Source organism: Zingiber officinale, chromosome 6B, assembly GCF_018446385.1.
Source record: "Zingiber officinale cultivar Zhangliang chromosome 6B, Zo_v1.1, whole genome shotgun sequence".
Classification (NCBI taxonomy): domain Eukaryota; kingdom Viridiplantae; phylum Streptophyta; class Magnoliopsida; order Zingiberales; family Zingiberaceae; genus Zingiber; species Zingiber officinale.
This window is the reverse complement of record NC_055996.1, coordinates 79,809,414-79,876,020: the sequence shown is the minus strand read 5'-3', so window position 1 is coordinate 79,876,020 and position 66,607 is coordinate 79,809,414. Positions and strand designations below refer to the sequence as shown.

Here is a 66,607-nt window from a genome sequence, read left to right as displayed (position 1 = left end):
TACAATTGGAGCTTTCTAGGTCGATCAGTGGGTTTCGGTCAAAACCTACTAATGAACCTAGAGAGCTCTGATTGCACCCATTTCAGTTTCTATGGATTTATAAAATTACAAGGAGTTCAAATATGGTGTCCATTATTTATTTTGACTTTTTATAGATGTTAACAAACAAAATCAAAGAATCGACATAAAAGCCCACGTTGGGCCTGATATGGAATCATATCAGGCCCAACGTGGGTCTGATATTATTCCATATCAAGCCCACGTTGGGCTTGATTTGAGTCTATATCAGGCCCAATGTGGACTTTTTTGCTGATTCTTTGATTTTTGCTTTTTAACATATATAAAAAGTCAAAATAAATAATGGACACCATATTTGAACTCCTTGCAATTTTAGAAATCCATAGAAACTGAAACCCACTAATCGATCTAGAAAGCTCTGATTGCACCCATTTCAGTTTCTATGAATTTCTAAAATTACAAGGAGTGAAAATATGATGTCCATTATTATTTTTAGCACTCCTAGTGGTAGACTAGAGGTTTTGAAAAATCCTAAATCTCTCTTTATTTCTTTTTATTTTTTTATTTTTTTATTTTTTGTTGTTACTAGGCCTGATATATCTCATATCAGGCCCACATTGGGCCTGATATGGGGAGATATCAGGCCCAACGTGGGCATGATATCTCTTCATATCAAGCCTAAAAAAAAAGGAAAAAAAAAGAAAGAGAGATTTAGGGTTTTTCAAAACCTCTGGTCTACCACTAGGAGTGCCAAAAATAATAATGGACACCATATTTTCACTCCTTGTAATTTTATAAATTCATAGAAACTGAAATGGGTGCAATCGAAGCTTTCTAGATCGATCAGTGAGTTTCGGTCAAAACCCACTGATGGACCTAGAGAGCTCTGATTGCACCCATTTCAGTTTCTATGAATTTCTAAAATTACAAGGAGTGAAAATATGGTGTCCATTATTATTTTTAGCACTCCTAGTGGTAGACTAGAGGTTTTGAAAAATCCTAAATCTCTCTTTATTTCTTTTTATTTTTTTATTTTTTTATTTTTTGTTGTTACTAGGCCTGATATATCTCATATCAGGCCCACGTTGGGCCTGATATCAACCCCACGTTGGCATGATATCGAGATATCAAGCCCAAAAAGAAAAAAAAGAGACTTTTTTTCAAAACCTCTGTCCATAGGAATTCAAAATAATAATGGACACCATATTTACTCCTTGTAATTTTATAAATCCATAAGACCTGAAATAGTTGCAATCGAGGTTTCTAGGTCGATCGGCTTAGAGACATCAGATTACTATCATTTCAGTCACTGGATTTCTAAAATTGCAAGGAGTTCAAATATGGTGTCCATTATTTATTTTGGCTTTTTATAGATGTTAACAAACAAAATCAAAGAATCGACATAAAAGCCCACGTTGGGCCTGATATGGAATCATATCAGGCCCAACGTGGGTCTGATATTATTCCATATCAAGCCCACGTTGGGCTTGATTTGAGTCTATATCAGGCCCAATGTGGACTTTTTTGCTGATTCTTTGATTTTTGCTTTTTAACATATATAAAAAGTCAAAATAAATAATGGACACCATATTTGAACTCCTTGCAATTTTAGAAATCCATAGAAACTGAAACCCACTAATCGATCTAGGCTCTGATTTCGACCGAAACTCACCGATCGATCTAGAAAGCTCCGATTGCACCCATTTCAGTTTCTATGAATTTATAAATTACAAGGAGTGAAAATATGGTGTCCATTATTTAGATCAGAGGTTTTGAAAAACCCTAAATCTCTTTCTTTTTTTTTTTTTTGAAGCTTGATATGAAGAGATATCATGCCTGACGTTGGGCCCTGATATCTCCCATATCGAGCCCGTGGGCCCGATATGAGATATATCGTGCCTAGTAACAACAAAAATAAAAAATAAAAAATAAAAAGAAATAAAGAGAGATTTAGGATTTTCAAACCTCTAGTCTACCACTAGGAGTGCTAAAAATAATGGACACTATTTTATTCCTTGTAATTTTAGAAATTCATAGAAATCGAATGGTGATCGGCTTTCAGATCGATTGAGTGGGTTAAAACTCACCAATGGACCTGAGAGTTCGACAGCACCCATTTCAGTTTCTATGGATTTCTAAAATTACAAGGAGTTCAAATATGGTGTCCATTATTTATTTTGGCTTTTTATATATGTTAACAAGCAAAAATCAAAGAATCGACAAAAAAACCCACATTGGGCCTGATATAGACTCAAATCAGGCCCAACGTGGGCCTGATATGGAATGATATCAGGCCCACGTTGGGCCTAATATGATTCCATATCAGGCCCAACGTGAGCTTTTATGTCTATTCTTTAATTTTACTTGTTAACATTTATAAAAAGTTAAAATAAATAATGGACACCATATTTGAACTCCTTGCAATTTTAGAAATCTATAGAAACTGAAATGGGTGCAATCGGAGTTCTCTAGGTCCATTAGTGGGTTTTGACCGAAATCCACTGATCAACCTAGAAAGCTCCGATTGTACCTATTTCAGTTCATGTGGATTTCTAAAATTACAAGGAGTCCAAATATGGTGTCCATAATTTATTTTGGCTTCTTCAAATGTATTAAAATGTGATTAAAGATTGACTAATGTTATTCCTATATTCTGCCGACAGAGGAGAGAGAGAAGTGAGAGAAATATAATGAAGAAAAGAAAAACAATAGAAAAAGTCAAATTATCATGAGGGTAAAATAGGAAATGCTTTTAAAAAAGTGCGCTCTTTGGTAAATACCAAAGTAGTGTATACCTTTTGGTAAATTCAGATTTTCAAGTGCGTCCTTTGGTAAATTGCCATATTTCTAAAAATCTCTTTATTCAAAAAACTAATGATATGGACTGATGAACCTAAAAAAATTTTAAATCATTTCAAATCGAAATTAATTTACTCTCGAAAATCTCCTTAATCTATCCATATCAAAAACGTAAATTGAGAATAATAAATTTTTAAATTTATAACGACCTTGATAAAATTTGTCACGAGCTAATTATAAGAATTAGGATAATGATACTGACTAACTAATATCACCTATAAATTCCTAGCACCCTTAGTTTAAAAATATTAAACTCTTAATTTTTTTTTTAATATATACATGCATTCGTATAAGAATTCAATTTTAATATATTCATGCTTTCATATATGGATTCGATAATGTAAATTAGAAAAATGTTGAGCTTGAAAAGAAACTTTTAAATATAGAAAAAAAAGTGGTATAATGAAAAAGTGCTATATATTTTTTTTTCTAGAATTTTAAAACTTAATTATGTGGTATATATATTTTTTATATACCCAGCATTCAAAATTTACAACTCGACTCATGCTAGGATAGATAATTCAACCCCACATTACACCTGATCATGTCCGAAATCTAAAATGATGACTAGCTAAGAACATGACTCTGTGGTTGATTGGATGAAAACTCCGTGCTATTCTACAAAATCAGGAGCATTAGTGCCGAACTAGGGAAGGAGCTCCGGCGATGGTCCTCTGACGCTCGCCAGTTTTTGATTTAGTGGAGATAGTAAAAAGCAGTAGAGAGAATGTAGAATAATGGAGTATCACATACCTCCGTTTGTGGATGAAGACGCCCTTTTATAGTGTCACTGTAGCGTCTATGCACGTATCCCAAAGCATGTGCACATTTTCCAATGCATCCTAGGAAAAGAGAAGTTAAAAAGTGTCGTTGACACCTTTTTTAAGTGAGCACATAAATATATGATGTGACAGATTAGAAGCTTCTAAAGTATTATTTGTTTGCTTGACATTCTCTGTTGTCGGCAGCACACACTTCCAAAAGAGTACAATGAAATATGTATATGGGTCCACTATAGGCCGATCGGAGGCCACTCGGTCGAGACGTCGCCAGCTCAGCCATATAGAGCAAAGTTGCAAACTTGTCCTTCTCTCGACTTTACTATTGTCGGAGGGCTGCCTTTTGTTCGACCGAACATGAGGTCTGGTCGACTAGGACGGTGGACCGAGAAACTTACTATTTGCCTCTTAACCTCAGCCATCAGTTGTGAAGGACGATCGTTCAGACGGTTACGTTTGACCGACATTGAAGGTCCGCTCGGCCAACCTAGCCTGATTTGTAGTCCTTGGCCTTTAACAGTTTTTATTTTGACCTCCACGTTAACCTATCTTCATTGCTTTGGCCCACTTTTGGGGGCTCATCTTTATCGTCATATTACAAGCCTCCTCCTCAAGTCTAGTCGAAGGAGACTGCAAGTTCGACTGACTAGACAATTAATATTTAACTCTTCTTTCCGACCGAGCATTTTAGGTTTTAGAGCCACAACTTGGCAGGCACTCGAGCAGGCCTCTGATTATCTCTCTGCTTGGGTTGTAGTCGGTGCTGTTTGGCAGACACATGGCCTTGATCATATTGTCTACCCAATCGGTGGTAGTGGTGGCTATCGGGAGAGGGTGATCGACGGTGGATTTCTTGGGGAGCCAGTTGGCGCTGCTTTGGATTGAGATGGTAATAATCCTTTGTATTATGAGTTACCGAGCGATGGTAAGAGTAGAAGAGTGGGATTCACTGTCGGGGTTAGGTGAATTTTACCCGCTTGACTTCCACATGCTGGACTACATGGGCTCGAGGCTCCTAATGTTGCTGTGCTGCACTCGCTCGGGGCTCTTTTTGTGGCTGATGGGTGTGGGCCGCTCGGCGCTCTGGGATAGCTATCGGCTTGGGAGTCACTTCTTTTTTCTGAGCTAACTGGGCCTCTTCGACGTTGATATACTTTGTTGCCCGCCTGAGTAGATGGTCAAAGTCTCTTAGAGGCTTCCTGATAAGTGAGCAAAAGAAGTCATTATCTGTAAGTCTCTGTGAGAAGACGCTTACCAAGATTTCTTGAGTAGCTGATGGGATGTCCATAACTATTTGATTAAATCTCTTGATGTAGGTTTGCAAGGCTTCCTTAGGCCCTTGTTTGATCACGAACAGGTTGACCATCTTCTAATAACGACAACTACTAGCAAAATGCTGAAGAAAAGCCGCTCGAAAGTCTTTGAAGTTGCAGATGGAGTCGATCGACAGGTATTTGAATCACCTTTGCGCTAATCTAGAGAGCGTGGTGAGAAAAACTCAACACTTAATTAACTCCATCGGTGTATTGGTGGAGCATGGTTATGTTATTGAATTTTAATAGATGGTCCTCGGGGTCAGTTGACCTTGTATACTCCCTGATCGTTAGAGGTTTGCAGTGAGGCGGCAACTGATCGTCTAGGATTTCTATGGAGAATTGTCGATTGATCCGCTTAGGAGAGTCGTCGAGTCGGGGCACTTTGCATTTTCGCTCATCCCGGACGTGTGCGTTCTCGGATGATGATCCTTGCGTCCTTTTGGCTCGGCCATACCTTCAGAGGGCGTACGAAATAACGCCCTATGATATTGGATTGGCGTGTTCGGTGCTTTCTAGAAGGCGCCAGTCGGTCAGTGATTCGACTTGCGGCCGGTAGGGTCTTCTGCTCGAGCTCTTAGATCAGCTCGCTGACCTGTTGCTGATACAACTGGGTCGTTCAGCGCTCGGCAGTCGATTGCCATCTATAGTGTTCCACCATCTTTGTAGCTGGGGCATTTATTAAGATTTCTAGTTCTTCGGTTAACGTCACTATGGTGAATCGTCTCGCGTCTTTCATCTTCACATTTTGTGTTGGGACCAATTATGTAGCTAGAGGGGGGGGGTGAATAGCTCAGCGCGATCTCGTGCTCGTCGTTGCTTGTTTCTTGAGATGATGTGCGGCGGAAAATACAAAGAAACAATACTCAACGCTAATACTAGGGATTTACTTGGTATCCACCTCAAGAAGAGGTGACTAATCCAAGGATCCACACACTCACACACCCTCCACTATGTAAACACTCCTTTTCGGTAACTACCGAAGGCAGAGAAGCCCTACAAGCTCACAGTACAAGAAGAAAGGAAAGGGAAATACAATACCAGCAAAAGCTTACAAGAGATGCATAAAAACCCTAACCCTAGCTTCTTCCTCGCCTCTTGACTTGGACGTGCACCAGCACAAGCCTCTAAGAACCTTCAAGATCTGGCGTGAGAGCTTTGTGGAGTCACTGTGAAGATCTAGGATGAAAATCGTGAGCTCTGAAAGTTATGCCGAAGACGAACGCACGCCAACAGCTATATCCTGCGCCAACGGTCAAATCCCAATCGATCGGATTGCTCCCAATCGATCGGGGAGGCTTTGGATCGATCGACCGATCGATCCAGAGTGCCTCTGTGCTCTCGGGAATCGCCTGGATCGATCGGCTAATCGATCTAGAGCTTATCGTGCGAAATCGCACCTCCCAATCGATCGCCCGATCGATTGCCTGATCGATCGGAGGCTTCCAATCGATCGGCTGATCGATTGGGAGGCTTTCTGTTCGCGCGACACTTCTCCCCAATCGATCCACCGATCGATCGGGAGAAGGCTTGTCGCGGGGACTCTTCCAATCCATCGGCCGATCGATTGGGCATGAGCCAATTGATCGACTGATCGATCCAGCTTTTGTTTTGTCCAAAAACAAGTCCAAAGTCCCCTAAACTAACATCCGGTCAACCATGACCTGTTGGTACATCATGCCTAGCATCTGGTCACCCTTGACCTGCTAGAACTCCCTCACCAAGTGTCCGGTCAATCCCTTTGACCCACTTGGACTTTTCTCCACCAGGTGTCCGATCAACCTTGATTTCCCGTGCCAAGTATCCGGTCAATCCCTTTGACCTACTTGGGCTTCCCAACACCAGATGTCTGATCAAACTTGATTCATCTGGATTTCCTGTACCTGGCTTCACTCACTAGGACTTCTCATTTGCCTAGCTTCACTCACTAGGACTTCTCATTTGCCTGGCTTCACTTACCAGGACTTTCCTTCTGCCTAGCTTCACTCACTAGGACTTCTCATTTGCCTGGCTTCACTTACCAGGGCTTTCCTTTTGCCTAGCTTCACTCACTAGGACTTCTCATTTGCCTGGCTGCACTTACCAGGACTTTCCTTCTGCCTAGCTTCACTCACTAGGACTTCCTTCTGCCTAGTTTCACTCACTAGGACTTTCACCTTCTGCCTAGCTTCACTCACTAGGACTTTCACCTGGCTTCACTCACCAGGATTTTCTTCTGCCTAGCTTCACTCACTAGGACTTTCACCTAGCTTCACTCACCAGGATTTTCTTCTGCCTAGCTTCACTCACTAGGACTTTCACCTAGCTTTACTCACTAGGATTTTCCTTCTGCCTGACTTCACTCACCAGGACTTTCTTCTGCCTAGTTTCACTCACTAGGACTTTCACCTAGCTTTATTCACTAGGATTTTCCTTCTGTCTGGCTTCACTCATCAGGACTTTTCAGTCAAGTATCCAGTCAACCTTGACCTACTTGACTCTCCTTCAAAATCTCACCACATGAACAATTGCACTTGCAATCTCCATGTATTGTCTCCATGTATTGTCAAACATCGAAATCCAAACATCAAAACTTGAGCTTGAGCCAATTCAAGCTGAGTCAACCAGGTCAACCTTGACCTAGGGAATATTGCACCAATAATCTCCCCCTTTTTGATGTTTGACAATACCACTTGTAAGTTAGGCTAATCCCATAGTCTCAACTCCTTTCATGCCAATGTAAGAATGATGGTTTCCTTCATTCTCCTCCTTTTCTAGAGGGCAAACTTCCTCCTAGGTAATGAAAGCCTAACTTAACCACACATTCTCCCCCTATTGGCACACATCAAAATCTCTCCCCCGGATGAGTTACCCAATGTTGTTGACAACTGCACTCGTTGTTCACAACACAATAACGAAAGTCCCATACCCTTCATTATTCTAAACTCTCATCCTTGAGCATATACCACTTGGTATATTCACACACGATTCAAATGAAGGTCCCATACCCTTCATTTGTCATCAAATGCTTATCCGTGAGCAAACACCACATGAATAATGAAGATATCCACTCTTCATTACATTCAAATGCCCAACCTTGAGCATTCTCGCTAAAGAAGGTTAACCACCTTCCAAGGTGTATGAAAAAAAATTTCATGTCCTTAAAGAGTAGCTCCCCTTAAAGACATGCACATAACTTCTGTCATTGCACCAACAATGACTTGGAATCCCTAAACCTTTAGGAAACCTAAATTTAGAAGTTTTGAGGTTCAAAAATTTAATATTGAAACCAAACCTCAACCTAAACCTCTACTTGGTCTTTCTTAACCAATCCATCCTTGTTTTCATCATGAAAACTCCCCCTAAATGTATACAAATGTGTTTTGAGGGGATAGGAAAGGTTTTGTAGACTAACAATGGTTCAAAATGCTGAAATCAAGCTTTACCAGCCAAAATCAGAATTTCCAATCGATTGGAGTTGGGTCCCAATCGATTGAACCCCGCTGAATCGATCCACTGATCGATTCAGACTGCGTGGATCTAGTGATGGCAATTTCACCTGAACCCGATGGAGGATCCGACATCCGACCCGAATGGAGGAGGGTATGGAGGGACTATCAATATCAGATACCCAACCCGAATACCCGATTAAATAATATATATACATATATTAAAGAAAATTTTCTTTTTCCAAAATCAACTTACTATTTTTGTTGATATTAGGAGGAGACTATATAGATGTTTAATCTATTTTTTTTAATTATATATATATATATATATATATATTTTAATAGGTTTTTAAGTTTAATATATTTTTATTGAATGATAATAGTTGGAAAGAAAGAAGAAAAATTATAACTATAGAAGATATCCGATCATTTAATGGGTATGAGTATACTCATCGGAGATCTTATACCCGATGGGTATGGGGACGGAGGATATAAAATCCGATCCGAACCCGACCCATTGCCATCCCTACGTGGATCGATCGACTGATCGATCCAGCGAGCTTCTGCTCGCGAGAAAACTCCTCTCAATCGATCGGGCGATCAATTGAAGTACTGAAAAACTGAAATTCAATTTCAGTGAATTTCAGAAACCCCTAGAAAATTCTATAAAATTTGAAAAATCATGAAAATTGTTGTGAACATTATTTAGGGCATATATTATCATGGAAAAATAGTTTTATAAGAAAATATTTCATATTTTCCAAGATTGACACAAACTAGAAAACTTGTAAAAACTTTAATGTTTTCTTCTAGTTTGTGTCTAACTTTTCAATGATGAGTACTATAAAAAGATAGTCTTCACCAAGGTTTTTCAAAGCATATTTGAAATCATTTTCAAAACCAATTTCCAATCATGTTCTTTGGGCTCAATGCATATGACTTGTACATTAACTTTCCCAACGATTGGAAAACACATAACTATGTGTTTTGATGAACTTAAAACTCAAAAGAATGGACTAGATCAATATCTTGAGTTTTGTTCATCATCCTAACATCTTACTTGTATTTAATGTGCACTAAAACACATACAAGTCACCTTATAGTTCTTAATGAGATGTAAATTTTGGTCTTGCCCTAATCTAGGGATCATGCATATCTACCTAGGCATTTTGAGGTTATGAACATCCACCAAGGATGTTACTTGTTAATAAATGCCATTTGTCCTTAATTGCAAGGAATTTTAAAAGTTATGCATGATGCGATATGACATACATCAAAGATAAATAATTTTCAAAAGAAAATTTTCTATGTCTACATGATGTATCTATGACATGACGTGGTATTTTTGTGTTTTTCATAATAAGACATGAATGCAAAAATAAATATGATGTCATGACATTTGATGAGCAAACAACGCATGGTAAATTAGCATAAAAGAAATACCTAGATTATCTATCTAAGTATCCTGAATCCTTAGCTAAATTAAAATTTAAAAACTAGATTGCCCACTATTTCCCAAGAAAATGCCAAAATTCAATTTTGACATTTCTTTTGATTTTCCTAATTCGTGCCAATTTAAATTAAGTATATTCCTCAAATTTTGACACATTTTACTCTTCTAAGAGTAACAAATTAACATAAGGCTTAGACTTGCCTTTTAACTTTCCAATAAAATGCCAACATCCCAACTTGACATTTCTTTACACTTGATCTCTTGTGCCAATTAAAATTATATCCAAATACTCAAATTTTGGCACATCTTACTCTTTTCAAGAGTAAGCCATTAATCCTTTTTTTTTTTTCAAAGGTTAACAATAACCTTGAAAATGCTCTCTGAGTGTCAACTTCATCAAAGTCAGGTTAACTACCCTTTTAATCGGAGTTGACACTCTCTAACCCATCTAAGTGGTAGAGAAAATGCTCCTAGGAACCCAAAACCTATTGGTGCTGCTTGGATGCTCTAGGTATTCACTAGGAATAACCTTCCTAGATACCTTCCTAGTGACCTTGTTAGACTTCTTAGAAGCCTTGGTCACATCTCCTAAGTCAACTCTAGGGATTTCTTCCCTTGTGACCTTATGTGTGACTTTCTTAGACTTCTTAGAAGTTTTAGTCACGTTTGTTGCAAAAATACTCTTAGGAATAACCTTCCTAGTATTTTTGACTTGACCACTAAGCCTAGGGTTAGTTCTGTTGGTTGCTACTCTGAAAACCTATAGGTTCCACTGTACAAAAATTTTGTACAAAGGTCTGAACCTTTTCCTAGCTACCATGTGTTCTTTTAAATTAAATTTTGGATCGCCTGCGGAACTTAACACGTTTGATCCAAAACTTAATCTATTTGTTCTTTTAGGTTTTGACTTGGATCTCCTGCGGAACTTAACACGTTCGACCCAAGTCTCCTTAAGTTATTAATTCCATTAAATATTAATTTCCATAATTGGTTCCCAGTACTGACGTGGCGAGGCACATGACCTTCTTGGATATGGGAGCAACCACCACCGACTAGACAAAACCTTTTATAGAAATCTAATATTTAATTTCCTAAAATAACTTTAGGTTAACCGAAGAGAACAATCAAATCACAAGGAAAAGAAAAAAAACAAAAGAACACAACATCGAAAAACATATTCGAAATTCTAGAACGTAAGCCTCTTGTATTTGGTATTATTTCCATAAATAACTAGCATGATGCGGAAAGAAAAATTACTAGTTATACCTTGTAGAAAAACCTCTTGATCTTCTACCGTATTCCTCTTCTAACTGTTGGGATCTTAGATGGCTAGAGGGGGGTGAATAGCCTCTTTGAAAAATACTAAACACAAATTTCTTCAAAACTTTGTTAGCACAGTGAATTAGAAAACTAAAACAAAGAGAGAACACAGCACACTAACTCAGAGATTTACGAGGTTCGGGGATAACTTGCCCCTACTCCTCGGCGTGTCCGTAAGGTGGACGATCCCTTGATCTTCAGGTAGATCACACCCCGGAAGCTATCCGGCTAAAGGATTCTCCTTCTCGGTGGAGTAACCTCTCCACAAAGTCTTTAACAGTAGTAAAAAATTAAGCACAAGACTTACAGTAGTGACTCAACTGAAATGATCAAAGGAAGCTCACAGCTACAATCAGCGAAGAATAAGCACAAGCAGGAACACAAGAATACAGCCTCTCTTCAAGCACAAGGCACAGCACAGCTTGTTTCACACAATCAACCGAGAGCTCTATTCCTTGCTTCCTCGTCTCTCTTCTTATGCCTCTGCTCTTTCGCTGCCGAAACTCTGCGTCGAATCTCTGCTGTAAACACAAGCATCGCCAATCACTCTTCCTCCTCAGCTAGTTCTCTGAACTCATACCAATACCATCCTTGGTCTTGCTGGTGTCTTCTGAGCTCCAACCAACCCACAGGAGTCAAGCTGATCGCGAACAGAGATTGCAGTCTGTTAGCATCAGTATCCGTTGATGCTCAATCTTTCCTCATCGCAGTGATACACAGAAGAAAGTAAGCTCTGTCTTATTCCTTTGATGAGGCTTAATTTGAAATTAAGCACTGGAATGGAACCTGCAACCTGCACCACATAAAGCTCACAGCAGAAGTTGATTAGTTCAAACGAATCAGAAACCAGCAGAACCGGTCAGTGTGCAGGTGGATCGGTCGGACCGATCCACACCTTTGATTGATGTCTGATCGGTCGTGAAGACCGATCAGATTGGATGTGCCGATCAGGGCTTAATGAGTGCGGTTCCTCGCACTCCTAAGATCGTCACCGATCGGTCCCAAGACCGATCGGATATGGCTTGATCGGTCCCTGCCGATCGAGTGCGTATGGATCGTCCGCACCGATCCCCGCCTTTTCCTTCTCGCGACATCATCTCCTGATCTACAGATCGATCAGATTACACTCAGTGAGCTACTGAGTGTTTCTGATCGGTCTGCATCGATCGTTACACCTGCTCGGTGTTTCGATCGGTCACCGCACCGATCGGCAAACCTAGTTTCACCGATCGGTGCGCACCGATCGGGCAATCAAATCTCACCGATCGGTGCTTGACCGATCCAATGCCTATGTGATACTAGGATTGATCCCGAGAATGAGCTACCGAGCCCTCTCTAACCCGTCGGTCCGGAGAATGAGCTACCGAGCCCTCTCGACCTAGTCCCGAGAACGAGCTACCGAGCCCTCTCGACCGTCCGAGAACGAGCTACCGAGCCCTCTCGACCTAGTCCGGAGAACGAGCTACCGAGCCTCTCCGACTTCGTCGGCCAGAGCGAGCTACCGAGCCCTCTCGACCATTCCGTGCCAAGTCACCATACTTGGACTTTTCCCGTGCCAAGCTCCCTGCTTGGACTTTTCACCAGATGTCTTGACCCATCTGGATTTCCCTTGCCTGGCTTCACTCACCAGGACTTTCCCTCCCAACTGATCAACCTCGATCAGTAGTCATTCTGAGTTTAATTAATATCTGATACAAACTTAAATTAGTGTCAACATCAAAACAACAGCCAGGTCAGACTGTATCAACAATCTCCCCCTTTTTGTTGTTTGACAACACGATTTAAGTTTAGATCAGAATTGTTCAAATTTTCATAATTTTAGGGGAATCAAGATCCTCCCCCTAAGACGGATACAACACTATGTGAGGGTCTTCTAAAATCAAATTTGCATTCATCTAAACTTAGTTATCTTCTCCCCCTTTGTCAAACACCGAAAAAGTGCGAATAAGGTAAGATAACTTAAAGAACTCCCCCTTAACCCTTACTGTCTGTTTCTTAAAGCACTTAGAATTCCCTCTAAGTGTATTATAAGACAGTAATAAGGAAATAAAGGACAAACAAGACATGCAAGTGAACAGCATATTAATAGCCGATAGAAAATGAAGCATAATAAAGAGCAAGCAAATATAAAACTGAGTAGCATAAATACATGAGTAGCATCAGAAGTGCAAACATCCAGGTCAGACATAAAAACTAACAAATAGCATCCAAAATACATAGACAGTCAAAATGAATGTATCAATCAATGTCCTCAACATGAGGAACATCATCATCATCTGCGGGAGGCACGTAATCCTGAGGCGGCATGCTGGAGCTCGACGATGGATGGCCCGAGAATCGCTGCGGAGGTGGGTAGTTGGCCATCCAGCCCAGAAGTAGCTGCTGCATCACCAGTTGCTGACTGCGCAAGTCATCGTAGCGCTGGTCGATCCGAACACGCAGTCCATGGAGCTCAGCAGCCAGTAGCTCATCGTGTCGATCAAAGCGACTCTCCAGCTCGGCGATCTGCCAGCGCAAATCAGGATTGGCCTCTCCATCGTCAGCAGCAGGAGGAGCAGCATCAGGAGCAACCTGTCGTGGAGGTCCCCGTGGTAACTCACCTAGTGCTCTCCCATCCTTCCACCGAACATCCCCATTTTGCCCTATGATGCCAGACTTGGAAAATGCCCGTTTCTCAAGTCGGCAATCCTGCCTGACCATTTTGACTATTCTACCCTTAGAGACATCAACCTGAAGGGTCTCGAGCCAATCAGTAATTATATGCCCATAAGGCATATAAATAGTGGAGCTGCTAGGCTTAGAATATGATATGATCGAGGAGTAGATGCTCGACATGATTTCAAAATCGAGACGCCGACGCAAACCATAAAGCATAAGACAATGATATGATCGGATCTCAGATAATGGTTTAGATGTGATAGGTAGAAGGCAGTTCGTGACAATCTTAAAAAGAATGTAGTCTTGAGGAGATAATCTCAAGGCTGCAAAAGTAGGGAAGTCAACATCTAGCTCATCTAGCCCTTGTCTAGGCTGTCTGAAGAAGTACTCATAAATATCGTCAGGTGAGATATCAAAAGGTGGAAGTAAAGGATCTGGTAAGTCAGGAAATATCGAAGAGACATTACCGGTACTCCTCCGACAATCGAGATACTCAAAGAAGGATGAGACACTGAAATCAAGAGTCCGCTTAGCAACTCTTGTTTTATAACCTAGATCATTAGTCTGATGAAGGTTATTATAGAACTCAGAGACCAAGTCATAGTTGATATCCCGTTCCAAGTAGACTAGTGAATCGAGTTTGTAGTAGGCTATGACTTCTGACACTTGTGGGCAAAATTCGTTCATGAATTTTCGATCCACGGACCTACAAGGGAGTAATTTGAATGTTCTTTGGTTGAAGGCATCCTCATAATGTTGGTTTGGAAATCTAGCCGAGACAGATGGTTGAGGTCGGGAAGTAGCCCTAGGGTTCGATTTCTCAGGTGACTTAGATTTAGAGGTCCCTTCACCCACTACTTTCTTTCTAAGAGTTAACAATGTGGTAAAATGGGGCAATGAGTGAGCACCGGAGCCACCAACAATCAAGAACCGTGACAAAGGAAGATTCAGATTCAGTGAGAAATGAAAACAAAATGCAAGTTCTAGAGAAGTTAGAAGTTACCTTGGTGCCATTGAATTTTAGGCTAGGACTTCCGAGCTAGAGCTTCGGCTAGGGTTCGGCTAGTGGTCCGCGTGCAACGAGAAGAGAAGGAGTGAGGTGAGGGAAGAAGTCGGCTAGGGTTCCGCGTGAAAAAGGAAAAGAAGAGATCGGGATGTTTTTAATGGTTTACTGATGGGTAAACAGTGATGAAATGATCGGACGGCTGTCCGAACAGGAGCAATCCTGACCGATCAGGGAACGTCCTGATCGGTCAGGGATCGTCCTGATCGGTCGTGGGGACCGATCAGGGAGCTTCCTGATCGGTCCCTGGACCGATCAGATGTGGATCAGTAGGGTCGATGTGTGCCGGTGTCTCCTGATCGATCCCTGGATCGATCAGTGAACCTTCTGTGGTCAGGAATGTCCTGATCGGTCGTGGAGACCGATCAGGTATCGTCAAATCTCCTGATCGGTCGTGGAGACCGATCAGGCATCATCCTGATCGGTCCCTGGACCGATCAATGTCTGATATAATTTTCAGTAACTGAAATTATGAGCCGTGAAATTATGAGCCGTTATCTATCGAGAATTCTGAAAAGTTCAGAACTCAAGAATTCAGAATCTCCCAAATTCATAACCTAGAATCTAAGAATCAACACCCACAAGTATATTAAAAAAAAATGAGCTCTTATGGTCTGAGCTTGTTTAGAGCCAGAAAGTTTCAGACTCTAAAAACCAAAAACTCAGACATTTGGAATCTTAGGATTCCAATCTCAGAAAACCTTATAAAACTATTACCTAAGGTGAACCAAGGTATTAATTAAGACTTAGGATTGCTATGATCAGTTTCAAGTTTGTCAAAATATATCCAAGTTGCTATCATTTCCTTTAACAACCTATCTTATTATCAATCAATCAAAGTCATGAAATGAATCAACCAATAATATCAATCAACACATCAGCCATCAACCATAATTAAATAATTTCTAGACAAAAGTCCAACCAAGATTCCTTGGTTGGAATATATGAGTAAGATCTAGGAACCAAATACACATGAATTATGTAATGGTCTTCCCCATACTCAATTTATGTCTCTTCAACCTAATTATTCAAGAGATGCATGATACATTTTGAATAATTTGGTTGATCCTAGCATCTCACCCCATTTCTAGCAAACAAAAATATTTTGTTAAACCTTATAGTTTGTGTGACATGTTCCCAAGTTGCCCAAGTTATTATCCCAATTACTCTTGTCATTTTACTAGTCCTTATTGATCATGGTGAAGTTCTCATGACCTAAGGAGCCAAACACATTCCCAACTCCCTCCTTAAATGACTAAATTCATTCTCCGGAAGGGGTTTGGTGAAAATATCAGCTAGGTTTGACTTTGACTCAACATATGTGAGTGCAATGTCTCCCCTAGCTACGTGATCTCTTATGAAGTGATGACGCACTTCAATGTGTTTGGTCCTCGAATGATGGACTGGATTTTTAGTTAGGTTGATCGTGCTAATATTGTCACATAGCACTTGTACACCCTTATAAGAAAGTCCATAATCCTCTAGGGTGTGTATCATCCACAACAACTGTGATACACTCTCTCCCATGGCAATATATTCGGCCTCGGTCGTGGAGAGAGCAACACAATGTTGCTTCCGACTTGACCAACTAACTAAAGATGAACCTAAAAATTGGCAGCCCCCACTAGTACTTTTCCGATCCAATTTGCACCCAACATAATCAGAGTCGGTATAACCTATCAAGTCAAAAGACTCAGTACGTGGGTACCAAAGACCTACTCTAATTGTGCCTTTAAGGTATCTCAGAATTCTCTTAACTGCAATTAGGTGAGATTCCTTGGCACAGACTTGATACCTAGCGCATATGCCCACAGCAAAGAGTATGTCCGGTCGACTAGCTGTGAGATATAGAAGACTACCAATCATGCTTCTATATTGCGTTAGATCAATTGGTTTTCCACTCTCATCATTGTCAAGGCGAGTGTTTGTCGCCATTGGAGTGGACACTTCCTTAGAGTCACTCATATTGAATTTTCTAAGCATCTCTTGAGTGTATTTTGTCTGATGGATATAAATTCCATCTCGAGTTTGCTTGATTTCAAGTCCGAGAAAGAATGTCAATTCTCCTACTAGACTCATCTCAAACTCACTTTCCATGTGAGAAATGAATTCATTCAAATAGCCCTTGTTATTTGAGCCACAAATTATGTCATCGACATACACTTGGGCTACAAAAATGTTTTCACCATCTCTACGCAGAAATAGTGTTGGGTCTATTTGGCCTCTTACAAAACCCTTTTCTAATAGGTAAGTTGACAACCTCTCGTACCATGCTCGAGGTGCTTGTTTAAGCCCATAAAGAGCTTTCTTGAGCTTATACACGTGGTTTGGAACTTCGGTATTCACAAACCCAGGTGGTTGTTCAACATAGACCTCTTCTTTAATGAAACCATTTAAGAAGGCTGATTTAACATCCATTTGATAGAGCTTGAAACCTCTATGTGCAGCAAAAGCTAGCAATAAACGAATGGACTCTAATCGTGCCACGGGAGCATAAGTCTCATCATAATCGAGGCATTCGACTTGACTATAGCCCTTGGCTACGAGTCTCGCCTTGTTCCTTACGACTTTTCCCTTTTGGTTTAACTTATTTTTGAAGACCCATTTGGTTCCAATAATGGTGGTCTTCCTAGGTCTAGGAACTAAATCCCATACTTGGCTCCTTTCAAATTGACCTAATTCGTCTTGCATAGCTATGATCCAATCAGGATCGTGCAATGCTTCATCAACTAGTCTTGGTTCAATTTCTGAGATTAAGGCAACCTCATTGGACTCATTTCTAAAGAATGATCTAGTCCTAACCCCTTGTTGGATGTCTCCCACAATCTGGTCTTGGGGATGACTAGAGGCTAACCTAGACTGCCTTGGTGTTGGCGGTGCCTCATGAATGGTCTCACTATGCACAGGCAGAGACTCAGTATCAGGCAAAGGATCAGATTGAGTTCTTTGTTGCCTTTGCTCATCAACATCAGAGTCAACTTCGACTCGTTCTTCATTTTGATCATTCAAACTTAGATTCCTAAGTTCAAATTGAATTTCTTCTACATTCCTTGATTGATTATCAGGGATTTCTTCGAAAGCTACATCCGAGGACTCTTCAATCAATTTAGTCCTCTCATTGTAGACTCGATAGACTTTGCTGGTAAGAGAGTACCCGACCAGTATCCCTTGATCAGCCTTAGCCGTGAACTTCCCAAGATGATCCTTGGTGTTCAAGATAAACACCTTACAACCAAACACCCTAAGATGTTTAATTGTAGGTGGTTTCCCAAACCAAAGTTCATGGGGAGTCTTTCCTAAAAACCTATGTATCAGGATTCGGTTTTGCACATAGCAAGCTGTATTCACAGCTTCAGCCCACAAGTAACTCGGTAGTGAGTACTCATTGAGCATGCTTCGTGCAGCCTCTTGTAAGACTCGGTTCTTTCTCTCCACAACCCCATTTTGCTGTGGGGTCCTTGGAGTTGAGAACTCATGTCTATACCCTTTTGCTTGACAAAATTCTAAAAACCTATGGTTTTGAAATTCACCACCATGATCACTTCTAATGGTTTTAATTGTTGTTGATTTTTCATTTTCAGTTCTTCTACAAAAGGAAATAAAAATATCTATGGTTTGATCCTTAGTTTTCAAAAAGAAAGTCCATGTATATATAGTAAAATCATCAATAATTACTAAACAATATCTACTACCATTCAATGAAATAACATCGTTACAATCAAACAAGTCCATATGTAATAAGTCTAAGGCAGTAGATGTATTCACAGTGCTTTTACCTTTATGAGATGCTTTTGTTTGCTTACCCATTTGACATGCATCACATAGTTTGTTCTTTTGGTACTTGATGCTGGGTAAGTCTCGCACTAATCCTTGGTTGGCCAACTTCCGGATGTTCTTCATGTTTATATGTGCCAACCTTCTATGCCATAGCCAAAACTCTTCTTCTTTCGACATGAAACACTTAATCAAAGCATTAGTAGCACTTTTAAATGATACTTGATAAATATTATCAACCCTCGTGCCTACTAGTACCGTGTCAAGTGTGTCAATGTGTTTAACCAAACATTGACTTGAATGAAATTCAATTGTGTAACCCCTATCACACAATTGACTGACACTTAGGAGATTAAAAGTCATCCCCTTGACTAGAAGGACATTCTTGATATGGAGACATTCGAATATATGAATGTCTCCAACTCCTACAACCTTAAGGCTACCATTATTACCAAAAGATACATTACCTCTACTTTTGTTTTGAATGGTTGTAAACAGTGATTTGTCCCTGGTCATGTGCTTGGAGCATCCACTATCAACAAACCAAGTTGATAGATGCTCCCCCTCGACCAATGCCTACAAGACACGGAAGATAGAGGTTTTAGGTACCCAAATCTTGGGACCTAATGCTTCTACAACGAAAGACCTAGGAACCCATGCCTTGGTCATACCTTTCCTAGTTCCATGAGCCCTAGAAACATGTGATCTACTATTTTGAGTTCTAGACATTAGAGAAATGAAACTCGACTCCTTGGGTTGATACCCTAGTCCGGCCTTGTTGTAGACTGCCCTTTGGGCATTTAGAATCATGTCTAGAGTCTTAGAGCTAGTTGAGAATTTCTCAAGCATTTTCTTGAGTTTCTCAACCTCACCCTTTAACGCCTTGTTCTCATCCTCAAGGACTTCTAGATGTAGGTCATCGACCTCATCTTCCCTAAGGGTCCTTAAGGTTTTTACTTCTTCTTTTAACAATTTATTTTCTGTTTTTGACTTTTTAAGCAATGTAGATAAGTGAGTGATAGTCTTATAACACTTTTCTATATGAGAAGAGGTTACCTCTTCATCATCCGACGATGATGAAGCCGCGGTTGAAGCGTCGCTCGAATCTCCCTCACTTTCGGAGTCCGAAACCTCCCTTGCCATGAGTGCTAATTGTCGTGTGCTCTTTTCCATCTTCTCTTCTTCCTCCGATGAGCTTGATGAGGACTCATCCCAAGTGGCCTTGAGAGCCTTCTTCTTCTTGGCTCTTTCCTCCTTCTTTTTGGCTCGTTCCTCCTTCCTCTTTAATTTCGGACACTCGCTCCGAATGTGTCCTTTCTTGCTACACTCATAACATATAACATTAGATTTATCAAAATTTTGATCATTAGTTTTACCTTTTCCTTTGTATCTTCGGCTTCTTCTCATAATCCTTCTTACGAAGTTCGCCATCTCACTTGATGATGATCCACTTTCATCATCGGATTCGGAGGAAGAGGTGGATGAGGAAATCTCCTTTTCCTTCTTTCTTCTTCCATCCTTGCTCTTTGGTCCTGCAAATAAAGCAATACCCTTCTCTTTTTGACCTTTGTTAGCAAGCTCATGAAGTTCCATCTCACAGAAAAATTCATCTAGTTTAACAATGGAAAGATCCTTGGATACCTTGTAGGCATCTACCATAGATGACCACAAGGCATTCCTAGGAAAAGATTTAAGAGCGTACCTTACTAGATCGCGATTCTCCACTCGTTCGTCCACAGAGTGTAGACCGTTGATGATCTCCTTGAATCTCCCATGAAGTTCACTTACCGTTTCATTGTCCTTCATGGTTAGATTTTGGAGATGATTCAAGAATAGGTCCCTCTTGGCAATCCGAGAATCTCGAGTTCCCTCTTGGAGCTCGATGAGTTTGTTCCATAGGTCTCTTGCACTCGAGAACGGACCTACCTTGACGAGTTGGTCCTTGACGATTCCACATTGCAAAGTGACCATAGCCATGGCATCGGCTTGTGCTTTGCGGAGTTGTTCGGTAGACCACCTTGACGAATCGAGTTCCTTACCTTCTTCATCCTTTGGTGGTGTGAAACCTTCCTTGACTGAGAACCACATGGCAATGTCGGTCTTGAGGTAATACTCCATGCGACCCTTCCAATATTGAAAATCTGCTCCTTCGAAGTAGGGTGGTCGATTTGTGCTAAAGCCTTCCTTCATAGCCATCCTTGTTTGCTCTTTTGGGTGTTAATCCGAATCAAAGAGCCCCTTGCTCTGATACCACTTGTTGGGATCTTAGATGGCTAGAGGGGGGTGAATAGTCTCTTTGAAAAATACTAAACACAAATTTCTTCAAGAACTTTGTTAGCACAGCGGAATTAGAAAACTAAAACAAAGAGAGAACACAGCACACTAACTCAGAGATTTACGAGGTTCGGGGATAACTTGCCCCTACTCCTCGGCGTGTCCGTAAGGTGGACGATCCCTTGATCTTCAGGTAGATCACACCCCGGAAGCTATCCGGCTAAAGGATTCTCCTTCTCGGTGGAGTAACCTCTCCACAAAGTCTTTAACAGCAGTAAGAAATTAAGCACAAGACTTACAGTAGTGGCTCAAGTGAAATGATCAAAGGAAGCTCACAGCCACAATCAGTGAAGAATAAGCGCACTGCACAATCTGACCTCTTCAAGCACAAAGCACAGCACAGCTTGTTTCACACAATCAACCGAGAGCTCTATTCCTTGCTTCCTCGTCTCTCTTCTTATGCCTCTGCTCTTTCGCTGCCGAAACTCTGCGTCGAATCTCTGCTGTAAACACAAGCATCGCCAATCACTCTTCCTCCTCAGCTAGTTCTCTGAACTCACACCAATACCATCCTTGGTCTTGCTGGTGTCTTCTGAGCTCCAACCAACCCACAGGAGTCAAGCTGATCGCGAACAGAGATTGCAGTCTGTTAGCATCAGTATCCGTTGATGCTCAATCTTCCCTCATCGCAGTGATACACAGAAGAAAGTAAGCTCTGTCTTATTCCTTTGATGAGGCTTAATTTGAAATTAAGTACTGGAATGGAACCTGCAACCTGCACCACATAAAGCTCACAGCAGAAGTTGATTAGTTCAAACGAATCAGAAATCAGCAGGTTGAGCAGAACCTGACAGTCTGCAGACAATGTGGTGGATCGGTCAACGGACCGATCCACACCTTTGAATTGATGTCTGATCGGTCTGCAGACCGATCAGGGCTTAATGAGTGCGGTTCCTCGCACTCCTAAGATCGTCACCTGATCGGTCCCAAGACCGATCAGGATATGGCCTGATCGGTCCTACAGACCGATCAGAGTGCATATGGATCGGTCCACAGACCGATCCCCTGCCTTTTTCCTTCTCGCGACATCATCTCCTGATCGGTCTATAGATCGATCCCACAGCCCGATCAGATTACACTCAGTGTGCTACTGAGTGTTTCCTGATCGGTCACCAGACCGATCAGCAAACCTAGTTTCATCAGATCGGTCTGTGCACCGATCAGGCAATCAAAATCTCACTGGATCGGTCTGTTGACCGATCCAACGCCTATGTGATACTAGGATTGATCCTGAGAATGAGCTACCGAGCCCTCTCTGACTTCGTCCGGTCCAGAGAACGAGCTACCGAGCCCTCTCTGACCTAGTCCGGAGAACGAGCTACCGAGCCCTCTCTGACTTCGTCCGGTCCAGAGAACGAGCTACCGATCCCTCTCTGACCTAGTCCGGAGAACGAGCTACCGAGCCCTCTCTGACTTCGTCCGGTCCAGAGAACGAGCTACCGAGCCCTCTCTGACCATTCAGTGCCAAGTCACCATACTTGGACTTTTCCCGTGCCAAGCTCCCTGCTTGGACTTTTCACCAGATGTCTTGACCCATCTGGATTTTCCTTGCCTGGCTTCACTCACCAGGACTTTCCCTCCCAACTGATCAACCTTGATCAGTAGTCATTCTGAGTTTAATTAATATCTGATACAAATTTAAATCAATGTCAACATCAAAACAACAGCCAGGTCAGACTGTATCAACACTAACCTCGGACGTTGTGTGGGTAACGATCTTCCGAGATGAGAAACCACCAACCACCTTCTTCTCCTCCTAGCTAGGTTCGGCCACAAAGAAAGAAGCTTCACCAAGGAAGAAAATCAAAACACTAACCAAGCTCCAAGAGATACTAGCTTCTTCTCCTTCTTCTTCTTCTTCTCCAAGTAGTATCCGGCCACCACAAGAGCTCCAAGGGAAGAGAGGGGTTCGGCCACTACAAGAGGAAGAGAAGGAAAGGATGGCCGGCCACACCAAGGAACAAAAGAGGGAGAGAAAATAATAGAGGTTGTGTCTCATGAAGGCACCCTCACCCCTTCTTTTATATTCCTTGGCCTAGGCAAATTAGGAAATTTAATTACAATAAAATTTCCTTAATTTCCTTGACATGATTTAATTGAGAAAAATAAAATAAAATTTCCCCAATTGAATTCAAGTGGCCGGCCACATCATGAAGAACAAATTGGACAAGTTTCAATCAACAATTAAAACTTCCTAATTTGTTTCCGGAAATTTTAAAAAATAAAATTTCTCTTCAAAAATCTCTTCATGGTTGATAAAAGGAAATTTCTATAATTTTAATTTTATTAACATGTGAATAATTTTAAAGAGAAAATAAAATATCTCACCAATCTACAAATAAGGAAAGAGATCTAATCTCTTTCTTTAATCTTTTGTAGATCTTTTATAAGAGAGATATTTTAATTTAAATTCTCTTTAATAAATTATTTCTTCCACATAATAAAAATTTAAATTTAAATTCTTTTTTAATTTAATTTGGCCGGCCCCCACTAGCTTGGGTTCAAGCTAGGGTCGGCCACCCAATTTTATACCTAAGCCGGCCCTAGCTTGGTTCCCAAGCTAGCTTGGCCGGCCCCCTATTGGTGGGTATAGAAGGTGGGTATAGGTGGGTATAGTACTCTATAAATAAGAGGCTACGATAGGGACCGAGAGGAGGAATTGGTTTTGGTCTCCCGATAAAATTAAGCATCCCGTGTTCGCCCCGAACACACAATTTAATTTTATCAATAATAATTCATTCCACTAGAGAACTATTATTGAACTACCGCACCAATCCCAAATTACATTTTTGGGCTCCTTATTATGAGCGTGTTAGTCTCCCTGTGTTTAAGATATCGAATGTCCACTAATTAAGTGAGTTACTGACAACTCATTTAATTAATATCTAAGTCCAAGAGTAGTACCACTCAACCTTATCGTCATGTCGGACTAAGTCCACCTGCAGGGTTTAACATGACAATCCTTATGAGCTCCTCTTGGGGACATTATCAACCTAGTATCTCTGGGACACAGTTTCCTTCTATAATCAACAACACACACTATAAGTGATATCATTTCCCAACTTATCGGGCTTATTGATTCATCGAACTAAATCTCACCCATTGATAAATTAAAGAAATAAATATCAAATATATATGTTTGTTATTATATTAGGATTAAGAGCACACACTTCCATAATAACTGAGGTTTTTGTTCCTTTATAAAGTCAGTATAAAAGAAACAACCTCAAATGGTCCTACTCAATACACACTAAGTGTACTAGTGTAATTATACAGTCAAGATAAACTGATACCTAATTACACTACGACCTTCTAATGATTTGTTCCTTTCCATTTTGGTCGTGAGCTACTGTTTATAATTTATAAGGTATTGATAACATTATCTTCTGCATGTGACACCACATGCTATGTTATCTACAATATAAATTAATTGAACAACTACAAACAAATGTAGATAATTTGACCAAATGTGATTCTTTATTCAAAACAAATGTTTACAAAAGCTTAGACTTTCAGTATACACTCCAACAAGTTCCATAACTATATGGAACTCTATGGTAAGAAGGCACATCTCTTTTGGTTTTAGGTTTGTATCCCAAACCTCTATGACCCTTGGATGACCCTTGTTGTCCTAAACCTAGATTTTGCTCATTTTGCCCTTTTAAGATATTTTCCATCATTTTTAGAGTCTTTTCCATTTCATCAAGCTTTGTCCTCAATACTTGATTTTCTTCTCATAATTCCCTAGATTTTGATTTTTCTTTAAATCCTTGAGCATTTTTATTTCTAGGCTTATAACTAAAATCCCTAGAATTCTTGCCTAAATTTTTATCTACCTTCCTAGACCTAGGCGTGGTCGTTTTAGCATGAAAAGCTATATGTTTTTCCTTAATGCTATCATGCTTCCTATTTCTATGGCAAATAGCATTAAAATGATATAAATTAGAACTAACATGCTTTTTACCATTATTTAAAGGGGTAGGCTCAATAAATGATACCTTTCGTTTTACCTTGGAGGCTTCCCCTTGACTCATGCTTCCTCCCTTAGACTTGACTGCCTTCTTCCCCTTAGGACATTGGCTCCGGTAATGTCCTTTTTGATTGCAAAAGAAGCATACAATGTGCTCCTTGCTCTTCTTTGTTGTGGGGACGGTCTCCTTGGGCTTCACCTTGCCCTTTAGTGCCACTTGGCTCTTCTTCTTGGCCAATTTGGGGCACTTGCTCTTGTAGTGCCCATGTTCCCTACACTCAAAACGTATAATATGATTTTTATTTTTAATTGAAACATTTATACCTTCATGTGTAGGGATGACACTTGATCCTCCATATGATGTCTCTTGATTTTTAGAGGATACAATGTCTTCTTCTCCATTTGACTCAGATGTAGAAGCTTCTTCTTTTTCTTGATCCGATGTCAACAAAAGTCGCTCCCCCTCAATCCTAGAGGTGGAGGCTTCTTCATCTTACTCTTGTACATGGAACAAAGAGTATGCTCCCTCTTTGCCCTCTTCATTGTATTCCTTTGAAGATGAAGCTTCTTGGACCTCTTCTTCGGAAGTTGAGCATCTCTCAACTTCGGAATTCTCCTCCTCTTGGTCTTGCTCCAATGAATCACCCTCTTTGGATTTTTCTTGGCTTGGTACAGTAGAGGGGATCTCATGAATCTTGGCCAATTTGCTCCATAGCTTTTTGGCATCTTCAAACTCTCCAATTTGTTCCAAGATGTTGCTCGGCAATAAATTGACCCAAAGCTCAATCACTTTATCATTGGCCTCACATCTTTGGATTTGGTCTTGGCTCCACTTGCTCCTATTGAGAATTTTACCCTTTGAATTCTTTGGAGCTTCGAAGCCTTCCATTAGATCAAACCATTGCTCTATCTCCACCATCAAGAAATTCTCGATCCTTGATCTCCAAATATCGAAGCTCATCATTGTGAATGGTGGAGGCACCCTTGTATCGAATCCAAGACCATCTTGGAATTCCATTTGAAGTTGAGCTTGATGATGAAATCTTTGACTTGATAGAATTTGCTCCAACTTCTACACCCTCTAGCTTTGTTGCTCCTTCCGGCGATGATTCTGGTGAAGAGCGACCTCACTCTGATACCACTTGTTGGGACCAATTATGTAGCTAGAGGGGGTGGGGGGGGGTGAATAGCTCGGCGCGATCTCGTGCTCGTCGTTGCTTGTTTCTTGAGATGATGTGCAGCGGAAAATACAAAGAAACAACACTCAACCCTAACACTAGAGATTTACTTGGTATCCACCTCAAGAAGAGGTGACTAATTCAAGGATCCACATACTCACGCACCCTCCACTATGTAAACACTCCTTTTCGGTAACTACCGAAGGCGGAGAAGCCCTACAAGCTCACAGTACAAGAAGAAAGGAAAGGGAAATACAATACCAGCAAAAGCTTACAAGAGATGCACAAAAACCCTAACCCTAGCTTCTTCCTCGCCTCTTGACTTGGACGTGCACCAGCACAAGCCTCGAAGAACCTTCAAGATCTGGCGTGAGAGCTTTGTGGAGTCGCTGTGAAGATCTAGGATGCAAATCGTGAGCTCTGGAAGTTATGCCGAAGACGAACGCACGCCAATAGCTATATCCTGTGCCAACGGTCAAATCTCAATCGATCGGATTACTCCCAATCGATCGGGAAGGCTTTGGATCGATTGACCGATCGATCCAGAGCGCCTCTGTGCTCTCGGGAATAGCCTGGATCGATTGGCTGATCGATCTAGGGCTTATCGTGGGAAATCGCACCTCCCAATCGATCGCCCGATCGATCGGAGGCTCCCAATCGATCGGCTAATCGATTGGGAGGCTTTCTGTTCGCGTGACAGTTCTCCCCAATCGATCCACCGATCGATCGGGAGAAGGCTTGTCACGGGGACTCTTCCAATCGATCGGCCGATCGATTGGGCATGAGCCAATTGATCGGCTGATCGATCCAACTCTTGTTTTTGTCCAAAAACAAGTCCAAAGTCCCCTAAACCAACATTCAGTCAACCATAACCTGTTGGTACATCATGCCTAGCATCTGTTCACCCTTGATCTGCTAGAACTCCCTCACCAAGTGTCCGGTCAATCCCTTTGACCCACTTGGACTTATCTCCACCAGGTGTCCGATCAACCTTGATTTCCCGTGCCAAGTATCCGGTCAATCCCTTTGACCTACTTGGGCTTCCCAACACCAGATGTCTGATCAAACTTGATTCATCTGGATTTCATGTGCTTGGCTTCACTCACTAGGACTTTTCTTCTGCCTAGCTTCACTCACTATGACTTCTCATTTGCCTGGCTTCACTTACCAGGACTTTCCTTCTACCTAGCTTCACTCACTAGGACTTCCTTCTGCCTAGCTTCACTCACTAGGACTTTCACCTTCTGCCTAGCTCCACTCACTAGGACTTTCACCTGGCTTCACTCACCAGGATTTTCTTTTGCCTAGCTTCACTCACTAGGACTTTCACCTACCTTCACTCACCAGGATTTTCTTCTACCTAGCTTCACTCATTAGGACTTTCACCTAGTTTTACTCACTAGGATTTTCCTTCTGCCTGGCTTCACTCACCAGAACTTTCTTCTGCCTAGCTTCACTCACTAGGACTTTCACCTAGCTTTACTCACTAGGATTTTCCTTCTGCCTGGCTTAACTCACCAGGACTTTTCAGTCAAGTATCCAGTCAACCTTGACCTATTTGACTCTCCTTCAAAATCTCACCACATGAACAATTGCACCTGCAATCTCCATGTATTGTCTCCATGTATTATCAAATATCGAAACCCAAACATCAAGACTTGAGCTTGAGCCAATTCAAGCTCAGTCAACCAGGTCAATCTTGACCTAGGGACTATTGCACCAACATGATTTAGGTGTATTTCTACAGATGACGCTAAATATGATCTTCTCCGAAATATGAGAAGACGGCTAGCTAGGAATGTGGCTCTGTGGTTGACTGAATGAAGACTCCGCGTTATCCTACAAAACCAAGAGTGTTAGTGGCAGGCCAGGGAAGAGGTCTCCCACGGTGACCCTCCGACGCTCAAGTCAGTCCTTGGTTCAGTGGGGAATAATAAAAAGCAGCAGAGAGTGTGTAGAATAATAGAGTATCACATACCTCCGCCTATGAATGGAGACCCCCTTTTATAGTGCCACTGTAGCATCTATGCACTCATCCCAATGCATGTGCATATTTTCCAAAGCGTCTTAGGAAAAGATAAGTCAAAAAGTGCCCCCAACACTTTTCTTTAAGCGAATACACAAATATTTGATGTGACAAGTTAAAAGCTTCTATAGTACTATTTTTTATTGGGTATTCTCTGTTGTTAGCGACACACACTTCCAAAAGAGTATGATAAGATATGCATGCCCGCTATAGGCGGACTGGAGGCTGCTCGACCGGGACGTCGCCAACTCGGTCATACAGAGCAAAGTTGTTAACCTATCCTTAACTCGACTTTCCTGTTGTCGGATGGCTGCGTTTTGTCCAATCATACATGAGGTTCGATCGGTTAGGACGGTGGACCAGAAAACTTACTATTTACCTCTTAACGTTATCCGCAAGTTGCGAAGGATGACCGTTCGGATGGTCTCGTCCGACTGGCATTGAAGGCCCGTTCGACCAACCTTACTTGATTTGTAGTCGAGCCTTTGACCATTTTGACTTTGACCTCCACGTTAGTCGATGTTCATTACTTTGACCCACTTTTGGAAGGGTCGATCTTCATCGCCATATCAACACCCATCAAGTAAATTCAGGAAACACGAAAACTCTGACGTTGTGCCCTAACTTTACTAATAGTTTAATTGTCGTAAGTATACCTGCATGGAACTTGAATCCTGATTATTTAAGAAATATATCCTCTCATGTGTGTCTAAATTTATTTATTTAATTTAATGAATTATTTAAATTTATTTATTTTATTCACCTGTAATGAATATAATTAAATTTTTACCAAACTAAACACCTCCATAAAAATTAACAATTTATAATCCTAACTAATACCACTAACGGATTCTGAAAACTCTCCTATTTAGACGTACCAAAATTCAAAAATTTTAGAAATTAATTATGGGTCATCCGTATATTTTGGTTAAAATTGGTTGATTGTTAAAAAACAGCAACATACTGAAAATGTGTGACCGCGATATATATTTTTAATATTTTAAAATTTCGATATGTTAAATAAATAATATGAAACCTGCCAACATTAAAATATGATAATATTTGCTTCGAGATGCAAATTTGGCAATTAGCGAAACAGATTGTGCGTCGCATATGGAAGTATGGGTGTCACCAGGCTGCGGCGCATACGCGGAACGCACTTCGCCGTCGTGCCACACAGGTCACCGGGAATAAACAGTCAATAAAATATGTGAGAATCCCAGGAACAGATCTCGGCGGTCCCCCGCTCCTCGCTCACCCTCCATATTCGGTGATACATCATCCTAGCCGTCCATCTTGGATGCCTTTCCAACTCATTTGACTCGATGTTCAAGACCCGTGATCCCCGCAGAAGACGTTGCGCTTGTGTGGTGTTAAAACTGTTCCGGCGGACTTTCTTACCGCCCTCTTCTTCTCCTCGACTTCTCCTCTTCCAGTCCATAAATACTAACCCTAATCCGTCGCATCCTTTCTTTACTAGACGCCATTTCGACGAGAGAGGTAACGAGCAATGGATCTCTCGACGGCGATGTGGACGGCGGTGGTAGTCGGAGCTGCCGCCGTTTACTGGTTCGTGTGGATGATGGGCGCTGCGGAAGTGAAGGGCAAGCGGGCGGTGAACCTCAAGATGGGATCGATCGCAAAGGACAAAGTTCAGGACAAGTACAAGCAGTACTGGTCCTTCTTCCTCCGCACCAAGGAGGACATTGTCGCCGCCTCCGACGACGACAAGGTGCCGGCCTTCGTCGACACCTTCTATAACCTCGTCACCGACATCTACGAGTGGGGATGGGGCCAGTCCTTCCACTTTTCCCCTTCCCTCCCGGGCCTATCCCACCGGGAAGCCACCCGCAAGCACGAGGAGCGCGCAGCTGACCTCATCGCAGCTCGACCCGGCCAACGGATCGTCGATGTGGGATGCGGCGTCGGCGGCCCGATGCGCGCCATTGCCTCCCACTCCGGCGCCCACGTCGTCGGCATCACGATCAACGAGTACCAGGTCGGCCGCGCCAGTGCGCACAACCGCAAGGCTGGCCTCGATGGGCTCTGCGAGGTCGTCTGCGGCAACTTCCTCGAGATGCCCTTCCCCGACGCATCCTTCGATGGCGCCTACTCCATCGAGGCCACCTGCCACGCCCCCTGCCTGGAGGACGTTTACCGCGAGATCTTCCGCGTGCTCAAACCAGGCGCCCTGTACGTGTCCTACGAATGGGTCACCACCGGGCTGTACCGGCCGGACGATCCGCGCCACGTCGAGACCATCCGCGGGATCGAGCGCGGCGACGCCCTCCCAGGACTCCGCGCTCAGAACGAGGTGGCGGCGATCGCGCGCCAGGCAGGCTTCGAGGTGGTGGAGGAGCGCGACCTGGCGCTGCCCCCGGCGGAGCCATGGTGGACGCGTCTCCAGATGGGTCGCTTCGCCTACTGGCGCAACCACCTGCTGGTCTCCGTCCTCGCCGCCTTGCGCATCGCCCCGAAAGGCGTCGTCGACGTCCACGAAATGCTTTACGAGACGGCGCGCCATCTTAGCGATGGCGGCGAAACCGGCATCTTCACTCCGATGCACATGATCCTCTGCAGGAAACCCCTCCTAATCAATCAGTAATCCCTCCATCGAACAAGCTCACTACCCAGATTCCAGAAGCAAGAAACAAAGGATAGCGATCATTGCTTTGGCTTATTAATTTCAAGTGTGTGTGTTTTTATCTTCAAATTCAGGTCTTCGGTCATTTTCCTACCTATCTATCTATCTTCATTATTTAGATGATCTTTGGATCGCGTTCGCTATTTAATGCCAGATTTTACGCAAACTGTATCAAGTTCTCGGTGGCCACAAACATTTTGATTTCAAAATCTGATATTCGGGGGACATTTGTGGAAACAGGGAGACTGCTGTTCTGGTGCCAGTGCGGCAGCGATGTCAGAGTCTCTTAGTTGTCAATGGCGTCCTTTTGCCTTTTTGTAGTGTCCTTTATTAAAGCCAAAAGCTACGACTGTTTGCGGTAGGGGCTTGTCGGCTTGATGACGGTCCTTTTAAAACTATTTATTTATTTATAATCCGCAGAGAGCTCTTGCTTTTTAAGCAGAGATGTAGCCTGATTTATCTTTGTCCATGTAGTTTATCATGTCAACTGTCAATTTAGTTGAAGGATCGTGAGGTTTAAGTTGTGTGGTAAATGGCAGATGCCCAACCTGTTTGCCATCTGAAATGTGTCTTGGAGAGTTAGCGGGATCCCTCCCCACCTACTGCAATGTAAATATTATGTGAGCAAGAAATCATACTTGTCTTTACTTTTCTCCATGACTCGTGTTCGTGATCCAATTGGAGATCCAGACCAAGTCAGTTACTTTCCCCCGTGACTGACTCGTGTTCGTGATCCAATTGGAGATCCACATGGATGAGACCAAGTTAGCAACAGGTAAATGATACTTATCTCTACTTTTCTCTTTCTCCGCCTCTCTCTTCTTCACAAAATTATACTTCCTTGTTGTCGTATTTTTTTCTTGGAATTTCTCCTCTTCCTCATACCTACGATTTCTAGTCTTCATTCTCCGTTTCTGACCAACCTTCTTCCTCCACGACGACGACTTCCGTCTTCCTCCGCGACGATCTCCTTTGCGACCGACCTTCCTCTGTGAAAGATAAGTGAGTTTTTGTTTCCGCATAGTCCTAAGAGGCAGAGAAGGAGAGACCTCGCTATTAGGGCTATTAATTTCTGAGCAACCAATGACCTCATCCTTCCTCCTCCATCGACTACCTTCGCCACTAACCTACCTCCCTCCACGACCCTCATCCCTAATTTCTCTTTCTCGTTCAGAGCCAAGCAGCAACAAGGTGAGAGCAGTTTGTGCCCTATTGTATACAGATTCGCGCCTTTTATATATATATTGAGATAATTTATTGTTGAACATCTAGATATTGGCTCATGTTTAGAAAGAATCGTTGTAATTAAACTGTACATACATGTATCTATAAGTGTTTAGAAAGAATGTTGATAGGAGAGTTTGTAAAAAAATATTTAGCAGGATTGTTTTTGAAATGTGTAGAGGTTATGCATATAAATACAAATAATTTCGTTCAAACATATTGTTCACTTTTCAGGGTCTGTTCTCTGTTTCTTTTCTGGTTTATGTTATTAATTTTTCTCTTAATAAATGTAGGTGAAGAAACTATCATGGTAGAAGGAAAATTTGATTCAAATAAGATGAAGGATAACACTACCCATGCGGATCAAGACCCATCTCCATCTATCGTCGAAGAAGTCAAGCTACTTGAGATTGGAATGATATTTTCCTCTGAAAAATAAGTTCGCACTTTTTATAATTCCTATGCTACCAATGTTGATTTTAGTATTTCAAAATTAGGTGGTTGGAATGAAGATGATGAAAAATAAAAATATTTTTCTATTGGATGTGTCAAAAATCGTAAGAAAGTATCTCAAGTTAAAAATGTTTTACACCCTCGACCTTCTAGTAAGACAAATTGTAAAGCTAAGATTAATATAATTGTTCGAAATGATGGGAACTTTGTGATAACTAGTGTAGACCTTGAACATAATCATCTCTTGAGCCCTGTAAAGTCATGACATTTTAGATGTAATAAAGTATTGGATTCAGCTACGAAGAGAAAATTGGAATTCAATGATCAAGCTGGAATAACTTTAAACAAAAGTTTTCACTCTTGTGTACGTAGTTGAGGCTGGAGGTTATGAGAATTTATCATTTGATGAGAGAAAATGTAGAAATTATATTTCATAAGCTAGAAGGTTGAGGTTAGGGGAAGGAGATGCTGAAGTTTTGAGTAATTATTTTTGCCGCATGCAAAGTAGGAACCCAAACTTTTTTTATGTGCCGGATTTAGATGGTGAATCTCAAATAAAAAATATTTTTTTGGGCAGATGCAAGATGTAGGCCTGCGTATGATTACTTTTATGATGTCATGACTTTTGATACAACTATTTGACTAATAGTTATGACATGCATTTTGCTCCATTTATTGGGGTGAATCATCATGGGCAATCTATTTTTTTGGGATGTGGATTAATATCAAGTGAAGACTCAGCAATATTCACATGGTTGTTCAACTCGTGGTTGACATGTATGCACGGATGTGCTCCAAAGGCTATAATCATGGACCAATATCGTGCAATGACAATCACAATTGAAGAAGTATTTCCGAATTCTCATTATCGTCTATGTCTTTGGCATATTATGAAAAAATTGCCAATGAAGTTAGGTGGTCATGTTCAATACAAAATGATAAAGAAACATTTGAAGACCATTGTTTATAACTCGCTTACCGTTGATGAGTGTGAGGAGAATTGGTTAAAAATGATTGAGGAGTTTAAGTTGGAGAACAATAATTGGTTAAAATCTTTGTATGAGGAACAAAATAGATGGATACCTGTGTATGTTAAAGATCACTTTTGGGCTGGTATGTCCACAACTCAAAGAAGTGAAAGTATGAATGTATTTTTTGATGACTATGTTAATTCTAAAATATCTTTGAAGCAATTTGTTGAAGTATGATAGTGAATTGAAGAAGAATATTGAGAATGAAAAAAATAGATTTTGTTTCTTTTAATTCTATCATGCTAGTTATTCTTGGTCATTTTATTGAAAGACAATTCCAAAATGCCTACACTAATAATATATTTAAGTTGTTCCAAGATAAAATAAGAGGGTTGATGTTTTGCGATGCCTCTTTGTTGAGGGAAGAAGGGACAACTTTAATATTTGTAGTAGAAAATATGTTGTGAAAGAATGGACAACCTGGAAGAGAAGTTTCTTTTAGGGTACATTATACCGAGTTAGATTGCCAATTAAAGTGTGTGTGCCGTCTGTTTGAGTTCCGAAGAATTTTATGTAGGCATGTGATCAAAGTGTTGATGAGAATGAAGGTTATTGAGGATCCTATGAGTTATATTATGGACCGATGGCACAAAGATATTAAGCGTAGGTATCAAAGCATTAGTAACATATATGATGATTATGTTTGTGATGGAAAAAGACTTCGGTATAATACTCTCACCCCATTGATGCAAGAGGTTCAACAAATTGAAGCTGAAAGTGACGAGATTTGTTCTGTTTTGGTGGAAATCATGAAAGAACCACTTGAAGAAGCATTTACATCCGGGGCAAAAGTGATACACTCTCCATTGAAAGTAAGAACCAAAGGTCCTTCACCCACAAAGAGGAAACAATCTAAGGTTGAACAAATTGTGAATAAATCACTTGCAAAGGCCCGAAAGAAGGTATGTGATGCATGTAATAGATACCTAAAGTAATTGCGTGTTATTTTTTGTACAAGTATATTCATGTGGTTTTAGCTAGTTTTAAGTTTGTTTATAATCTATCTTGCAGCTATGAGTGTTGTTTTTTAGTTGAAGATGGAATGAAAATTTAGGTTAGTTAATGAAAATGCTTGATATCATTGGCTTTGTTTTCCATTTCCATACCATCGGGCAAAGATTGCAAGTAGAATTTTAGTACAGGTTAGTTAATGAAAATGCTTGATATTGCTCTCTGTAAATAACACTATAATTACATTTTCAGTGCAGGGAGTTGCGGGTTCTGATCCCAACAGTGGTTTTAGCTAGTTTAAAATTTGTTACAGGGAGTTGCTGTTGGGACCTTGACGTCCGCTAGAGGGGGGTGAATAGCGTCTCACTCAAATCGTCGCTTCCTACGCTTGTTAGTTACACAGCGAAAATACAAATAAATAAGTAGAAAGTTAATCTAAATACAAGACAAGAAATACAAACCAAGCTACACAATCATTTAACGTGGTTAGGAGATTAGGGCTCCTACTCCATGGCTGCTCGTAAGGTGGACGATCCCGATCCGTCAGTGGATGACTCCCCGGTAAACTCCGACTAGCTCACGTAGCTCATTGCGGGTGGAGAAACCTTACCACAACTCTCACAAGAACACTTGAGACGCTAGGGCACAGGTAGACTACTAATAGGGGTTAACCACCTCTATTTCGTCAACCTCAATCAAGCTCAACCTCAATCAAGCTCCCAAGTCTTGGTTATATAGGTCACGGGTTGAAAAATCCTGCCTACTAGTCGACGACCAAAATCATCAGTCGGCTGTCCTCTGTGAAAATTCGACCGTTACAGCCCAACGGCTCGATACCAGCCCTCTGTTCGCTCCCAGTCGACTGCACCAGTCGACTGATGAAACCACCAGTCGACTGCTACAGTAACGCTATAGTACTGCTACAGTAACCCTAATCCTAGGATTTGACCCCCGAGTACATTCACTCAGCAGTTGTCCTCGCCCGACCAACCTAGACCTAGCTTTCCAGCCTCCTCCATTAACCTTGCGTCCCTCGGATGTCTCCTCATCATTCACGTCTTACCTTCTGGAGCTTCCATCGACCTTGTCATTGTTGTTGGGTCTTCCTTTGCCAAGAGGTCACGCCTTCGGGACTTCATCCATTGCCAAGTCACACTTGCACTTACGTTGTCAAGACTACATGCTTGGACTTGCACCGCCAAGATTCATCCTTGGACTTTCCTCCTTTGCCAAGATTACACTTGGACTTTCCTTGTTGTACCTATATCCTGCACACTCACAATGCATATCAAATACAACAATAAACCTAACTTAAACCTTTGCCCAAACATCAAAACTTGGGGTACCCAGATTGCTCCAACAGTTGCTGGTTCTGATCCCAGTAATGCAAGTTTTATTTACTAGCACTGCCTTCTCTAGAGACTTTTGGAAGAACATGAATTCTCTAGATAATTTATCTGAAGTTGCGGCTTCTAAAGTTGCTGGTTTAGAAGAACATGGAATTTTGTTAAGTTGCTGGTTCTAAAGTTGAAATGGACTTTTGGAAGAACATGGAATTGCTATTAGCACTGTTAAATTGCTATTAGCACGGTTATTCTACTTGTAATGTAATTATTTCTCTTTTTAGCTTAGTTTATCTTTTTGATATTTGAATTTGTATCCTATGTTAGCTGGGACTTTAGTAGGTTTGTGAATCAAGAAACCAATTGTTGATGTACTATTGAATTTGTATCCATGCTATCAAACTGGACTTGACTTCTTAAAGTACTGTGAAATTTATTTCATGTTATTAGTGCAATCTGTTGTTTCTATGTTGTTGATTTAACATTGTTGATGTTCCTCTATAATATTTCCAACTCAGTTTCAAGTTATAGACAGATTGTTGTAACTATTCAGATTGCATCAGCAAATAAACCACCTCAATGTAGAAACTTCATGACATAGTTCACTAAGACCTTCTTGGCCAAGTAGAAATCATGATTGCAAGTAGAATTTTATAAGGCTTTGTTTTCCATTTCTAGGCAATTGGTGGTTTATTCCAGTGCAACTTTATAATATATATATTAAAGCTGTGTAAGAATGTTGCGATCCAAGTTTCCTTTATCTAAATTGTTCCTTTCATCAACATCTCTGTAAGCTTTTCAGAGCCACGTTGGCCTTGATATGGAAAATATCAGGCCCAGCATGAGCTTGATATGGAAATTATCAGGCCCACGCTGAGTTTGAAATGGAAAAATATCAGACCCTATGGAGAAGAGATTTTTTTAGCTATTACTTTTGTTGATGTGATTCTTGCTTTTTGAATTTGGCATTTAGTTACTACAGGAAACTATATGGACCTGATATCATTCCATATCAGGCCCAACATGAATTACTTTAATGATTCTTGTTTATTACATTTTAAAATCTCTGAAAAGTTAAAATAAATAATGAATAGCATATTTGAACTCCTTGCAACCTTAGAAATCTATAGGAACTGAAATAAGTACAATTAGAGCTCTATAGGTTCATCAGTGGAGATCCATTAGTTATTTCAACTTTTTAGAGTTGTTAACATGTAACAAGGAAGAATTATCAAAAAGACCTACGTTAGGCCCGATATGGAATCATATTAGGCCTAACATGTAACAAGAAATGATATTAGACCCACGTTGGGCCTGATATGATTCTATATCAAGCCTAACATGAGTTTTTTTTTTTATGATTCTTCCATTTTACATGTTAACATCTATGAAAAGTTGAAATAAATAATGGATACCATATTTTAACTCATTGCAACCTTAGAAATCCATAGGAACTGAAATGGATGCAATCATAGCTCTCTAGTTCCATCAGTAGATTTCGGTCAAAACCCACTGATGGACCTAGAGAGCTCCGATTGTACCCATTTAAGTTCCTATGGATTTCTGAGATTGTAAGAAATTTAAATATGATATCCATTATTTATTTAATTTTTTCATAGATATTAACATGTAACAAGGAATAATCGTCAAAAAGGCCCACGTTGGGCCTGATATGATTCCATATCAGGCCCAATGTGGGCATTTTTGATGATTCTTCTATTTTATATATTAATATTTATAAAAATTCAAAATAAATAATGGATACTATATTTGAACTGCTTGTAATATAAAAAATTCATAGGAACTGAAATGGGTGCAATCGAAGCTCTCGAGGTCCATAAGTGAGTTTTGATCGAAACCCACTGATGGACCTATAGAGTTCTGATTGTACTCATTTCAGTTCCTATAGATTTCTAAAGTTACAAGAAGTTCAAATATACTATCTATTATTTATTTTAAATTTTTAGAGATTTTAAAATGTAATAAACAAGAATCGTTAAAAATATTTATGTTGGGTCAGATATGGAATGATACCAGGTCCATATAGTTTTGTGTAGTAACTAAATGCCAAGTTCAAAAAGTAAGAATCACATCAACAAAAGTAATGGCTAAAAAAATCCCTTCTCTATAGCAATATAGTGGAGTCTATCTTATGTAATTATAGTTTAGAGTCACGTGAACCTGATATAATTTAATATCAGACCCAATATGTGCTTGATATGAATTAGTTTATATTTTAGATGATTTTTGTAATAATATTTCAACATTTGGAGACGTCGAAATATGTAATGGACAACACCGTTGGACTCTTTACAATCTCAGAAATCCATAAGAACTACAATGGGTACAATCGGAGCTCTCTAAGTTCATCAGTGAATTTTGACCGAAAAATATTTTATAGTACTTATGATCTCCAATGGGGGCTAAAAAAGCTCTATCATTCCTAAATTCAGCAAATGAGTTTCTTGCAGAGTCAGGAAGATCTGTGGCCATTGGCAACTACACGGGCGATGGTACTGGCGGCGACGAATATGTAGCAGGTGGAGAAGGTACATGAGATGGTCTTGCCTGATCAGGGGGTTGCACATGTACACTGGCAGGTGATGAATCTGTTTGATCCTGTGATCTCTATCTACGTCCACCACGTCAAAATATATGCTGAAAATTCTAATATAAGATAAAGTAAATTGTAAATTTGATGCATAAAAAAGAACATTTAAAAACTTACAATTTTTACGTAAAGCTTATAGAATAAGAGGGAAAAATATGAGATGTCACCTCTAATGACCTGTATGAACAAATACAGTGTATTAACTGATAAAATAAATAAAATTATAAATGAGACACTATATAAAAAACTTAGTGAGCTATAAGTTTGGTAAATTTGCATATTAAATATAAATATACTTGTAAAAAAAACTAGTGCCACAAATGTAAAAAAATATGACAAATTCCTTTAAATAAGCTAACAAAACTTACTCATCATCAAAAATCTAAGTCCTCATTGTCATTATCCTCCTCCTCCTCCTCCTCCTCCTTATCATCATCATCATCATCAATTTCACTTGTATCCACGTTTATCACTACACCGTTGGGATCTCATAAAGTTGGAATAATATATTCCTCAGTCTGAAAGGATCAAATTACTAGAAACAAGTCCAAGCATGGGTCCCTAAATAAAGCCTGATTAATCAAGTGGACCAAATTAATATTGGATCCCCAAGGATTAAATTCATTATCTTGATAAACCTTATCTAGCTTATGATTTATGGATAGTCAATAGAAAAATTGTTCTATTTGTTAGATAAATTTGTATGCTTGGTTGATTTAGTACTTTATTTTATTATTTGCTTAACATAGAACGATTAGATAAAGATTTAGACTTGTTTGATACTTGTCCCACATAATACCATTATGGGGTGAAATGATAGTACGTTAAGGAAGCTTAGTCTAGGTAGTCAGGTAGGGTAAGAAGTATCCTACTTGATCTACTTAGTTAAGTGGAACTAATTAATACTATCTCGCCACATCCTAGACTAGTTTGACTAGGATTTTTTTTTAATAAATTAACTAAATGTTGAATTTCATGAATCGACTTGGTCTTAGAAAGTGGTTGTTGCTCCGATATCTAAGTTGAAACATGAAATGTGCATTTAATTAATTAATGATTAAATCTGAATCTAACACAAGATCAAATAATCCTTAGAATCAAACTAAACAAATAAAGATAAAATTGACAATCATCTCACAAAATCTATAAAGTTTCCTAATTAAAAATCGAGAAATGGGTGAGATGGATTTAGAACTTAATTAAAATTAGTTTAACCAACCTAATTCACTCAATTAATCAATTTAACTAAAATTATTAATCTAACTCAATCTTATTTAGTTAAATAATTAATTTAATTAATTCAACTTAATTAATAATTAATCCTAAATTAATTAATTTATCATCAATTCAGTTAATTAAAACCTAATGAAATTGAAATTCATTTAATTAATCTAATTCACTTAAATTAATCGATTTACTTGAAACTTAATTAAAAATTTATAATTACATTTAATATACTTAGACTTAAATTTAATCCAAAATCAACTTAAAATTAAATTCAAAATTAAATTAAAAACCTATTTAACTCGAAATCAATTAATTAAACTTATTTAATAAAATCTAACTAAAATAATCAAATATAATTCATAAATCCAATTTAATTAAACTTAAACCTAAAACTAAATTAAATTCTAAATAATCTAACTAATTAAACTTAATCGTTAATTATTAATTAATACGAAAAGAATTAATTCAATTAATCAATCTATAATTAATTAAATAATTAAAATATATCTAATTAATCAAATTTCATTAATCTTATACAAGTTATCTTAACTAAACAGCTAATTAAATTGAATTCCAAATAAAATTAAATTTTCATTAATTAAATCATAATTAACTTAATTTTAATTAATTGTTTCAAATTAATTCACGAAAATAACTTAAGTAAAAGGCTAAATTAAAAATTAATTTAATTAATCTAATTGACTCAATTAATAAATTTAATCGAACTTAATTAGAAATTTGTAATTATACTTAATGAACTCAATCTTAATTAATTTAAAACTAATCAATTCAATCTAATTATTAACTTATCTTAATTTTAAACTTAACCTAGTGTTTAATTGTGTAATTTTATAACTTAAAACATAATTATTAATCAACCTAATTTTATTAATTAACTTAATTAATCCTAAACTAATTAATTAAATTAATTAATTCAAAAAATAATTAATAATTTTAACTTTAACTTAAAGTTAACTTTAAATTAACTTAATTTTTAAATACACTTTAATAATTCCAAAATTATATCTTAATTAATAAATTAATCTTAATTTAATAATATTAACTTCATAATTATTCTAATTAATGAAAATCATCTTTCAAAAAAATTATAGGGCTAAAATGTTTGATAATCTATAATGGACAATTGAAATCCAAATCAAATATTTTATGTACTATATGTACATCAAAATTTGGACCAATGGATGTTGGATAGTTGGAGCTCCAAACACATATCTAGAAATAGATTGAAGTTCAACAAATTAAAACTTAAAAACTTAGGATTAATTGCATTTTCCACTAACTTAACTAATTGAGTAATAATTACTATATATTTTCTGATAATTAGTTAGCAACAAAAGTTAGACATTTTTAATAATGACACTTAAATAGATGATTTTTCTTTTTCACTTTAAATTCTATATACTTACTCTAGGATTCATGTTTGGTTTTTAAATATTATTACAAGTATTAAAATTCTAAATTATTATTTTTCTAAGTCTAAAATTTTCTTTGACCTAAAAAAATATTTTTTTATTCATTCATTGTCAAAAGTTATTCTTTTTTTTTAAATCTTTTCAAAAACTTTTTATTTCAAGATTATTTTTCAAAAAGACCATTATCAAAATTGTCTCCAACCTAATAATTTTTGTGTTCAAAATTCTCTCTTTTAAAATTATTTTACTTCAAATTCCTCTTTTAAAAATTCTCTTTTAATAGTTAAATATATGTTCTTTATTTTTTGATATATGTCAAAGGAACATAGAAGGATAATTAAAAGTTCAAGTACAATTAAGTTAAGTAAATTGTACTTCAAACTCCTTTAAATATTATTTTCAAAGGGAGAGTTTAAATTAAGAGGGGCATTTTTGAAAACTTCTTACATGTTTTTAACTTGTTAAAATGTTTGTTTTTAATGTTAACTTGATAAAAATATAGTTAACAAATGTCATCTAAGTACTATGTTAACTTTGAACTAGGTTATTATATATCAAAAAGAGGAAGATTGTTGGTGTTGAAAACATCAAATAATTGAACCTGTGTTTTGATAATTAGTAAATGTTCAAAGTTAAAGATTATTGTGATGTAAGGTTGACTAACTGTGCAAGTACCTCAACCAGAAAGTCCTAGTAAACTAGGTAAGGGAAAATTCCGATGGGATACTAGGCAAAGGTAAAGCCCTAATATGTCAGCTAAACCGAATACTAGGCAGAAAACTTGATAGATCGAGTACACCAAGTAGGAAGTCTAGATAGGTCTAGAGGACCAAATGCCCAGTAATTTGATGGTTCTAGAGGACCGAACGTCAAAGAAAGTCTTGGGGATCAGAGGATCGAATATCAAGCAGGAAATCCAAACAGGTCTAGAAAACTAGATGTTTGGCAAGTCAGGTAAAACTCTTCTGAGAGTAGTGGGTGAAGATGCATTCCCTAAAAGGGAATAGTAAGCATCAATCTGACCTAGGGTTCACTGGAAATCCAAAAGTTAGGACTAGATAGTCCCAAGACTATCAAACTATTTTATGCTTACTTATATACTTGTTGTACTAAATCTATGATGTAGGAATATGAAATTAGAAGTTAGCGAAATTTAGGGTATTCCAGATGACTAGATGGGTTCCAAGTGCCCAGAGGTCCTAGTGACCAGATGGATCTAGACGCTTGGAATCACTTGAACTCATCCAGACATACAACTGAGATGACATGCTCTGATTAGATAGCACACGTCAGCGTCTAGGCGCTCGAGAAAGGATAAAATCAATGTGGATAGAGTTTTATTCAGGTGGTGTCACGTCAGCAGTCCAAGCCCCTAGAAGGGATCCAGGTGCCTAAAGTTGGATAACTCACCAATGGAGGTGGATCAAATAAGTCATGCTGGAGGCATCTGTAGCTGGTCCAGCCACCTAGAATGCCTTATAAAAGAAGTGTCGACCAGCGACACAAGACAACAATTTTAACACTCACTTACGATCAACTGTTGGCTCATGCTACTCTAAAATTCTGACACAATTCCAAAATGCTGCTCCGACAATGACAATTAAGTTTCTATTCTTTTTAATGTTGGTATTGTTATTTCTTTTGATATTGTCAATTCTTTTCATGCTTAGATTTTCATGTAAAAACCAAACCTTTGCCTCCAAATTATTGTTAAGAGGAAAAGATTATTAGTGGATTGTCCATTGAAAGCGATCAACGATCGTTGACCTTAGATTAACAGCATGAGATGTGAACCAAGTAAAATAAAGTGTGTTAAAATTGCTTTGATTTATTTTCCACTGTGTACTTTTGGAAATCTGTGAAAAAGTGACATGCGCTACCCCTCCCCCCCGGCCCCCCAAAAAAGTGCTTTTCTCGATCCTGAGGGATATCATGGACCTCTTTAGCATTATACCAATAAAGGGGTCAAATAATTACTGTCTTGAGAAACTAACTTGGTCTAATGTCCTCATAAAAACTAATCTAATTGGACTTTTGCCCAAACACAAAATTTTTAGCCCAAGCCCAATTAATTGAAGCCCTTAGTGAAGCATGAAAAAAAATGATTTCATCATGCATTAATAAAAAAAACTTCATCTTTTTCGCTAGCACTCACACTGCCATCATCCCCATACGCCCCCCTTTTCATCAGGTAGCCATAATTGGTGATAATCTCTATGGCAGTGGCTGCTACTTTTGGGGCCCAACGAAAGCAACATATCATGACATAATCCTGATTTCACCTGACGACAACAGAATGAAAAGGAGCAAACTGTTAGTGCAGTTTGTACTAACGGTCTAACCCAAGTTTTGATGAATAATAAGTAAGTTAAATTAAGTGTTGGTGCGATTTAACTACCTTACTAAGTGTGCAGGAAATTAACAAGATAAGTCAACGGATCGACCTAATATCTGACACAAAGTCCAGATAGGTCAACAGACCGACCTGATATCTAGCAAGAAGTCCAGCTAGGCCAACGGGCGGATTAGATAGCTGGTGCAAAGTCTAGCTAGGCCAACGGGCTAATTGGATAGCTAGTACAAAGATCAACTAGGTCAATGGGCCGATCGGATAGTTGGTCCAAAGTCTAGATAGGTCGACGGACTGACTAGATATCTGGCAGGAAGTCTAGTTGGGTCTGCGGACCAGACAATTGGTAAAATGGTAAGTAAAGATAAGTCACTGGAGGAAAGTGACTAAGTGAGGGCGTGCCCTGATTGAGGGGACAGTAGGCGTCGGTCCAAGTTAGGTCCATTTTGGATCCCTAATCTGAGACCTTGACTAGTTTCTAGTCCTAGGAGACTAAAAACTAATTACTACCACTTATTATTGTGCTAACTTTATTTTGCAAGGTAGATGTTTTAGTTATTAAACTAACACATTTTGCAGGGCAAAAAGGAGCAAAAGCCTTCAGATGAACAGTGTCCGAAGGCGCCTTTAAGTAGTGAAGGCGCCTTCGTACTATTTATGGAAGGCGCTTTCCAAGGGATAAAGCTTGGCGTTCGGAGAAGATAACACACAAAATTTGCGGGATAAAGTTTATCCCATTAGAGGTGCCTTCAACACCTATGGAAGACGCCTTCCATGCTCTTTATAAGCCTGCTCGGCAAAAGCTTCATCAACAACTACTATACGAGCTACTACGCGTTCTTTTGAGGTTCCGAATGCTTCGGGCTCTTGCTACAACTTAGCTGTGAAGCTGTTGTGCCCGATGACTATTCCAAGGACTTCTGATCGTGATCGGTAGACAGACATCGATACACGAGTAACCCACTTCGATCCTAAGTGTCGGTAACACTTTTGTACTTAAATTCTGCAAATGGGAAGGGCAGTCTGTTGTACTTCTCCAATCTTATTTGTACTCGATTCCCTATTCCAGTTGTACCAGAAGATGTTTTTAGTGAATTATCCATCGATAGGTCCATAGGACCTGAGTCTTGGAGTAGGAGTCACCGAAGGCTTCGAACCAAGTAAAATCGCCTGTGTTTTTTTTGTCTTTCGACTTCATTCATATTTTTCATTGTGCGTACTCATGTTTTTTCAAATGATAAAATAAGTTTTTGAAAACCACGTGATTCACCCCCACCTCTCACATGCGTATCGGTCCAACAAGTGGTATCAAAGTCGGTTCTGCTCTGAATTGATGCAACCACCAATCAAGCCAAGGGGAATTGTTTTATTTTCTTTTCGGATTTTAGTTTTTTGTATTCAATTTGAATTGGTAAAACTTTACCTATTTGGATAATATTTTCTTGTTCAGTTTTAACTTGAAGCTGGTGCAACACCACTCAAGTTTTTCAGAATATTTTTTTCTCAAACTCTGCTAATCCAAGACCAAGTCTTGGTACCTTCTTTAGTTGCTCTTTTTCAACTCTAAATGACTAAATGACCCAAAACGAAGGATACAACATCGTCTGTCCACCACTCTTCAACAGGGATGATTTTCCGTACTGGAAGAGGCGAATGAAGGTGTATCTAAAGACTGACTTCGACCAATGGTTCAGCGTCACCAAAGGATACAAGGCGCCCATTGACAACTCTAGAATTCTAATAGACCCAGAAAATTGGAATCCGAAAATGAAGAAGAAGACTCAGATCGACTTCAAGCCCTTAACACAATCCAGTGCGGGCTAACGAAGGAGGAACTGAACCACATCGACCCACACAAAAATATAAAGGAACTATGGGACAAGCTCATAGAACTGCATGAGGGAACCAACAACGCAAAGGTAACAAAGGGAGACTTATTTTTAAATAAATTATTTAATGTTAAAATGTAGGAAGGTGAGACTGCCAGTCAGCTGTACGCAAAGATAAAGGATATCCTTAATGGACTCCACACAATCGACCACCAAATAGAAAACCAGGATCTAATAAGGTATGCTTTAAACGTGTTTCCTTGAAATGCACTATGACATCCATCATGAATGCCTATAAGATTTCAAGGAACTTGTCCAAATTAAAAATAGATGAATTATTTTGTGAGTTAGAATTGTACGAACAGACTAACGTTAAAGCCGAGAAAGGTCTTGCTCTTGTTGCAGGATCATAAAAAAAAAGTCCAAATCTAAGCAGGAACCTGAAGTCGAGTCTGACCCAAACTCAGACGATGAAGAACACCTGGTGAACTTGGTAAGAAAAATGTTCACCAAGAGAAAGAAGAACTTCACCAACAAGGACTTGCAGAAGATCAACTCCACCTCCAACTCTAACATCAAGAATGTGACCTGCTTTGGATGCAACAAGATGGGGCACTACAAGACCAACTGCCCGAGTTTGAAGAAGAAGAAAGCCCTTAAGGAGACTTGGGACGAATCGTCCGCAGAGGAATAAGACGGTGAAGAACCAAAGCACACCAACTACCTTGCACTGATGGCATACGAACCAGACTTGGAAAGCGAATCGGAAGATAGGTCCGAACCCGAATCAAGCCACGAGTCTGCACTCATTTTCGAAGGTTCCGATGAGGTAGAATTTAATTTAAGCAAAAAGTTTTTTAAAATCATTACATGCCTAAATAGGAAATTAACTACTTATGAAAAATCAAATAAGCAAACTAAGTAAAGAAAATAAATCATTTAATGAACAACTCAACTCAACAACTAAATCGATTCAACTTGAAATCCCAACTCAAGTTGCAAAACTTGAGGAGGACAATTTGAAGTTAAAAAGTGAAATAGTCGAACTAAAAGAATTACTAGAGAAATTCACAACAAGATCCAAGTATCTCGACATTATACTTGGATCACAAAAAATTGTGTACAACAAGTCCGGACTAGGATACAAGTCCAACTCAACCAACAAAACTTTTATATCCCTACTAAACCAAAATAAAAATCAAATTAAAGCTTGGGTTCCAAAAGCATACTTAACCACATGAGTAGGACTCAACCAATACTACGTACCTAAACATAAAATACACTATCTAAAACCAAATAAACCAATTAACTCAAACTCAAATTCAATGAAGTCATATAAAACAAATCGAACTAAGCCTAGATCAAGTAAAAACAAAATTAATTCAAACTCAAATTATAATCAAGTCTATTATAACAATAAAATAAAATGACATAAACCCAAAACTTAAAAAATCTAAAGCTCAATAATTCAGGGGGAGGCTCCAAAATAGTTGGCACCTCCAAAAATAACAACTTACACAAATGGGTAATTAGGACTAGTCTAAAAAGAGATAAAAGTTTAACTTGACCAACAATACTGGTGAAGTTTTGGATAATAATAAGTTAGGGAAACTCTGTCTATACATGTCTAGGAAGATATGACTTCGACTTGGTGTATTTAGCTTAGTGAAACTAACTGAAGCTACCCATTGCGGATCCTAACTAGTTAGACCAAGATTTTGTACTAAGTTTAGTGGATAAGACTACTTGAAAAACCTTGAAGGCATGATTACTTTAATGATATCTAGGTGATTCACCATAGCCTAGAAGTTTATCCAAATAATGCATATTTGTTAAACCCAAAGTTAAACTTGAATCTAACACAGAGTTAAACCAAACCCTGAAATTAAACTTAATTCATCTCACAAAATCATAGGATTCCCTGATTAAAAATATAGATCGGGTGAGATTACTAAGGCATAAAATTATAATTAAATTAAAATCAAATTAAATTCAAATTAAAAATTAAAATTCAAGTTAAATTAAAATTAAAATTAAAATTAAAATTAAGATTCAAATTAAATTAAAATTAAATTGAAATTCAAATTAAAATTAAATTAAAAAAATTCAAATTAAATTAAAATTTAAATTAAATTAAAATTTAAATTAAATTAAAATTTAAATTAAATTAAAATTTAAATTAAATTAAAATTTAAATTAAATTAAGATTAAAATTAAATTCAAATTCAAATTAAAAATTAAATTAAAATTTTTTAAATTAAATTAAAATTCAAATTAAATTAAAAATTCAAATTCAAATTCAAATTCAAATTCAAATTAAATTAAAATTCAAATCAAATTAAAATTCAAATTAAAACTTAAAATAAAAAAAACGCGCAGACGCCTACCAAAGGCGCCTCCAACCCTATCGGATGCGCCTTCGGGAGGGCGGGAATATTCTCGCCCAAACCGGCTGAAGGCGCCTTCAATCAATTGAAGACACCTTCCATAAGGCATAGAAGGCGCCTTCAACCTATTGTTGAAGGCGCCTTCCATCCAACTTTTTCCAGCGAATAAAGTCATGCTCTGTTCGCGATTTTGGACACAACAAGGTGCCTTCCAGCCGCTTTCTCTTGAGATCTTTTGTAACGACCCACCTTCTGGGTACTGGCTGTAAGGCCGGTCGCTACAATTACTGCTGTCTATATGCTGTGCGGAAATCTGGGCTAATTAAAATTTTGCTAATCTAATTGCTGGGAACGCTGAAACTGATTGTTCTACATGTACCTAACAAATTGTACACATGCTAGGGGAGGTATTTACCATTGATACCGGACTTCTGATCGGTCCACGGACCGGTCCACTGACACTGGCACGGGGAAGAACCTTTGGATCGGTCGACTGACCGATCCATGATTCACTGGAGTTTCTGTACGCACCTGGATCGGTCTGCCGACCGATCCAGGACCTCACTGATCGGTCGGACTGACCGATTCAGTGGCTCACTGATCGGTCGGACTGACCGATCCAGTGGCTCACTGATCGGTCAGCTGACCGAAGGGTGCTGTTCGCGATCCAACTATCGGGATTCTTTCTGTTCGCGGCTGGATCGATCTGCCTAACGACCCAGCTGCGAACAGAGAGTTAGGACTGCCGAAACCAGCTCCCTGATCGGTCTACCGACCGATCCGAGACCCCCTGATCGATCTGCTGATCGATCAGGGGTTTCTGATTTCGTATCAGAAACTCTGATATCAGCACTGATACGTGCCAAAATCATTCTACAACACTATAAAAGCTAAATGAACATTCTACTAGATAATGGCTAACATACTAAACATGATGTGGAATATGATTCATTACTTCATGACAAGTAGCCACGCTAAGTGCAGAAAAACAACTAACAATGTTCTGATAGTTAACTCTCTAAAGTTGTAAGACAGTAAACTTGCTAAATATTTCAAAACATAAGATAAATTTGCTAGATCCCTCAGATCTTTATTCCAGGTTCCTTCCACACACATCTTGATCTGCATTGCCCTCCAGCCTCCACTAGTCCACTTTTCTTTTACCTGTATCTGCAGTATAAGAAAAGTAGCATCTGTAAGCTAAAAAGCTTAGTAAGAAATCATCTACCTCACAAAAACATGCATACGATGCAGATATGATTTTTAAAACATGCTATTTGAAATATACTGACTAGGCTAAACATGGCATGGCATGTGATCATACAAGCATAGCAATCAAGAGCTGAACATAAGCTATCATAATGTATCAACAAGGAAGAGCTAAACTGAAGCTGAAACTGAAACTAAGCTGATCTCACATAACTGATTGTGAATTTGAAAAGCTATACATATAATAAGTGAAAATACTAAACATGCTGTTGAGGGGCCCTGACAACTGTACTTGCTGTGCGCGCATCCCTATCTAAACCCGGGATTGCAAGTTCCGAATCTAGTAGGGTTTACTAGGTTAGCTAAACCTAGGGACGACTATGGGAGTCCAGTCCAGTGGATATCTAATCCGATCGATGCCACGAAAGTAAAATATTGAATGCTATATACTTATTTTTGCTGAATCTAGGTTATCTCAACCTAGAACTAGGTTATCTCAACCTAGAGGCTACTATGAACCCATTGGACTGTAGTCCTACATAAGTTGAAATAAAACTAATTTGCTGTTTTAAATGCTCCTAGTGCATTTAATAAGTTAATTAAACTGTCTATTACTGAGCTAGACCTTTAATCGAACACCTAGGATACTCTAACTCTTCTCCCTATTAGGGAGACCACCTCTAGGCACCCGACAACGTCTAACCTCCTATCTGAAGAGGGAAAACGTGCCCGGCTCATCTAGAGGTGCTCAACTAAATCCCTAATCTGCGAAGAGAGTTAAACACACCCTAGATATTAATAAAAATCTGCATACATCCTAACTAAAGCATAAAAACTCAAACGGAAGCTATTATACTGCAGGTGAGGGGTTTCTTACCTTGTGTGCTAGATTTTTTACAAATCTAATCGCTAGAAATTCCGGTGGAGACGACTTCTCGACGATCCGCTCGCGTCCACGTGCTCTACTCGCGGAGGGGAATGTCCTCGTGCTGAAATCGTCGCCGGAAAGTGACCTTGGGGCCCTAGGGAGAGAACCCTAGGTTGTTTGGGTGTTGGCGCCGAGAGAAGGAGAGGGAAGAGGGTTGGCGTCGGCGTGAGGGTTTTGGAGAGGGAGAGTTGCCGAACCAAAACTTAAACCAAACCAACTTAAGTTCTTAATTTATATTAAGTGGTTAACTAGGCCCAACTTAATATAAATATATTTGATTCTCCTTTCCTTTCAGCATGGCCCTGCTGGGTTCACCGGTTACTAAGGCTAACTAAAGGTTTAGCGGACCCGAGAGGTCCCGGGTTCGATTCCCGCTTAAGCCTTTTTATTCTTCTAATTATTTTTGCTACTTCCGCTACTCGGAAAATTCTGGAAAAATATCTAAAAATTCCAGAAAAAAACATAGAATAATTCTAATGCAAGTTTGAGAATTTTCGGGCGTTACAATCCCCCATACCTTATAAAAAGTTCGTCCCCGAACTTAGAACAATTCTGGGTACTTCTGTCTCATGCTGACTTCTGTCTCCCAAGTTGCCTCTTCTGCTGTGTGACTTTGCCAAATGACTTTGACTAATGGTACTTCCTTGTTCCGCAATTTCTTAACTGCTCGGTCTATTATCTGAATAGGTCGACTATCATAGCTGAGGTCCTCGTGGATCTGTACCGACTGGGGCTCAATCACCTGGGTGGCATCTGGGGTATGCTTCTTCAGCATAGAGACATGAAATACGTTGTGGACAGCTGACATTCCCTGGGGTAGCTCTAGCTCATATGCTACCTTGCCCACTCTTCTGCTGATAAGGTATGATCCCACATATCTGGGACCTAGCTTGCCCTTTTTCCCAAAACGCATTACTCCCTTCATGGGAGCCACTCTGAGGAACACCAATCCCGTGAAAACTCTAAGGGTGCTGCGCAGACAAGATAGCTCTTACGCGGCCGAGTGCCTCTATCCTCTGGCGGATCTGTGTATGGATCTTGTGGTATACGCCACTAGATCTGTCAGAGTTCTAGCTCTTCTCGTTCGCCACTCTCATACAGTGATTGGAGATCTACACCCGCCCATAGAGAGCCTCGTGGGTGCCATGCCGATAGTGGCTCGATAACTGTTGTGTATGCAAATTCTGCTAAACTCGGATATTTGCACCAACTTCCTTGAAGTCTAGGGCTGCTCGAGCATATCTTGAGTACCGATTTACTCGCTCCGTCGACCATCCATGCGAGGATGGAATGTCTTGTCTTGAACTTTAACTTAGTGCCTTATACACTCCCGAAGTGTGATGTGAATCTCTTGTCTCATGCGAAATGATGGTTCGTGGGACTCCATGAAGTCGACAATCTCCCGGAGATATAACCGAGCTAGCTTCTCCATGGAGTAGGATATCTTGATAGCTAAGAAGTGGCTGATTTAGTCAACTGTCGACTATTACCAGATGGCGTCAAAACCACTCGTGGTTCTGGGCAGTTCCACTATGAAGTCCATAGAGATATCCTCCACTTCCATTCTGGAATCTGATTAGAGCTCCTCCTGGTCGCCGATGTTACGCCTTGACCCTCGATAGGTGAGGGAGATGCTAACATATCTGGCGATGTCTCGTTTCATCTCGGGCCACCAAAATGGTTCTTGGTCTTGATACATTTTGGTGGAACTGGATACATCGCATAGGAGTCTTGTGAGCCTCATCTAAAATCAGTCTCCGTAGCTCCTCCCGATCCGGAACACAGAGTCTCACCAAAGTACAACACCCCGCTATCTCGACACTCTGAATTCTCTACTTTATGATTCGCTAGCCCTTGCTTGATTTTCGAATTCCAGGCCTGCTCCTGAGTGGCTGAACATCACCAAGCAAGGTAGACTCTAAGGTCATAGTAGAGAGCTGTCCAACGATGAGTTCGAGACCGAAATCCACGATCTCCTCCGTAGGGGCGGTGACATGGTGGTAAGAGATAATAAGGTATGGATGCTGAGTGCGTCGGCTACCTTATTGGCTTTCCACTGGATGGTAGAGGATGTCTATATCATAGTCTTTGACCAGCTCAAGCCATCTGCTCTATCGCATGTTCAGATCCTTCCGAGTGAAGAAGTACTTCAGACTCGATGATCTGTATACACTCTGCACTGAGCTCCATATAAGTAATGTCTCCAATTTTGAGAGCGAACACTATGCTGCAAGCTCAAGGTCATGAGTAGGGTAGTTCTTCTCATAATCCTTGAGTTGTCTGGAGGCATGGCGATCACCTTGCCATTTTGCATCAGACTGCTCCTAGTCCCAACTTGGAGGCATCACTATAGATGTCAAAGCCTGGTGTTGTCTGGTAGAGCCAAAATGGGACCTGGTCAATCTCCTTTTAGCTCGTGTTCTCACGATCCTCCGTCCCTTGAAATTTCTGTTCTTTCGGTAAGAGCCGGCTGGGAGGCTATCTGGAGAAGTCCTCTCAAACTTTCACGTAATAACCTGCTAATCCCGTAAAGCTTACGCTTTGGCGTTCTCGGTCTTTTCCGTTATCGCTTCTATTTTCTTTGGGGTCTACCATGACACCATCCCTCGAGATGATGTGACCTAGGAAAGACACTGATAGCCCGAATTCACATTTCGTGAACTTGGCATATAACCGATTCTGCTGAAGTGCCTGTAGTATTTTCAGGTGCTCTGCATGTTCTTTCTGAGTTCCTGAGTAGATAAGAATGTCATCGATAAACACAATAACAAACTTATCTAAATACTCACGAATACCCATTCATGAGATCCATGAATGTAGCCGAGCATTGGTCACGAGGGCATGACTACGAACTCGTAGTGTCCGTATCCGGTTACGAATCTTTGTCTTGGGTATATCACCCTCCTTGACTCGACTTGGTGATATCCCGATCTGAGGTCAATCTTAGAGAACACTGCTCCCTTTAACCGGTCGAACATGTCATCTATCCGGAAGAGGATACATTCTTGATCGTGACCGATTGTGCTCTGTAGTATGCAGCGCATGCTTCCATCCTTCTTCTTCACGAAGACACAGGCGCTCCCCATGGTGAGTGACTAGGGCGTATGAAGCCCTTGTCAAGCGGCTCTGAGTTGCTCAAGTTCCTTCATTCTGTTGGAGCCATGCTATATGGCGCTTTGGAAATAGGATTGGTCGGGGAAGAGCTCTATCTCAAATTCAATCTCCCGGTCTGGTGCTAACTCGGGGAAGACTGCTCGGTAGTCACATACAACTCGGACCCCTGCTAGCTGGTCCTTGTCCTGGCCGGTATTGACTACATGTGCTAGGTACCTCGTACATCCTGAATCCATCATAGCTGAGAGAAATTTTTCGGCTTTTCTCTTTGGTTCTCCGATGTACTCGAACTTTGTTTCTCCGTTGGAATCACTACTTCTGTTCGACACTCTATGGAAGCACCGTATCCGATCGAAGTCCATTCCAAGGATGACGTCGTAGTCGATCTTTCCAGCAGGATCGGATCACAAAAGAGTTCTCTGTCTACTATAATGACCGTCTGAGCCGGTGCGTGGATGCCATGATCTCTCCCGAAGGTAGTGCCGTCAAAAACGACCACCGAGTACCTCGAGGGTATTTCTAATTTTCGGAGAACACCACGGCTATATATGAATGGGTTGCCCCGGTATCAAATAGAACAGTAGCACTATAATGAAAAATGCTAATCGAACTGTGACCACTGTCGAGGCATTGGCTACGTCCTCTCGGTGAGTGAGTAGATCCTCGCATTCGCCGTGGTGGAGGGCTAATCTGCCCTGGATGATAAGTGAACCTTCTAGAGCGGCCTGCATATATGCCCGTGCTGGCTGCATATTAAATCTGCGTGGTGAGGAAGACCGGTCTTGTTCGGCACCGCTTGGCCATGTGCCCTTCTTGTCCACATTCAAAGCATCCTCATGTGCCCTTGCGACAAACCCCAGGTGAAATTTCCCACAAGTAGCACACTTTGGATAACCGGGTCGTTTGCTAGATGGTCCTCCTTTTGGGTCACTCCACGATTTGCGCTTCTTGTTGGAGTTCCCTTTCCAGTTAGAGTGGCCTTGCTGTTTTGAGTGTGAGAGTTTCCTTGGCCTTTGGACTCGAGGAGACTTGCTTCTGCTGCTTTATGCTGTTCTGGTAATGCTCGTGGTCAAGGCACTGCTCACTAACTCCTTCGTGGTTTGTGGCCTATGTATGCCACCACCCACGTTCACTGCTATCTCGGCCTCGGCATCTTAAGCATCAACCTCATTCATTCCTGCTGACTAGCTCTGGGCATAGACGAGCCAACCTGTTGAATTTCTTCACGGCTTCCTCAACTGAAAGGTTGCCCTGATGAAACTCAGTGAACTCGTCGTAGTGGCGGTTTGTGACCCGTATGTGAAAGAACTCCTCGAAGAACTCCTTCTCGAAGTCAGCCCATAACATCTGGTTTACTGGGCGCTTCGTTCTGATTCTTTCCCACCACATGCGTGCGTCTCCTGTCAGGCAGAAGGAGGCACACTTCACCTTCTCGTGTTCTGGCCAGTCCAGAAGCTCCATCGTGCTCTCCAGTGTTTTGAACCAGGCTTGTGCATCCCATGGTTCACTAGTGCCTGAGAAGTTCTCTGGCTTGACTCGCTGCCACTGGATCAGATAGGCTTCCTTTCTTGGCTCAGCTGCTGGAACTGCTGGTGCTGGTACTGGTGCTGGCGTTGGCGCTGTAGGCTGAGCTGGTGGAACCTCTAAGACTTCTGGAGTCGTCAGATTCGGTTCCGGGGTGACTGTGGGGGTACTCTGCTGATTAGCCTTTAAGGTGGCTATTTCCTGTTGCTGTTCAGCTAGCTGCTGCTGTAACTGAGCCACTAATGCTGTAAGGTCTGGAGGAGGCACTGAACTGCCTGCCTCAGTAGCTAGTGCCCTTCTAGCTGGGCGTCCTCGTGCCATTTCTAAAGACATAGAGAACATAACATAACTAATGTAATCGCAGTTATATAACTACTGATATCATGTTTAAAAACTATCACATACTAACAAGCAGTAGACATATAAACATGAACTGTAATAACAAAACAAGGAACATAAATTAAGTAGAGGTATTCTTACTTGGAAGCTGTAGGTTCAATGCAGATGTGTGTGTAGGAAGTATGGAACACTGCTCTGATACCACTCTGTAACGACCCACCTTCTGGGTACTGGCTGTAAGGCCGGTCGCTACAATTACTGCTGTCTATATACTGTGCGGAAAGCTGGGCTAATTAAAATTTTGCTAATCTAATTGCTGGGAACGCTGAAACTGATTGTTCTACATGTACCTAACAAATTGTACACATGCTAGGGGAGGTATTTACCACTGATACCGGACTTCTGATCGGTCCACGGACCGGTCCACTGACACTGGCACGGGGAAGAACCTTTGGATCGGTCGACTTTCCGATCCATGATTCACTGGAGTTTCTGTACGCACCTGGATCTGTCTACCGACCGATCCAAGACCTCACTGATCGGTCGGACTGACCGATCCAGTGGCTCACTGATCGGTCAGCTGACCGATCAGTGATGGGCTGTTCGCGATCCAACTATCGGGATTCTTTCTGTTCGCGGCTAGATCGATCTGCCGAACGATCCAGCTGCGAACAGAGAGTTAGGACTGCCGAAACCATCTCCCTGATCGGTCTACCGACCGATCCGAGACCCCCTGATCGATCTGCTGACCGATCAGGGGTTTCTGATTTCGTATCAGAAACTCTGATATCAGCACTGATACGTGACAAAATCATTCTACAACACTATAAAAGCTAAATGAACATTCTACTAGATAATGGCTAACATACTAAACATGATGTGGAATATGATTCATTACTTCATGACAAGTAGCCACGCTAAGTGCAGAAAAACAACTAACAATGTTCTGATAGTTAACTCTCTAAAGTTGTAAGACAGTAAACTTGCTAAATATTTCAAAACATAAGATAAATTTGCTAGATCCCTTAGATCTTTATTCCAGGTTCCTTCCACACACATCTTGATCTGCATTGCCCTCCAGCCTCCACTAGTCCACTTTTCTTTTACCTGTATCTGCAGTATAAGAAAAGTAGCATCTGTAAGCTAAAAAGCTTAGTAAGAAACCATCTACCTCACAAAAACATGCATACGATGCAGATATGGTTTTTAAAACATGCTATTTGAAATATACTGACTAGGCTAAACATGGCATGACATGTGATCATACAAGCATAGCAATTAAGAGCTGAACATAAGCTATCATAATGTATCAACAAGGAAGAGCTAAACTGAAGCTGAAACTGAAACTAAGCTGATCTCACATAACTGATTGTGAATTTGAAAAGCTATACATATAATAAGTGAAAATACTAAACATGCTGCTGAGGGGCCCTGGCAACTGTACTTGCTGTGCGCGCATCCCTATCTAAACCCGGGATTGCAAGTTCCGAATCTAGTAGGGTTTACTAGGTTAGCTAAACCTAGGGACGACTATGGGAGTCCAGCCCAGTGGATATCTAATACTGAATGCTATATACTTATTTTGCTGAATCTAGGTTATCTGAACCTAGAACTAGGTTGTCTGAACCTAGAGGCTACTGTGGGAGCCCACCCGTTGGACTGTAGTCCTACATAAGTTGAAATAAAACTAATTTGCTGTTTTAAATGCTCCTAGTGCATTTAATAAGTTAATTAAACTGTCTATTACTGAGCTAGACCTTTAATCGAACACCTAGGATACTCTAACTCTTCTCCCTATTAGGGAGACCACCTCTAGGCACCCGACAACGTCTAACCTCCTATCTGAAGAGGGAAAACGTGCCCGGCTCATCTAGAGGTGCTCAACTAAATCCCTAATCTGCGAAGAGAGTTAAACACACCCTAGATATCAATAAAAATCTGCATACATCCTAACTAAAGCATAAAAACTCAAACGGAAGCTATTATACTACAGGTGAGGGGTTTCTTACCTTGTGTGCTAGATTTCTTACAAATCTAATCGCTAGAAATTCCGGTGGAGACGACTTCTCGACGATCCGCTCGCGTCCACGTGCTCTACTCGCGGAGGGGAACGTCCTCGTGCTGAAATCATCGCCGGAAAGTGACCTTGGGGCCCTAGGGAGAGAACCCTAGGTTGTTTGGGTGTTGGCGCCGAGAGAAGGAGAGGGAAGAGGGTTGGCGTCGGCGTGAGGGTTTTGGAGAGGGAGAGTTGCCGAACCAAAACTTAAACCAAACCAACTTAAGTTCTTAATTTATATTAAGTGGTTAACTAGGCCCAACTTAATATAAATATATTTGATTCTCCTTTCCTTTCAGCATGGCCCGGCTGGGTTCACCGGTTACTAAGGCTAACTAAAGGTTTAGCGGACCCGAGAGGTCCCGGGTTCGATTCCCGCTTAAGCCTTTTTATTCTTCTAATTATTTTTGCTACTTCCGCTACTCGAAAAATTCTGGAAAAATATCTAAAAATTCCAGAAAAAAACATAGAATAATTCTAATGCAAGTTTGAGAATTTTCGGGCGTTACATCTTTCATCTCAAAACCTCAAAAATGCCTTCTAGGTATACCTTAACTCAATATATCGCATTAATACTTAGTTTACATGTATTTTCTTTGTCAATTTGTGTTAATATTCTTGTTTAAAATTAGGAAAAGACGACATATTGCCCCTAGCCCTAGTAATGCTCCATCTGATGATGCTAGGTTTCCCTCTGAGCGGCTTAGGCTAGATTTCCTTAAGCATACATATGTTGTGCTAAAATCTAGATACCTAAATAGGACTTTCTTCACCAGTACTGTGCTCATATTATAGATGTTATAGATTACTAACAATTGGATAAGTTAGTTTACTGTAATCATTCAGTAAACCTAGATTTGTGTGCCCAATTCTATAAAAATTTAGTTAAGCTAAATGACCTGACTTATTCCACCAGAGTTGGTGGAAAGGACTTTCACTTTTCCCCCACCTTATTATATGATGGTTTAGGACTTAGGAGGTCCGCATGTCCATTTTTGTGATACCCTAGTAGGGGTCTGCCATTTTGTGAGCTCTACTCCCACATTACATTAGATATTATCTACATGTATTTTTTAGGGGAGGAGAGACTACTTACAGTGACAGACTTTAGGTCACTCTCTCTTAGGGTTCAGGACTATATCCTATATAGAGTCCTGACCACATGCATTTTGCTGATCACATCTCGTGACGTAGCGATGATGCACCCCTCCCACTCCTTTTTGTATGCCCTTTGTCATCGCCTAGACATTAATATTGCATTACATGTGTTTTATAATGTCATTCATGCATCCAGTCGCGTCACTAGGTTACAGGTTCATATGCCCTATTGTCACATACTGACATACATATTCTTGACCATAGGGGTAGATATGACTCAGGGCACGACCACCTCCCTTAGTGCATATGACGAGATTGGATAGTGTCATCTTGCATTAGTACATATAAACATCACTGCTTAGGGAAGACTAGCCTGGAGAGTGGGACCACAACCAGATATACCAAGCGAGGATGAGGACGAGTTACCCGATGAAGAGATGCCAACATTAACGGTCGAGGAGCTCTTCGGATATCCTCTAACTCTGACTCAACCCTCGACCTTTCTATCTGTCAAGGGCCGACTGGCTTGACTCAAGGAGTCCTCCACACAGCTACGACAGTCAGTGTTGGATGGATTTAGCGCTATTCGGGGAGAGATGACTACCGACTTCTCCACTCTCCGGGAGGAGATTACCACTGGTTTTCAGTAGATCTTGCAGATTGTGCGCGCACCTGAGCAGCCTCCACTTGCTGACGATATATATATATTATTTGTTAATCCAGAAGATTACCTTTAGACTAGAGCTACTATTTTGAAAATAATTTTTAAATGATTTACAAATTCTAAGAAAAAAATCCTTATCTACATTTTCTTAGCATTTCAAAATTCAACTTTAGCTTTAGTCTAGATCAAATCCATAGAAAACATGTTCCTATAGATTTAAGACTTGAGAATCTCACAAACACATTAGGACTCCCTTGATTGTGTATTTCAAAACTTAGAACGATGTAAGATGCATATGCAGATTGCCTAGACTTCAAATGCTTATATCAGTGCATCAGCGCAAGTCTAAGCGTAAAATACCAAATTCATAGTGATCAAGTTAAGTCATCCACTATTAGTCAAACACTAACTAGATACAATCACTTAACTTGACTAACCAAGTGAACACTGCTATCTTCTGATAGTTAGTTAATAACTAATGATTAGATACTTAAGGATAATTTCTAGTTGATCAAATTATTTTCAATTAATATCAGGTTCAGGGGGAGGTTATTTAAAAATGAATTTTAAAATATTTGTTATGTTTAAACATACTTATATATTTTCAAAAACTCTAATTCAAAATGCTTAATTTTTCAAAATCATGTTTAAAATTGTCTCATGTTTAAAGCATTTGAAAATGTTTTCTAAACCTTTTTTAAGTATTTTGAAAAGATAGAATACTTTGAAACTTATTTTGAAAATTTCTTAACAACTATTTTTAGTTGTATAAGAGTTAGATTTCAAAAACATTCCTTCGATAAACTTCTAACAATTTTTGGTTTGAAAAATAAGTGTTTTGCAAATTTAATTTCTCAAATTATTTGAAAAAGTTTAAATTTCTTAAACTCCCTCGATAAACTACCTACTCTCCTTACGTTACTTAGCATTGCTTTACTTATGTTTTTTGATGAATGTCAAAGGGGGAGGGTTAGAGATTAAGTTAACAAACACAAGAAATCAGAATAACTTAAACTCTAAAAAAATAGGAGAACAAAACTAATTGTCTCATCTGAAACTTTTTGTTTCTCCTAAAAATCATTTTTTTACGTACTTTGCATAGTTTTTTTCCTAACTTAACCCAGGTTGTCATTGCATCAAAAAGGAGGAGATTGTTGGTGCAGTTTGCACTAACGGTCTAACTCAAGTTTTGATGAATGACAAGTAAGTTAAGTTAGGTGTTGGTGTGATCTAACCACCTTACTAAGTGTGTAGGAAATTAACCAGATAGGTCAACGGGCCAACCGAATATCTAGCATGAAATCTAGATAGGTCAACAGGTTGACCAAATATCTAGCAAGAAATCTAGCTAGGTCAACGGGTCGACTGGATAGTAGGTGCAAAGTCCAGCTAGGTCAACGGGCTGACCGGATAGCTGGTGCAAAGACCAACTAGCTCAACAGGCCAACCAGATAGCTGGTACGAAGCCCAGATAAGTCGACAGGCTGACCGAATATCTGGCAGGAAGTCTAGTTGAGTCTGCGGACTAGACAACTAGCAAAAATGATAAGTAAAGATAAGTCACTGGAGGAGAGTGACTAAGTGAGGATACGTCCCGGTTGAGAGGACAGTAGGCGTTAGTATCTAGGATCGAAAAGAATTTAGATATCCCCACAATAGCATGATATTGTCCACTTTGGGCCTAGGCCCTCATGACTTTGCTCTTGGACTCTCCCCAAAAGGCCTCATTCCAATGGAGATATTTTTTCTCTTATAAACCCATAATCTTTTCCATGTGTTTTCAATGTGGGACTATGTTTGCAACCTTGCAACCCCAACAATACCCCCTCAAACAAAGGACCACAGGCTTCCCACATCTGATCCTCGACCCACCAGGTCTTCCTGCCCCTCGGTCCACCCGACCTACTAGGACTTCCTTGCCTAGCCGCAACTAGGACTTCTTGCCTGGTGTCTGGTCCTCTTGATCCAAACATAGGAGCCCCCACTTTCTTTGTTCGAGGTTAATATTGTACACACATGGCTCAATCAGACCATAGCTCTTGTGCACAGTCGGCGGTTAAATCTTCTGGCAGTCCGAGCTCTGATACCAATTGTAGGATCGAAAAGAATTTAGATATCTCCACAGTATTATGATATTGTCCACTTTGGGCCTAGGCCTCATGGCTTTGCTCTTGGACTCTCCCCAAAAGGCCTCATTCCAATGGAGATATTTTTTCTCTTATAAACCCATGATCTTTTCCATGTGTTTTCAATGTGGGACTATGTTTGCAACCTTGCAACCCCAACAAAGTATATGTTGTTGGTTAATCCTAGGAAAACATACCGGTTCCATTGTACAAAAATTTTTGTACAAGTGTCGAACCTTTCCTTAAATAACCTATTGTGTTCATTAGAAATTAAATCAGGAATCGCAGACGGAACTTAACATCATGGATTCCAAATTTAACTTATCTGTTCTTAATGGTTTAGATTTGAATCGCAAGCGGAACTTAACACTATTGATTCAAATATACCTAAATTATTAATTCCATAAATATTAATTTCTAAAATTGGCTTCCAGGACTGCATGACGAGGCACATGACCTTCTTGGATATGGGAGCAACCACCACCGCCTAGGCAAAGCCTTTTAAGGAAAGCTAATATTTATTTCCTTAAATAACTTTAGGTTAACCAAAAAGAACAATCGAATCACAAATTTGAAAAAGAAGAAAACACAAAATCGAAAAATAAATTCGATAAACTAGATCTAATTGCCTCTTGTATTTAGAATTCATACAAAGAAAAATAACTAGTATGATGCGGAAGAAAAATACTAGTTATACCTTCTCTTTGTAAGCTCATGACCTCAAGATCTTCTGCCGTATTCCTCGCCTCGCCTTGGACGTCGTGTGGGCGACGATCCTCCAAGATGAACACCACCCAAAAGCTTCCTCCTTCTTCTTCTAAAATCCGGCCACCACCACCACCAAGGAGAAGAGAGCAAAGGGAGAGGAAGAAGGGAGAGGGTCGGTCACCAAGAGATCACCCAAGCAAAAGAATAAGAGTTGTGTCTCATGAAGCCCCCTCACCCCTTCTTTTATATTACTTGCCCAAGGCAAATAAGGAAAAACCTTTTACAAAAAATAAAATCATCCAAGAGTTTTTCCTTTTTCCTTTTTATTTTTCTTTTTTTTCTCTTGATTGAATCAATCACCAATCAATGGTTATGATCAATCCTATTTGGTTTAGGATTGAATTTGGTTTAATCCTATTGGCCGGCCCTTGCTTGGGCACCAAGCAAGGTGGCCGACCATAATTAAAAGGAAAGGAAAAATAATTTTTAAAATTTTACAAGAAGAAATCCTCTTATAAAATTTACAAGCTCTCTTTCCTAAAGTATGAGTTAAAAAAGGAAAGTTTCTAAAAATTAAAACCATGTTTTAAAATTTAAAAACTCTCTTATAAAATTTCCTTTTTTAACACGGTGATAGAAAATTTAAATTTTAAAACTTCTTTTCCTTTTTTTTTTCCTTAAACCATAAGGATGGTTAAAAAAGGAAAGTTTTAAAATCTTTAAACTATCTATTTAAACATGTGGCCTAATTCAAATAAGGAAAGTTTTAAAAATTAAAATCTCTCTTTTAAAACTTATAGTTTTCTACAAAGAGAAGATTTTAAAAAATTCAAAACAACCCTCCCTTTTTGAATTATTATGGCCGGCCCCTACAAGCTTGGTCACCAAGCTATAGGGCCGGCCCCTTTCAAGAGGATGTGGCCGGCCATTGCTTGGTCACCAAGCAATGGTCCGGTCCCCTTCTTGGACACCAAGAAGAGCCTTACATTTGGATGGACTTAAGACTATAATGAGGCTACGACAGGGACCTAGAGGAGAAATTGGTTTTGGCCTTCCGATGAGTTTGAGTATCCCGTGTTCGCCCTGAACACACAACTCAAGTTCATCGATAATAACTCATTCCACTAGAGAGTTATTACCGCACTACCGCACCAATCGCAAATTACATTATGGGCTCCTTCTTATCATGAGTGTGTTAGTCTCCCTGTGTTTAAGATTACGAATGCCCACTAATTAAGTAAGTTACTGACAACTCACTTAATTAATATCTAGCTCTAAGAGTAGTACCACTCAACTTTATTGTCATGTCGGACTAAGTCCACCTGCAGGGTTTAACATGACAATCCTTATGAGCTTCTCTTGGGGACATTCTCAACCTAGATAACTAGGACACATATTCCTGTTGGTTCCTTTGGAGGCCGACAAGAGGGGAGGGGTGAATTGCCCTACAAAATAAAACCAAAAACCCTTCTCGGATATTTAACTAACTTAAAAGAACTTGTAATTAAAAAAGGCAGAGACTAATTAAAACAGAAAATAGACACAGAGGAATTACTTGGTTTGCAATCAGAGGATTGCTAATCCAAGGCAAAGAAGGCGCACTTTATTGATTCTCCTCTGGGTGGAGTAGCTTCTTACAACGTTGAAAGAACAGAAAGAAATAACACAAATGAAAGCACTGGATTACAAGTAGTTGTTCTTGATTAATGATTGCTTCTGGACCAAGGCTATATTTATAGTCTTGGTCCGGGCGCCTGGAAGGGTTCCGGGCGCCCTGGGGGGGGGGGATAAATTTTATCCCCCAACGGTCGGATCGAGTCAAAACTCGATCCTGTTGAAAAGTCGATTCCGGGCGCCCCGGTCGGTTCCGGGCGCCCGGAATGGTTCCGGGCGCCCGGAGCCCTAAGGTCAACATAAGTTGACTTTTTGACTCCGGTTCAGCTCATCTCGGTCCGGGTCTGTTCGCTCCGGCTCCATTTGCTTGGGTGATCTCGGCCTTCCGGAATAGGGCTCACCCGAACCCATGTTCCGGCCTTCCTTCCCGGTTTCTCGTCCCTCGAACGCCGCGCACGTTCTTCTCGTCCACCGGTGTCCTCTTCCGCGGACACCTCGTCCCTCGGACGCACCGAGCCCGTCGGCTCTCTCCCGTGACGTCCTTCTCGCTAGCCGCGTCTTCCGCTCGACTTCCTGTGTTCCTAAGCTCCTGCACACTTAGACACAAGGGTTAAACAAACGCAGGACCTAACTTAGCTTGTTTGATCACATCAAAACACCTTGGGGTTCCAACAATCTCCCCCTTTTTGATGTGAGCAACCCAAGTTAAGTTAGGGTAACCATATGCAATAAAAACAAGTTATATTCAATTAAGTCCAAATATTTTTCAATTGAAAAATTATATTACCTCCCCCTAGACTTAACATACTTCTCCCCCTTTGATCACATAAAAATTGGGGTTATAAACTAGTCTAAGGTAAATTCAAAAAAAACTTTGAGTAAAAATAATGTCTAAGTCAATTTAAGTAAAACTTAAGTTTTTCAGAGAAATTTTCTTTCGAGAAAAATTTAAGTAAAACATTTTTCAGAGAATTTAAGAAAATTTAAATTTGAAACTTATTTTAACATTCCCAAAAAGAATTTTTCTAACTAAAAAATAATTCTAAGTTAATATTCATACGAAATAATTCTAAGTCAATTTTAAGAAGAAAAAAAAATTATAAGGCAATATTAAAAAAAGGTTCTAAGATTTCTAAGTCAATTTTCATTAAAATTTCTAAAAAAAATTTCTAAGTAAAAGGAATTTAAACACAAATTGAATAACTCTTTTAAAGCATTAAGTAATTCAAATTAATGCTTTTTCAGTTAGTCAATTAAACTCTTCATTTCAATACTTGACTTCTAGGTCGTGGCGAGGCACTAGGCCTTCTTGGTTATTGGAGCAACAACCACTTCCTTAGACAAAGCCTCATAAAGAAATTAGTTGTTTAATTTACTTGCTGAAAATGCTAAGTCTGATTTTAATTTTAAATTAAATAGGTTTTTGGAACCCAATAGAGGTTCCTACCTACAGGATTAACCAAGTATTTCCTAGGTATATAGATTTTTGATATATTTCTAATTTGACTTTGATGAAATCTATAATACCAATTTAAACCTCTATAGTTTCTAAAAGTAGAAATATTTGGACCATTAGATTTTTTCAATCTTTCTATTTCTTCTTTTAGTTTTTCATTTTCAATTTTCAATTTTTCAAAATCCTCTATAAGACATGATTTTGCCAAAATTCTCTTTGTTTCTAAGATTTCATTTTCTAATTTGGTATTTTTATTTTCTAATTTATACATGGATTTAGTCATAGCTTTGATACCAAAGTAAAGTTCATCAGGGGGTAAGAGGCATACCTCACTTACCATATCAGACTTGAAGCCTGAATCTCCCCCTGCTTTCGCTCCTTTCATCGATGCTGGGTTCTGATGTGCTTTGTCCTTTGTGGCTTGCCATCAGTGCAATCCCCGCATATTCTTGAGCTTCTGATTCAGATGAAGAAGTGTCATCCCAATTTGCTTTTAGGTTGTGTTTCTTGGGTGTCTTCATTTTGACCTTCTTGAGTTCTGGGCAGTCTTCCCTTAGGTGTCCCTCCTTCTGACACTGGTAGCACCGTACCTTTCTCCTACCTTGATTCTTTTTATTCTGCATTTTAAATTTATTAGATCTAAAAAACTTTTTAAAATTTCTTACCATGTATGCTTCTTGATCGTCTTGAGTCGACTCGAGTTCATCCTTCGGGTTGCGTTCACGTCATAGTCTGGGTTGTATCCTTTGATATCCGGTTTCATGCAATTCAAGAGTGAAAACAACTCTTCTAAAGTACTTACCTCCGGTCTTTTGAGATGTAGTAGGCGTCGACGATTGATGTCCACTCCGAGTTCTTGGAACGCGTTGAGCGTAGCGATAGTGTCCGGTTTGTTACCGTTTCACCAAGGTTTTGAGACAAGTAACTAGTTCTTTTACCTTCGCATGTAGACCAGCTACTTTCTCACCTTTCTCCACGGATGTTCATCGGTTTGTTGCGGAGGATGCCCTTCTAGCGAGCTTCTCTTTGGACGTTCGTGGAGTTCCAAGAACTTCTCCCAAAGTTCTTTAGCGGATAAATAGTTTCGATGCGGTTGACCTCTTGAGGCGGTAACACGCTCACAGACTCATTCCGCTCCTTCTTTGTCCAATCGCTCTCTTCTTTTCTTTTCCATCTTTATCTATTAGAGCTACAAAATCATATTTCATAATAAACCGAATTTCAAAATCTGTTTTAGGAATACCTCCATACGCCGCCGAAGTTCTCCTCGAATTTTGGTGGGACGATGCTTGGTCCGCCATCTTGTTGCTTCGATCGGTAGTCCTTGAAGCGACTCGGCTCTGATACCACTTGTTGGTTCCTTTGGAGGCCAAGAGGGAGGGGTGAATTGCCCTATAAAATAAAACCAAAACCCTTCTCGGATATTTAACTAACTTAAAAGAACTTGTAATTAAAAAGGCGGAGACTAATTAAAGAAAATAGACACGGAGGAATTACTTGGTTTGCAATCGAGGATTGCTAATCCAAGGCAAAGAAGGCGACTTAATTGATTCTCCTCTGGGTTACAGCGTTGAAAGCACGTAAAGAAATAACACAAATGAAAGCACGGATTACAAGTAGTTGTTCTTGATTAATGATTGCTTCGGACCAAGGCTATTTATCCTGTGGGGCGCCTGGAAGGGTTCAGGCGCCTAGGGGATAAATTTTATCCTCCCGGATCGAGTCAAAACTCGATCGCCTGAATGGTTCCGGCGCCCGAGCCCTAAGGTCAACATAAGTTGACTTTTGGACGTCTCGATCCAGCTCATCTCGATCCGGGTCTTCCGCTCCGCTTGCTTGGGTGATCTCGGCCTTCCGGAATAGGGCTCACCCGAACCTATGTTCCGACCTTCTCCTCGAGCGCCTTCCTTCCTCGTCCCTCGAACGCCAAGACGTTCTTCCGGTGTCCTCTTCCGCGGACACCTCGTCCCTCGGATGCACCGAGCCCGTCGGCTCTCTCCCGTGACGTCCTTCTCGCTAGCCGCGTCTTTCGCTCGACTTCCTGTGTTCCTAAGCTCCTGCACACTTAGACACAAGGGTTAAACAAACGCAGGACCTAACTTAGCTTGTTTGATC

The 66,607-nt window shown here is 40.0% G+C and overlaps 1 protein-coding gene across 1 annotated transcript; it reads left to right on the top strand.

Annotated features, from left to right (window-relative positions):
• The first annotated feature begins 29,273 nt into the window (after positions 1 to 29,273).
• On the top strand, positions 29,274 to 30,940 carry LOC121992817 (24-methylenesterol C-methyltransferase 2-like). Its single transcript, XM_042547403.1, has one exon. It carries the CDS (start codon positions 29,684 to 29,686, stop codon positions 30,776 to 30,778), a length of 1,095 nt encoding a protein of 364 aa, XP_042403337.1. The 5' UTR covers positions 29,274 to 29,683; the 3' UTR covers positions 30,779 to 30,940.
• The last annotated feature ends 35,667 nt before the right edge of the window (positions 30,941 to 66,607 follow it).

Bases quoted from the DNA above. Each gene is read 5' to 3' on its own strand.
- LOC121992817 (XM_042547403.1), top strand. From the start codon at position 29,684: ATGGATCTCTCGACGGCGATGTGGACGGCGGTGGTAGTCGGAGCTGCC.